Source organism: Oncorhynchus clarkii, chromosome 7 (assembly GCF_045791955.1).
Source record: "Oncorhynchus clarkii lewisi isolate Uvic-CL-2024 chromosome 7, UVic_Ocla_1.0, whole genome shotgun sequence".
Classification (NCBI taxonomy): domain Eukaryota; kingdom Metazoa; phylum Chordata; class Actinopteri; order Salmoniformes; family Salmonidae; genus Oncorhynchus; species Oncorhynchus clarkii.
In genome coordinates, this window is record NC_092153.1 from 6,787,911 (window position 1) to 6,856,238 (window position 68,328).

At 45.6% G+C, this 68,328-nt stretch overlaps 6 protein-coding genes across 12 annotated transcripts in view; 4 read left to right on the top strand and 2 right to left on the bottom strand.

The window, feature by feature from the left end:
• The first annotated feature begins 840 nt into the window (after positions 1-840).
• On the top strand, positions 841-7,686 carry LOC139412789 (polycomb protein eed). The gene is made up of 11 exons (XM_071159505.1): positions 841-994; positions 1,560-1,712; positions 1,871-1,963; positions 2,085-2,276; positions 2,392-2,473; positions 2,656-2,747; positions 2,909-3,042; positions 3,469-3,574; positions 3,685-3,843; positions 4,060-4,133; positions 7,132-7,686. Exons 1-11 carry the CDS (start codon positions 878-880, stop codon positions 7,256-7,258), a joined length of 1,329 nt encoding a protein of 442 aa, XP_071015606.1. The 5' UTR covers positions 841-877; the 3' UTR covers positions 7,259-7,686.
• A 256-nt stretch (positions 7,687-7,942) lies between these two features.
• On the bottom strand, positions 7,943-14,196 carry LOC139412795 (protein Hikeshi-like). Of its 2 annotated transcripts, none has more exons than XM_071159517.1 (5): positions 14,007-14,196; positions 13,049-13,286; positions 12,656-12,807; positions 8,430-8,488; positions 7,943-8,177 (listed from the first exon to the last, which is right to left on the bottom strand). In XM_071159517.1, the coding sequence occupies exons 1-5, from the start codon at positions 14,034-14,036 to the stop codon at positions 8,123-8,125; spliced, it is 534 nt and encodes a 177-aa protein (XP_071015618.1). In that variant the 5' UTR covers positions 14,037-14,196; the 3' UTR covers positions 7,943-8,122. The 2 variants fall into 2 exon arrangements, with proteins under 2 accessions (XP_071015618.1, XP_071015617.1); XM_071159516.1 differs by having other exon boundaries at positions 8,430-8,548.
• Positions 14,197-15,958: 1,762 nt separating this feature from the next.
• On the top strand, positions 15,959-35,256 carry LOC139412776 (copper-transporting ATPase 2-like). Of its 2 annotated transcripts, XR_011634724.1 has the most exons (22): positions 15,959-16,593; positions 17,808-18,654; positions 20,731-21,015; positions 21,153-21,316; positions 21,600-21,761; positions 21,941-22,017; positions 22,142-22,325; positions 23,866-24,099; positions 25,046-25,137; positions 25,358-25,485; positions 26,410-26,564; positions 26,700-26,834; positions 26,963-27,157; positions 28,391-28,573; positions 28,791-28,989; positions 31,110-31,256; positions 32,398-32,540; positions 32,721-32,924; positions 33,061-33,178; positions 33,333-33,435; positions 34,541-35,011; positions 35,053-35,256. XR_011634724.1 is itself a non-coding variant. In XM_071159480.1 (21 exons), exons 1-21 carry the CDS (start codon positions 16,420-16,422, stop codon positions 34,815-34,817), a joined length of 4,206 nt encoding a protein of 1,401 aa, XP_071015581.1. In that variant the 5' UTR covers positions 15,959-16,419; the 3' UTR covers positions 34,818-35,256. The 2 variants fall into 2 exon arrangements, 1 of the variants encoding a protein (XP_071015581.1); XM_071159480.1 differs by having other exon boundaries at positions 34,541-35,256.
• A 3,753-nt stretch (positions 35,257-39,009) lies between these two features.
• LOC139412796 (transmembrane protein 272-like) lies at positions 39,010-45,694 on the top strand. Its single transcript, XM_071159518.1, has 4 exons — positions 39,010-39,078; positions 40,104-40,163; positions 43,690-43,772; positions 43,957-45,694. The coding sequence occupies exons 1-4, from the start codon at positions 39,024-39,026 to the stop codon at positions 44,332-44,334; spliced, it is 576 nt and encodes a 191-aa protein (XP_071015619.1). The 5' UTR covers positions 39,010-39,023; the 3' UTR covers positions 44,335-45,694.
• A 357-nt stretch (positions 45,695-46,051) lies between these two features.
• LOC139412783 (glycerol kinase-like) lies at positions 46,052-57,563 on the top strand. 5 transcript variants are annotated; one of them, XM_071159495.1, is made up of 21 exons: positions 46,059-46,263; positions 47,310-47,383; positions 47,491-47,597; positions 47,681-47,758; positions 47,870-47,949; positions 48,132-48,269; positions 48,709-48,818; positions 48,930-48,996; positions 49,240-49,257; positions 51,784-51,819; positions 51,934-52,001; positions 52,128-52,170; positions 52,312-52,392; positions 52,525-52,603; positions 52,757-52,853; positions 52,955-53,160; positions 53,281-53,424; positions 54,544-54,558; positions 54,702-54,788; positions 55,220-55,306; positions 55,780-56,046. In XM_071159495.1, the coding sequence occupies exons 1-21, from the start codon at positions 46,171-46,173 to the stop codon at positions 55,788-55,790; spliced, it is 1,719 nt and encodes a 572-aa protein (XP_071015596.1). In that variant the 5' UTR covers positions 46,059-46,170; the 3' UTR covers positions 55,791-56,046. The 5 variants fall into 5 exon arrangements, with proteins under 5 accessions (XP_071015598.1, XP_071015596.1, XP_071015595.1 ...); XM_071159497.1 differs by lacking the exon at positions 54,544-54,558 and having other exon boundaries at positions 46,052-46,263; positions 55,780-57,563; XM_071159494.1 differs by lacking the exon at positions 55,780-56,046 and having other exon boundaries at positions 55,220-55,323.
• LOC139412777 (periodic tryptophan protein 2 homolog) overlaps positions 57,229-68,328 on the bottom strand; it is an 11,395-nt gene continuing 295 nt past the window's right edge. The window contains exons 2-18 of the mRNA XM_071159481.1: positions 68,263-68,328; positions 67,912-68,106; positions 67,668-67,811; positions 67,347-67,482; positions 66,756-66,979; positions 66,406-66,549; positions 66,150-66,220; positions 65,920-66,056; positions 65,468-65,616; positions 62,935-63,233; positions 62,507-62,687; positions 62,221-62,368; positions 61,554-61,728; positions 59,785-60,003; positions 59,433-59,583; positions 59,190-59,264; positions 57,229-58,113 (exon numbers count right to left, since the gene is read on the bottom strand). The exon at positions 68,263-68,328 is cut by the window's right edge and continues 47 nt beyond it. Of these exons, the coding sequence (XP_071015582.1) occupies positions 57,954-58,113; positions 59,190-59,264; positions 59,433-59,583; positions 59,785-60,003; positions 61,554-61,728; positions 62,221-62,368; positions 62,507-62,687; positions 62,935-63,233; positions 65,468-65,616; positions 65,920-66,056; positions 66,150-66,220; positions 66,406-66,549; positions 66,756-66,979; positions 67,347-67,482; positions 67,668-67,811; positions 67,912-68,106; positions 68,263-68,328 (2,674 nt within the window). The 3' untranslated portion in view covers positions 57,229-57,953. The remainder of the gene's footprint in view (positions 58,114-59,189; positions 59,265-59,432; positions 59,584-59,784; positions 60,004-61,553; positions 61,729-62,220; positions 62,369-62,506; positions 62,688-62,934; positions 63,234-65,467; positions 65,617-65,919; positions 66,057-66,149; positions 66,221-66,405; positions 66,550-66,755; positions 66,980-67,346; positions 67,483-67,667; positions 67,812-67,911; positions 68,107-68,262) is intronic.

Sequence of the window (68,328 nt, forward strand, 5' to 3'; positions counted from 1 at the left end):
CTGTTCACACCGCTATCATCCAGAAGGCGAGGTCAGTACAGGTGCATCAAAGCTGAGAACGAGAGACTGAAAAACTGCTTCTATCTCAAGGCAATCAGACTGTTAAACAGAAATCACTAGCACATTAGAGGCTGCTGCCCTATATACATAGACTTGAAATCACTGGCCACTTTAATAATGGAACACTTGTTACATTAATAATGTTTACATATCTTGCATTACTCATCTCATATGTATATACTGTATTCTATCCTATTCTACTGTATCTTAGTCTATGCCGCTCTGACATTGCTTGTCCAAATATTTATATATTCTTAATTCCATTCCTTTACTTTAGATTCTGTTATTGTTAGATATTACTTGTTAGATATTACTGCACTGTTAGAGCTAGAAACACACGCGTTTCGCTACACCCGCAATAACATCTGCTAAACACGTGTATGTGACAAATACATTTTGATTTGATTTAATACAAACGGGGTCAGACAGAGGTTGAAAATGTCAGTGAAGTATGTGTCCTGGTAATCCGTCTAGCCCTGCAGCCTTGTGAATGTTAACTTGTTTAACCTTTTACTGCAGTGGGCTAAATCAAGGCTACCTGTCGCCCCAACACAGTGACCATGTATGTATGGTCACTTGGTTCCGGTCTACTTAATTAACGGGTGTCTCCCATAGACACCAATGCAATAGCAGGTGGGTCTGGTCTACTTAGTTCATTGGCTTTTATTGAACTAGGAAAAAACGGAGAGCGGGGTATCTTGCCTCCTCTTCCGTCTCTGGCTTGACTGAGACTTTTATTGTGAAGACCAAAAGACATAAAAGACCCGGAAGTTATTCTCCGCGGTCGCGCTATGATTGAATCTGAGAAGCACAGAAGATGAGGAGGGAGAACATGTCCGAGACCCCTACCGAAGCGGGAAAGGAGATGCCGACAAAAAAGCAGAAGCTGAGCAGTGATGAAAACAGTAATCCCGATCTCTCTGCAGATGAGAATGTAAATTCGATTTTGTTCTGTTTGTATCGGCGCGGACATGAAAAATGGTTAGCTAATGTTAGCCTAACTTTTCATAGCTAGCAAGCTAACTAGCAAGCGACTGGTAGTTGATTTTGGAGTTCGTGATGATAGCTGGGCCTTTCCCTTTGTTTCAACTAGGTCTAGATTTTTATTTATTTAGCTATAGATACCTAGTTAACGTTAGTTGTGGTTATTTCCCTTTCAAACATTCCAGAACAGGAAATAAGAAAACTATCATTCAACGAGCAAGGGATTCGAGGCAACACTGCAAAGGGCCTCCACCTAAAATAGCTAGCTGGCTAGTTATGCTCTCTAGGTAGTGTTAGCTATCAAGCTATGGACCCTTCTGGGATTGTCCAAGTAGATAATCATTAGCCAGTTGTCAGTTTAGTTTTTCTAGTCTATCTCAAGCCCCTCATGGTAGGCCATCCCACTTCTGACACCAGTGTAGTCAAAAACAGGGGGTGCAGAACATCCATTGCAGGTTGCAAACGCATCAACCACAACCAACCCCATCTCATGTTGCTATAATTTGTGTTTGTAGGATGATGCTGTCAGCGTTGAGAGTGGGACCAATGTGGAGCGTCCAGACACACCCACCAACACAGCCAACGCTCCAGGCAGGAAGAGCTGGGGCAAGGGCAAGTGGAAATCAAAGAAGTGCAAATACTCCTTCAAGTGCGTCAACAGCCTCAGGGTGAGCCCATCTTATCAATAATATTTCCAATCATTTCCAACTGCAGACATGTCACATCTTATCAATAGGCCTAATTTTAACACTGATTTTGAAGTCACAGGGCTACCTCATCACCTTGACCATGAGCTCAACTCATAATTAACTTGTTATTTACACAGGAGGACCATGGCCAGCCATTATTTGGGGTCCAGTTCAACTGGCACAGTAAAGAAGGGGATCCACTGGTGTTTGCTACTGTTGGGAGCAACAGAGTAAGTATCTTTGGCATCACATAAACCATGTGGAAAGTGTAATAGCCAACACATGTGGTGTAAAATACAGACTCATGTGCCACCTGTCACTGCTGACTATGTGATGTCCTTAATTTACCAGGTAACCCTGTACGAGTGCCATTCCCAAGGAGAGATCCGACTCCTGCAGTCATACGTGGATGCCGATGCAGATGAGAACTTCTACACCTGCGCCTGGACCTTTGACACCAGTACAAGCCATCCCCTCCTGGCCGTGGCGGGGTCACGTGGCATCATTCGGGTGATCAACCACATCACCATGCAGTGTATCAAGGTGGGTCAATTTCCAAGTAGTTGTATCCGATACACCAGGGATGGAATTTACATTCGTGCATAAGGGAGGGATTAGTTGTGCCATCTCTGAATAGTTTTGTTGTTTTTTAATGCAGCACTATGTGGGTCACGGGAACGCCATCAACGAGCTCAAGTTCCACCCCAGAGACCCCAACCTCCTGCTATCCGTCAGCAAAGGTAGAACAACTAGACACCATAGCTAGGACTTCATATTTTCTCGACTGACCTGACTTTTTGAGAACTAAACGATTTACATTTAGAAATGATTTCTAATCTGTATGTATTTACATCATTAACAGAATGACTTGACATAAAATGGACTGTGTGAATATCTCATCAGCTTTGTGTTTTGCCTTTAGACCACGCCCTTCGTCTGTGGAACATCCAAACAGACACACTGGTGGCCATCTTTGGAGGTGTAGAGGGACATAGAGATGAGGTCCTCAGTGCAGTGAGTACACGACACGACCATCTCTTATTGGCTTTCTTGATCAATAGAAGTCAGGGATTTCTATGTGTATGTGACCATTGAAAATGGCGATACAATATGGAACACACAAAAAAAGAAATGAGAGATGAATGATATAATAATGAAAAATGTCTCTGCGCCAGGACTTTGACCTGCTAGGTGAGAAGATCATGTCGTGTGGAATGGACCACTCTCTGAAGCTCTGGACGATCAACTCAGAGAGGATGCAGAAAGCCATTCACGGGTCCTATGAATACAACCCTTCCAAGACAAACAGGTGAACATATTGGTTGTGGGCAACAAACGTATGTGTATTCCCATGTATATTTCAGTCATTCAGCAGGCTTTTATACACAACAAAGCGCGTTCAAATAACAGGGCTGAACAATTGCATATTAGGAAAATAGTACAGTGTTGCCAGGATACAGTCAGAATCTCACATCTTTTATTTAACCTTTATTTAACTAGGCAAGTCAGTTAAGAACAAATTCTTGATTACAATGACGGTGTAGGAACAGTGGGTTAACTGCCTTGTTCAGGGGCAGAGCGACAGATTTTTACCTTGTCAACTCGGGGATTCGATCTAGCACCCTTTCGGTTACTGGCCCAACGCTCTAGCCACTAGGCTACCTGATGCCCCGAACTGTTGATTTTCAACTTGAAAATGTTTGCTCCTTTAACCGATGATTCTGTCTTCTTACAGGCCATGGGTCTCTCAGAAGATCCACTTCCCTGACTTCTCTACCAGAGACATCCACAGGAACTATGTGGACTGCGTACGCTGGCTGGGAGATCTGATTTTATCCAAGGTAAGACTGTGAGAATCTTTTTGTTCAAACATTCTGTTATTAGGTTGTGGATCCCATTGTGACCCTCATAGCCCGACTCCTTTGGTCTGTTCCTCCCCTGACCTGACCAGTCGTGTGAGAACGCTATCGTGTGTTGGAAACCAGGGAAGATGGAGGACGATATCGACCGCATCAAACCAAACGAGTCCAACGTGACAATCCTGGGTCGCTTCGACTACAGCCAGTGTGACATCTGGTACATGCGTTTCTCCATGGACTTCTGGCAGAAGGTAGAGATGATATTTCCCCTTCCGTTGTCTGTGGCTTTGTGGAATCCCTTATCTGCTACTGTTCATCCCAGTATTGTAAGCAAACAGTGGTTTGGTGTCGGAACTTTCTAACTAAATAGATGCAAGTTTGTTGTTTAACATTAAACATAAAGTATAGTATTGTCTCCACGTAGGAAGTTGTTTGACTATTGAAGTAACACATGTCTTGTCCTACAGATGTTGGCTCTGGGAAACCAAGTGGGGAAACTGTACGTGTGGGACCTTGAGGTAGAGGACCCCCACAAAGCAAAGTAAGAGTCCGTAGGGAAACTGTACGTGTGGGACCTTGAGGTAGAGGACCCCCACAAAGCAAAGTAAGAGTCCGTAGGGAAACTGTACGTGTGGGACCTTGAAGTAGAGGACCCCCACAAAGCAAAGTAAGAGTCCGTAGGGAAACTGTACGTGTGGGACCTTGAGGTAGAGGACCCCCACAAAGCAAAGTAAGAGTCTGTAGGGAAACTGTACGTGTGGGACCTTGAGGTAGAGGACCCCCACAAAGCAAAGTAAGAGTCTGTAGGGAAACTGTACGTGTGGGACCTTGAGGTAGAGGACCCCCACAAAGCAAAGTAAGAGTCTGTAGGGAAACTGTACGTGTGGAGGTGTTGGGGAAGCTACTCAGAAGATTTAGTTGACCAAGCTACCAATTACTTCACACTGGAAGAAGTTAAGCTACACTAAATAAAGTTTATTTTGAAACTAGTTACTTTCACAAACTACTTTGTGAAAGATCATCAATACAGTATGTTAACAATCTGTAATTTAGCCTAATTATATAGGGTAACATTTGTATTTTTGCCTAAATAGACATATCCAAACCTAATCATTTTTCATGGTCATAAACAGTAACTGGTAATGTTGTATAGTTTAGAAAGGTCTGGAACTAGCCTTTCTGGTAAATGTTGTTATAACTTTCCACGGTGTACTCTCTTTTTAGAACAAGTACATGGTACAAATATGAACAAACAAATTCTAAACGACTTAGTATAAGATTTCCCATTTCTTAACCGTGAAATAAATATGATCTAAAGGTTCACTGAGCAGCACAGAGACACCATTCACATGGGTTCAGACTCGTTACAACTTCTGTCTGTGACCAAGAGAACGCGGTCTTTCAATTCTATGAAATTATTTAGTGTTTTATTTATTTTGAAAGCTCTAAATCCGTCTGAGAATTTCACAGCGAGATGAAACCACAACGGCTGGACTCAGACTGTCATATGCCATTTCCCAGCCTCACTTGCTCAGAGGAAATCGATTCTTTGTCTGGATTGGCCAGAGAATGTGACACATCACTCCCTATGAACATGAAGTGTCACGTTTCAGACCCCACAAGTCCGCGCCACTGAGAGAGTGGAAACAGAGAGCAGACAAAATGGGTCTTTGTGCCACTTTAAGGTACAGGACACTATGGCGTTCAGAGCGCTTTGTACACCAAAATGTCAGTCAGAACCAGTCCAGAACCGCTCAGTCCCCCCATACAGGGGACTTAACATCTAAGAGGTTTTAAACCAAATGTTTCAAATGAGAATTAGACAGGTCTGATGCTGAGAAAGGACATTTTTGCCTACTTTACCCATATTTAATTTTTTACAAAAGAAATTGCTAAAAAGTTCACTTCTGAAAACACCAAGAATTGAAAGGACCCGGAAAGTTAAGAGTTAACCTCCCACCAATACACCTCACCTAAGCAGTGGTCCATGCCTAGATGGTAGACTGCCTGAGAGAAGTGAAGGCCAGTAGAGCACCACTCTCCTTGTTATGTATCATGTTCCAGGGCTGTGACAGAGACCTCACAGAATAATGAGACAGATATTTCAGGGGATGTATAAATGTGAAGCATCCGCTTGGCGTTTCCATTCACTACCAAATATGGTAGTGAGAGAAAGCCAAGTGGCCGGCAGTGGGAGAAGCTGGAGCAAGATGGATTTTGTCCGACATTCTGCAAATGTGTCGTTTTCAACAGTTTGTCCTCAATACAGTTCTGTTCCAAATCAAATCAAATTTTATTTGTCACATACACATGGTTAGCAGATGTTAATGCGAGTGTAGCGAAATGCTTGTGCTTCTAGTTCCGACAATGCAGTAATAACAAGTAATCTAACTAACAATTCCAAAACTACTGTCTTGTACACAGTGTAAGGGGATAAAGAATATGTACATAAGGATATATGAATGAGTGATGGTACAGAGCAGCATAGGCAAGATACAGTAGATGGTATCGGGTACAGTATGTACAAATGAGATGAGTATGTAAACAAAGTGGCATAGTATAGTATAAAGTGGCTAGTGATACATGTATTACATAAGGATACCGTCGATGATATAGAGTACAGTATATACGTATGCGTATGAGATGAATAATGTAGGGTAAGTAACATTTATATAAGGTAGCATTGTTTAAAGTGGCTAGTGATATATTTACATCATTTCCCATCAATTCCCATTATTAAAGTGGCTGGAGTTGAGTCAGTGTCAGTGTGTTGGCAGCAGCCACTCAGTGTTAGTGGTGGCTGTTTAACAGTCTGATGGCCTTGAGATAGAAGCTGTTTTTCAGTCTCTCGGTCCCAGCTTTGATGCACCTGTACTGACCTCGCCTTCTGGATGATAGCGGGGTGAACAGGCAGTGGCTCGGGTGGTTGATGTCCTTGATGATCTTTATGGCCTTCCTGTGACATCGGGTGGTGTAGGTGTCCTGGAGGGCAGGTAGTTTGCCCCCGGTGATGCGTTGTGCAATTGAAGTAACGCTGCAATTGAAGTAACGCTGCAGTCTGTTACGAACAGAGTGGACTATGTTTTAAAGACTTTTCCCTTTGCTAAAGTAAAAAAAAAATGGCATTGTTTAAAAGGAGTGCAAAGGCAAATTGAGATATTGCACATGTGCACTTCAAAGTAGGCGTTCACTAACAGCGATATGCAAATATATACTACAACGCGCCAATAGGATCTCGCAAGCTCATGCTTGGCCCTGCCCAGCCCCTTGCTTGGCCCTGCCCAGCCCCTTGCTGCTTGGCCCTGCCCAGCCCCTTGCTTGGCCCTGCCCAGCCCCTTGCTTGGCCCTGCCCAGCCCCTTGCTTGGCCCTGCCCAGCCCCTTGCTTGGCTCTGCCCAGCCACTTGCTTGTTCTGCCCACTGACTCATTTGTTCTCATTTGAAATGACGGGCGGTGGTCTCTTAGTTTAGTTATAACAATCTTCGGAGACACTGTCTTTCTGTTTCACCAAATACATTCTAACCTGGCTCTCTGTTTCAGGTGCACCATCCTCACCCTCCCAAGATGCACCTCTGCCATCAGACAGACCAGCTTCAGCCGTGACAGCAGTATCCTGATTGCAGTCTGTGACGACGCCTCTATCTGGCGCTGGGACCGCCTGCGATGAAGACAACATTGGCAACGAGCAACCTATTCTATTATGACAGACCAGTCACTTTGCTGTCAAGAACCAGAAACATTTTCCAGGTACACGTTTTCTGTGTATAGTCTGCATCAGATCTGTCCAATGGAGGTGTTGTTTAACATCTCAGGAACCACTCCCAACATGACAACGGTGCTACAGGTCTGCACAGAAAAGTGTATCTGGAACCCACCAATTATTTTCCTTTTTCCCTTCTCCGGGTTATACTTATACCAGCCCATCCTTATTAAATCCATGAGGGGGGTGAAAAGGTGCGCAAATTGGGGAGAAGGGTGGAGAATCAGACTACAACCCTGGAGCCCTTCAAGCTTTCTCTCCCCTTCTTGCTATTTAGTTCCCCTTTGCTTACTATTCACTTTTTAATGGGCTTTAATAAATGCTATTTTTCTAAAGGCTTCTTGTCTCATTCCGAGGTACTGAAGCTTGAAAACTCTAAGTAAATATATGGTCCGCTAAGCCCAGGCCATCTGAATGCATGGAGAAAATGAGTAGCGGGACAGTTTGGGTGTTAACTAAGAGGCTAACTGCCCCTAAAGTGCATCTCATGCACTAGAAATTAATGTTTTCAACATGAAAATAAATGAAGCATCTAGGATCCGCTTGTATAGGCAAGCTAAATATGTATGGAATAAAGTAGTGGTGAAAAGAGAATTTTAAGAAACGTTTAATATTTGACAAAACATGTAGTAATTGTTGCTATAAAACGATCTTTTCGTCTTCTGTGGAGGACCATTCCTGGACATTCTGGAACAGAAAATTAAGTCTTTGGTCTTCTCTGTCCATGCCCCTTTATCATGGTTTTTAACACTGTGGTATCGTCGAGACAACTCAAGTCTTCCAGAAATTAGGGTTTTGAGCCATGCGCCTCTGGAAGTTCTCATACCTGGGGAGAAAGATCAGAGGAGCACATGACTTTATGGTTTTGATTTAGGAAGCACATTCAGATCGTTTGCAGTGTCCATGCTTAACTGACTGATTGAGAAATTCCTCAAATGTTAGTTTCCTTGTAAGCCAGCCCAATAACCACAGGTTCCACAAACGTGGGTCAGGCAAATTGAAAATAATTGATTGGGTTAATTCAAGCAGGTGTTTAAATGGTGTGACTTTGAATAGGACCAACAGGGAATCATTTTACCATTTGAGGATGGAACTGGCAGGGATGAACATTTCTGAGGGGTTTGGAGTCATCTGCGACTGGGAAACGGCAAAAGACGAGGAGAAATTATACAAACTGTCCAGCATCTTCTGAGTGAACTGAGGAGAGAGAGTTGAGTTGGTCAGTTGAGTGTGTAGGTGTTCTTTAGCAACATCAAAATAAAGGTCCTGCACATGTGCCATATGTGGACAAAAAAGGAATAACTTGTGGGGATGTATTTTGACACGAGGTAAGCAGAGAGGAAGTGGGTCTACAATAGACCCATGTTTGAGAAGTCTCAAATACCCCCTGTCATAATGACCAACTGTTCTGCACACTGACTGTTTGTGCAACCTAATACAATTGAACACAATGCTAGTGTGCCTGTAGAAAGTCTACCCCCCCCCCCCCTTGGATTTCTTCCCATTTTGTGTTAAAGTGTTAAAGATTAATGAAAAACAAGTGCCAATATACCTTAATTAGTTAAACACCTTCGCAGCGATTACAGCTGTGGGTCTTCTTGGGTAAGTCTGAGCTTTGTACACCTGTATTGTGCAATATTTTCTCCTTTTCAAAATTCAAGGTGTTGGGGATCATGGCTAGACAGTAAGTCTTGCCATAGATTGTCTAGCAGATTTAAGTCAACTGTAACTTGGCCACTCAGGAACATTCACAGTCTTCTTGGTAAGAAACTCCAGTGTAGATTTGGCCTTGTGTTGCAGGTTGTCCTGCTGAAAGGTGAATTCCTCTCCCAGTGTCTGGTATAAAGCAGACTGAAGCAGGTTTTCCTCTAGGATTTTGCCTGTGCGTAGCTCCATCCTGTTTCTTTTCATCCTGAAATACTCCCCAGTCTTTGCTGATGTCAATCATTCCATGATGCAGCCACCACCATGCTGGAAGATGAGGCAGCTACTCAGTGATGTATCAGATTTGCCAAAAAGTGTTTCCTTTCCAGTATTAAGTGCTTTGTCGCATATGTTTTGGAATCTTCTGTGTATTTGTATTCTTTTCACTCTAATTTAGGTCATGGGATCACTACAATGTTGTTGATCCATCCTCAGTTCTCTCCCATCACAGCCATTGAACTCTGTAGCGGTTTTAAAATCAGCAATGGCCTCATGGTGACATCACTGAGCAGTTTCCTTCCTGTCCTGCAGCTCAGTTCAGAAGGACGACTGCATCTTTGATGTATTTGGGTGGTTTAATACAGTGGTTCCCAAATGTTTAATAGTCCCGTACCCCTTCAAACATTCAACCTCCAGCTGCGTACCCCCTCTAGCACCAGGGTCAGCGTGCTCTCAAATGTTGTTTTTTGCCATCATTGTAAGCCTGCCACACACACACTATACGATACATTTATTAAACATAAGAATGAGTGTGAGTTGTCACAACCCAGCTCGTGGGAAGTGACAAAGAGCTCTTATAGGACCAGGGCACAAATAATATAATTTCTCTTTATTTAACCATCTTACATATCAAATTGTGAATAACTCACCACAGGTTAATGAGAAGGGTGTGCTTGAAAGGATGGACATAACTCTGCAATGTTGGGTTGTATTGGAGAGAGTTTGTCTTAAATAATTTCCCACGGATAGTCTGCCAGTATTTAGTTTTCATGCTAGTGAGGGCCGAGAATCCACTCTCACATAGGTACGTGGTTGCAAAGGGCAGAGTCTTAACAGTGCGATTTGCTAGGGCAGGATACTCTGGCTTCTGATAAAATTTTCACTGAACCACATGAATGCAATTTCGATGAGACTCTTGTTCAGATATCGGTAAGTGGACTGGAGGCAGGGCATGAAAGGGATAACGAATCCAGTTGTTTGTGTCATGTGTTTCGGGGAAAGTACCTGTGTATTTGCGTACCCAACTCACTCAGGTGATTCGCTATATCACATTTGACATTGTCCGGAAGCTTGAGTTCATTTGCACACAAATCATACAATGATGGAAAGACCTGTGTGTTGTCCATGTTAATTCAGACAGAGAAGAGCTCCAACTTCTTAATCACAGTCTCAATTTTGTCCTGCACATTGAATATAGTTGCGGAGAGTCCCTGTAATCCTAGATTCAGATCATTCAGGCGAGGATTTAAATCACCCAGATAGGTCAGTCGTGTGACAAACTCGTCATCATGCTAGCAGTCAGACAAGTGAAAATTATGGTCAGAAAATAACTAAGCTTGTCTCTCAATTCAAAAAACATGTCAATACTTTGCCCCTTGAAAACCAGCGCACTTCTGTATGTTGTAAAAGCGTTCCATGGTCGCTGCCCATATCATTGCATAATGCAGAAAATACGAGTTCAGAGGCCTTGCTTTAACAAAGTGAACCATTGTCACTGTGGTGTCCAAAACGTATTTCAAGCTGTCAGGCATTCCCTTGGCAGCAAGAGCCTCTCGGTAGATGCTGCAGTGTACCCAAGTGGCATCGGGAGCAACTGCTTGCACACGCGTTACCACTCCACTATGTCTCGCTGTCATGGCTTTTTCTCCATCAGTACAGATACCAACACATCTTGACCACCAAAGTCCATTTGATGTCACAAAGCTGTCCAGCACTTTAAAAATATCCTCTACTGGTTTCCAGAAGAGGATGTCTTCCTTAATTGACCCCCCATAAATATAACGGCCATGTGCCAGGCCCGCCACGTCTGTTGTCTCATCCAGCTGTAACACATATTCACTGGCTTGTATGCAAAGCAGTAATGGTTTCAGAACATCTCCTGCCATGTCACTGATGCGTCGTGAAACAGTGTTGTTTGATGAAGACATTGTCTGTATAGTTTTTTGGGCCTTTTCCCCCAGAATTGTTCCAGCCATTTCTGCAGCAGCAGGAAGAATTAAGTCCTCCACAATAGTATGGTGCTTGCCTGTCCTAGCCACTCGGTAGCTCACCATATAAGACGCTTCTGGCCCCTTATTAATGGTATTTATTGTCTGTCTGTTGTCTAATGTCTGCGCAAGAGTGAAGGTTTACTTTTGCACATATAACACACTGTGGCTGAGGAAAGGCACTACTCCCAATAAGTGAACCCCAAATCAATGTAGTTCTCATCATATTTGCGGCTCTTCGATGGTCCAACGTCCCTGTCTGTTCGGTGCTTTCCCGGAGAAGGGGGCAGTAGCTCTTCGGCTGCATCAGATTCACATCCATGCTAGCTGGTCTAACAACAAATGTAGAATTACTGATGTGCTCGTGGAAGCAGACCAACTTGTTGTTGACAGGTGCAGGTTTAGTACTGCTGGTTGTAACAGTAGAGCTGGTATGTGTCTATGGACACGGGCCTTTTTAAATTTGACCATTTATCCATTTTCCAGCAAACGGAATGAGCAGCAGCTATGTTTGGCTACATACGGACCATTAGTGGAATTTCCACGAGAGACTAATGTAAATTATTTGACTAGGCTACCTGTATTTGACAGTGTTGTTATTTCACTAAACGCTAGATGGTTTATTTTATTTTTTGGCAGTGAAGAGAGGCTACTCAGGTAAGAGAAAAAAAACTCACCCAAATGTACAGCCCTGTTGGAAAATATAAATGGACTTTTTAAAAATGTGAATTCACATTTTTATTTGGTGTACCCCCGATGGCATTGCACGGTTTAATACATCATCCACAGCATAATTAACTTGATCATGTTTAAAGAGATATTCAATGTCTGATTTGTTATTGTTACCCATTTCCCAATCACTGCCCTTCTTTATGAGGCTTTCGAAAAAACTACTTGGTCTTTGTAGTTTAATCTGTGCTTGAAATTCAATAAATGACTGAGGGACCTTACAGATATATGTATGAGGGACAGAGGAAGGTGTAGTCCTTAAAAACAATGTAAACCGTGTGAGTCCATATAACTTATGTGATATGTTAAACCAAATTTGACTTCTGGACTAATTTAGGCTTGCCTAAACAAAGGGGTGAATACATATGCAACAACTATAGTTTAGTTATTTGTTTTGTTTTTTTACACGTGTAGAATTTTATTTTCACTGACAGTATTTTGTGTAGCTCAATTACCAAAAAATACAATGAAATCTATCACTTTAAAAGCAAGGTGAAAAAAGTTGAAGGGGGTGTAGACTTTCCATAGGCACTGTAAATACACCCGTGTTGCTGGTACACAGCAATCAAACCAAGCAGCTTGAGTATTGACTCGTATACATATTATCAAAGGAAGGTTACTTTCACTGGTTATGTTCACTGCAAAGCACCCATAATGCTCTAACCTGCATAAAGGAGTCAACAGCGCACACAGTGGCACCTGATACAGGCGTCTGCTGGACCAGCTGCTCCAAAGGCTCAATAGACACACCAACTTGGGCCACGGAGGCAAGCCGAGGTACTGTCATAACTCCAAATGGATGCTCTCCACCCTCACCTATAGGAAGACAGCAGAAACACCAATGATGTGTAACTTTTGCTCAACAGTTTACCCACCTTTTGCAAAAAAATGCATTGAAAGAAGAGGAAGGGTTCTTTTTCCCACCACAACTGGCGATCACAGTTTACCCAACTATTGTTTTACCACTACAGCACTAAAACACACATACTGAAAAAACACCTTGTGACAACTACTAATGAAAGACGGACTTTATTAAATAAATTTGAATGATACTCACCTGGTTTTAATTGAGATATTTTAAAGATGGCACTTGGTTTGTCGTTGGTGATGAAACCCAGGAGCTGCCAGACCTGCCCACCGACAGGGTCCGGGAAGGAGAAGTAGACGGCTCCACCCATCCCCGCAGGGAAAGGCACTGTGCCCAACATGAACACCACTACATGGTTCACATTCTCATAGTCTGGTAGGTTGAAGACAAACTTGTCACCAGCAACCTGCTGGGCGTCAGTCTGGACCTAAAAGACAATTGTGACCTCTACTTGAGCTGGAGTTATTTCAAGAGGTACTTTTCATTTAATTAAAGGCACAATCTGTTTCTGTATTTCAGCAGTTTGACCCTGCCATTTTTTTGGTCAACTGATAATTGGGGTAGGTAGGGACCAGTGGAGGCTGGTGGGAGGAGCTGTAGGAGGATGGACTCAATGGATGGAATGGAATAAATGGAACGGAGTCAAACTTGGTTTCCATATGTTTGATACCGTTCCACGAATTCCATTCCAGCCATTACACGTTACAATGAGCTTGTCCACATAGCTCCTCCCACCCGCCTCTGGTAGGGACATCATGATGTATCTCTTTTGGGACTCTTACATTCATAGACAGCCATGCTTGCAAGTCCATGTACCCTGTCAGCTATACATTTTCTGTTTAGAATGACACCCCAAAACAACAAACATGAGTACAATTTGGGTTATGATACTAGCTAACTACGGTAAGAAAAGTTGTACAAGCTAAACAATGTACACAAAACCTCTGTCTCTGTTTAGCTCATATCATAGAGCATTTATAACTAGCTATATTGTTCAAGAATCAATGGGTATATGTAGCCTACGAGTAGAAATGACCAGTCAACAGCCGGGAATACAATAACACATTGTTCATTCATACCAAATTTGTAGTTAGCTGTCATTTCAGTCCCAAGTTAGCTTGCTGCCGTTAGCAAGTTCCATACTTACCAATCTACCAGCAACCAAACATCCAAACATTGTAATGTCCTTGGTTTACTTTATATTTCGGTCAAGATGACTGTCTTACACTTTGTCGATAGCACCAGCTGAGTCCATTTCACAAAACTCCCGAGAAAGTTAGCTAGCTAACTCCAATGTTTAGTTACGTGTGTATGTTCTGCTTTAGACCACGTGTATACGAGAACTTCCGGTTTGATTGACGTTTCAAAATAAAAGCAACCAGAAAGAAAGTGATCAAATGCTCACTAGAATGTGATAGAACGCTTGCGTGGTTCTAATAGGAAGGCTGTTTGTTTAAGAAGAAAAGGAAGCACCAAAAAAAACAAATGTCTATAATCTAAGATAAATTGTATTGTGATGGGACTGCAGAAAAAATACATCATGTGGGTCCATGGAAGTATGAAAACAGAAATACTTAGTTCCGTGTAACCAACATAAGTGATACAATCCCAAAAGATCCATCCTATATCTCTCCCACAACTCTCCAGCCTTTACTTGCAGGTTTATATTTGGAATTGAAGGAGCATTCAGTAGGAGTCAGTCAAAGGCTTCATTGTGTGGCCTATAAACCCGAGGATCTGTTCAAATCACTGATGCATGGCTCGGAGGAGAATGTTAGGGTGAATGTGAGCTGTTCGTCATGGTCTGTGACCTCTGAGTCTACTATATTCTTGGTTGGCTTGGAATTAATCCACATTTTAAACAACTGCCATGGAAGTCATGAGAATTAACCTATTATTGGCTTATTGGTCATCTAAAATTGGGATATATTGGGAAATGTAACCTAGATTTGTTTCATTGAAGAGTATTGCATTTTATTGAAGCTGGTTGCACTGGGTTGAGCAATGTTTGTTGATATGTCAATATAGATTGAATAGCACCAATGCCTGCCACAATGAATCCATTATTGTCAGCCAGGCCATAGTCACCAATATCTAATAACTGTCACCAAAAGCTGCCAAGGTAAACCTACACCCCCCTGACTGTGACTATGTGGACTTTTATAATCACACTCTATCAAACTCTATTGGTTTATACTATAGCTTTCTCTTTCCATGAAGTCAAGCACTCCAGCATTCCAGTGATGTGATAGTTTAGAGTTGACATCATCCATTACAGACAAAATTGGATAACTGTGACTTGTGTCATGCGGCTCATCCTGTTCGGACTGGAGTTGTCCATTGTTGTCTTGCCTTCAGATCCGTTCTCTGAAGAAGACTGCTGAAGGCCCCTGATCAAACTGGAAGTTTACCATGTATGGATCCACATGGCCGACTAAGTGGATGAGGAATTACCTGAACTATGTGAGTAATCTGGATACAGTGTTACCTCTATGTGTTTACATGTTCATGTTATTATCAGGCTTCAGACTACTTCTGAATTCAGAAAATCTCTATACTCTGATCAATGGCTTTGGTCAATAGACAATAGACAGTTGTGCTATATTTGAGACAACTTCAAGCATATGGGTTGTCGGGACATTCATTAATATCCTTCATAGAGCCTTTATTCAATATATATTATGTGTGACATTGTTGTTGAATAGTATGTCATACTCATATCGCAGACATATTTATATTATCTGCTTCTGCAATTAACTTATTAAAAAAAATGTAAAACATTATAGTATGACAATTAAACAACTGTATGTATTAGTGTAATTGAAAAATAACGACAAGTTATTTTTATGCATTTACCATTATGAAAAGGTTATTTTGAATTCACAGAGTAGGTTTAGGCTAGGCTATGCTGAAGGTGTGAGTGTAGGATTATATATGCATGTTTGTAGCTAATACATGACACAGCACCGAGTTTGCTACGTTGTTGCACTCGTTTCCAGTATAAAGTGCAACGGGAGGGGCTTTGCGCGCGTCCTCTTCTAGCCAGGTAAATGATCTACAATACACGCCGTATCTGCACTACAATACAGTAACACAATCACCAAACTAAGTGCCCAGTGAAACACTGTCATGGGTTTCCGTGTTATTGTGGGGGTTCCACAGCTGTGCTGTGAATTGTTGTGATCATTCACGTGCCCACTGCTTTTTTTACTTGTATTATTACGTGTTATTAATTGACCGTTATTTATATATTTTTATTTCTCTCTGCATTGTTGGGAAGGGCCCGTAAGTAATAATATCACAGTTAGTCTACACCTGTTGTTAATGAAGCATGTGACGAATGAAATTCGATTTGTCCAAGAGCTGGGCGCAAAAGAAAGGCATTGCCAGAGACAGAGGTAACCGCAAGCAGTGCGACTGGACTTCAATCATGTGCACAGCTCTGCACTATGCGCTCTCTGACATTATAGTGGCGTGTTGCCTAATAGAAACGTGAACCACGAACTTTTGCCCTCTCTGGGTGTTGTGAGAAACAAATAAAGAACCACAGAGAAGTGACCATGTTTTCGCAAAATCCGATAAGTAGCCTTACTAAATATGTTTCGAAGCCGTCAGTCGTGGGACAGGTTGAGGTTTGTATGGTTGAATGTCAGTCGCCTTGCGCTGTTAGGACAGCTGTACCAGACGGACAAACCGCAGACCATGGGAGGGAAGCAAATCAGGCTGAACTAAAGGTAAGAAACACTAACTGACCGGTTTCTTAACTGTTTAAATTTAAATGTATATTCCCATTTTAGATATACATGTATGGCGTTATACTGCTCACAAAAATTCGGAATTTATTTATAAATTCTGAGTTGATGTATTTGAAATCTGTGAAAATATTGTTTTGAGCCACGAAAGTCAGACCATGTTGTGTGTTCATATCACATCTATCCCTTGACCAGTTGGTTTGAGGTAACTACTGTACATAGAAAGCTCTCTCTCGGTTGACATTCCCATCAACAAACATGGAGTATCTTAGTATTTGTTTAACAGACAGTGTGAGCTGTGGCTTTCCTCATAGGACATACAGTAATGTAGGCTAATATACAGTACTGTAGGCTAATATACAGTAATGTAAGCTAATATACAGTAATGTAGGCTAATATACAGTAATGTAGGCTAATATACAGTAATGTAGGCTAATATACAGTAATGTAGGCTAATATACAGTAATGTAAGCTAATATACAGTAATGTAGGCTAATATACAGTAATGAAACAAATATTGTAAAAATGTATTGCCCACATGTGACACAAGGTCAGGAGTTCATATTGATCAGGTGAGGTGGTGTTATTTCTTATTGTATGGTAGACTGCAGTTTTACCATATTACAAAATGGCATTGGTAGTGTTCACAATGACTGCCAATGCACCGAATGCTCCCTGGCCTCTCCTCTCCTCCTCTCAGCCTGGGTGTCAGATCCAGATGAGCGTTGACTCTAAGCAGAGTCACATTGTTACCGTGTGAGCAGGGTTACTTATGGTCACGTGGTCCTGGAGCTTCTAGTAATCCATGGGTCTTTCAACACCTTTGTTTTACACCAGCAGTCTCTGGTCTGTGTGCTCCATCCTCATACAGTGGATGACCAGAAGTACTGTACGTTCCCAGAGTGGGCCACTAACGATGTTGACACTGGAGAATTCATTGTGAAGCAGTGGTGACCTAACTTGTCCTCTGCTTCAAGCCTTTTTAAGGGCCGGTCACAAATCTAACTCAAGATTTCAAGGAGCTGATTGCAATCAGCTTTTCATGGCAGCCAGTATTTAAAGGGCTATAAAAAACGTTGCTGCTTCGACTTCTGAAAACACTGAGCCTACATATAACTGACATGATCAAGTATGTGCATCTCAATCTGTTCTCTCTCTCTTGCTCTCGTCCTCTACCTCTCTGACCCTCTCTTAAGGAGAAGATGTGTCCCTGTGAGGCCTGGTGTTCCCAGAAGCGGACCTATGAGAACCTGGCCTACGAGCCTGGGAGTCAGAGTGAGCTCTACCCCCAACCTAAGGCCCTCTCCCGGGCTGTTTTCCAGCTCTCTGGCCTCACCCCCAAGTCCTCCATCCAGGCCATCGAGAGCCACATCACTAGCCTGAAGGGAGTGGTGTCTGTCAACTTCTCTGTGGCCAGTGGCCTGGCTCAGGTGGATTATAATGCATCATCTATCTCTACCAGGGAGTTATCTCTGGAGATCCAGGCCATGGGCTACGGCGTCGTGGACGTGGCTGGGGAAGAGGTGACTAAGATCGGGGAGACGGAGGCCACAGAGTCCCTGACGAGGATCAGGGTGAAGGGTATGACATGCCAGTCCTGTGTGCGCTCCATCGAGGGACGGATAGGGACTCTGCCTGGGGTTCTGCACATCAAGGTGTCTCTGAGCGATCAAGAGGCAGTAGTACAATTTCAGCCCCACATAGTGACATCTGAGGAGGTAAAGGAACAGATTGAAAACATGGGATTTGGTGCGACTCTTACGAACAAAGACACAAGTATAGATTGTGGTCAAGGGGAGACACCTGTGTCATCCTCCATCTTGGATTCACTGACTCAGACGTCTGTCATTGGGATTGTAGGGATGACCTGTAATTCATGTGTCCAGTCCATAGAGGGCAAGATCTCTGAGATGACTGGGGTGTGTTCTATAGCGGTGTCATTAAAGGAGGAACAGGGGACCGTCACCTTTGACCCCAGTCTGACTCAGCCAGAGGAACTAAGGGCAGCCATTGAAGACATGGGATTTGATGCTTCACTCATAGGTATGCTTAATATGTTTATTTCACCTTGAACAAAAATCACAACTACACTTTTCTAATCAGACATTTCATTCATGTAATATGGGGAGGGGGGCTCAACTGAGTAGGTACATCGTTGTACAGAATGCAGAGAAATGGATTACTTCAACATTCCAAACTCACCAAATTGGCAGTCTCACAGCGGTGGGCATACAGTAATACTGCTTTCAATGGACAATGCTGTTCAAAGCATTCTATTTCCATCCAGCCTTGCTATTGGTGGAGAGTAGGCAGCACTTGCGCACAGGTCTCCTTGGAAACGAGACAAGTGTGCTTTCTAGTGTGGCATCAAGTGTTCTTGAATTACCCAGACTTGGGGCCAGTAAAACAAGCTTATAAACAGATTATGAACCGGTTTGGTTCTTTTATGTCACCCCCCTTACACGAAAGCACTTTCTCTCCATCCATGCATAACCCATCCAACCAACGGTCTTGTTAATACACTGCTCAAAAAAATAAAGGGAACACTTAAACAACACAATGTAACTCCAAGTCAATCACATTTCTGTGAAATCAAACTGTCCACTTAGGAAGCAACACTGATTGACAATAAATGTCACATGCTGTTGTGCAAATGGAATAGACAACAGGTGGAAATTATAGGCAATTAGCAAGACACCCCCAATAAAGGAGTGGTTCTGCAGGTGGTGACCACAGACCACTTCTCAGTTCCTATGCTTCCTGGCTGATGTTTTGGTCACTTTTGAATGCTGGCGGTGCTTTCACTCTAGTGGTAGCATGAGAGGGAGTCTACAACCCACACAAGTGGCTCAGGTAGTGCAGCTCATCCAGAATGGCACATCAATGCGAGATGTGGCAAGAAGGTTTGCTGTGTCTGTCAGCGTAGTGTCCAGAGCATGGAGGCGCTACCAGGAGACAGGCCAGTACATCAGGAGACGTGGAGGAGGCCGTAGGAGGGCAACAACCCAGCAGCAGGACCGCTACCTCCACCTTTGTGCAAGGAGGAGCAGGAGGAGCAGTGCCAGAGCCCTGCAAAATGACCCCCATCAGGCCACAAATGTGCATGTGTCTGCTCAAACGGTCAGAAACAGACTCCATGAGGGTGGTATGAGGGCCTGACGTCCTCAGGTGAGGGTTGTGCTTACAGCCCAACACCATGCAGGACGTTTGGCAGAGAACACCAAGATTGGCAAATTCGCCACTGGCGCCCTGTGCTCTTCACAGATGAAAGCAGGTTCACACTGAGCACATGTGACAGACGTGACAGAGTCTGGAGACGCCGTGGAGAACGTTCTGCTGCCTGCAACATCCTCCAGCATGACCGGTTTGGCGGTGGGTCAGTCATGGTGTGGGGTGGCATTTCTTTGGGGGGCCGCACAGCCCTCCATGTGCTCGCCAGAGGTAGCCTGACTGCCATTAGGTACCGAGATGAGATCCTCAGACCCCTTGTGAGATCATATGCTGGTGCGGTTGGCCCTGGGTTCCTCCTAATGCAAAACAATGCTAGACCTCATGTGGCTGGAGTGTGTCAGCAGTTCCTACAAGAGGAAGGCATTGATGCTATGGACTGGCCCGCCCGTTCCCCAGACCTGAATCCAATTGAGCACATCTGGGACATCATGTCTCGCTCCATCCACCAACGCCATGTTGCACCACAGACTGTCCAGGAGTTGGCGGATGCTTTAGTCCAGGTCTGGGAGGAGATCCCTCAGGAGACCATCCGCCACCTCATCAGGTGCATGCCCAGGCGTTGTAGGGAGGTCATGCAGGCACGCGGAGGCCACACACACTACTGAGCCTCATTTTGACTTGTTTTAAGGACATTACATCAAAGTTGGATCAACCTGTAGTGTGGTTTTCCACTTTAATTTTGAGTGTGACTCCAAATCCAGACCTCCATGGGTTGATAAATTTGATTTCCATTGATAATTTTTGTGTGATTTTGTTGTCAGCACATTCAACTATGTAAAGACAAAAGTATTTAATAAGAATATTTCATTCATTCAGATCTAGGATGTGTTATTTTAGTGTTCCCTTTATTTTTTTGAGCAGTGTATGTTGTGTTCTTTTCTCCTGAAGAATCTGGTTCTGCAGAAACTCTACCAACCCCTCCCCTTCAAAGACGAAAGACTCCCCTTTCCCCCCACTCCCCCAGAATGGCTCACAGTAGCTTTGGCTCTACCAAGACTTCCATTAACGGTAGCTCTGGCTCTACCAAGACTTCCATTAACGGTAGCTCTGGCTCTACCAAGATGGCCACTGCTGATGAGGAGGGGAAGGTTCAGAAGTGCTTCATCCGTGTGACAGGCATGACCTGTGCCTCCTGTGTGGCCAACATTGAGAGGAACTTAGTCAAACACAGAGGTGGGTGATGTTATCCTTTAGGTCACTATCATTTCCCATAGAGTTTCTATCATGAGGATCATGAGGATAAACAAGTATTTTGTGGTGATGCCACTTTCCCTGGTTAGGGGTTAACTGCACAACATTGTGTGTTCCAGGTGTCATCTCAGTGCTGGTTGCCCTCATGGCTGGTAAGGCGGAGGTGAAGTATGACCCTGGTATTGTTGATGCCAAGCGGATAACACAGCTCATAGAGGGTCTAGGCTTCGGTGCCACACTGATAGAGGACAATGCTGTTATGGATGGGAAACTGGACCTCTCTGTGAGTCCTCTCATTGGCTGAGACAACATGGAGAAAGAAGAAATAGCTAAATACATTTCTATGCTTGGCTAAATACATTTCTATGCTTGGCTAAATACATTTCTATGCTTGGCTAAATACATTTCTATGCTTGGCTAAATACATTTCTATGCTTGGCTAAATACATTTCTATGCTTGGCTAAATACATTTTCTTTGATGTTTAGTCCAGTACTACATTGGGCCAACGGATTGTCTGGTACAGCTGCATTAAGTTTAAATTTGTTTTGCTCATCTCATGTGTAGGTAACTGGGATGACATGTGCGTCATGTGTCCATAACATTGAGTCCAAACTCACCAGGACCAAAGGGATTCTAGAAGCTTCAGTTGCACTGGCAACCAATAAAGCCCAGATCAAGTTTGACCCAGAAGTGCTTGGAGCTCGTGACATCATCAGAATGATTGAGGTAGCTAGCTAGAAGTTGACTTTGCTGCCATGTCTCTTTAAATTTGGTTGCTACATTTGTTTTTCCATCACCAACATCTTGTAATTGTTTTGATCACCTATATATTCACATTGTGCCATTACAGTGTTGGTACATATTCTTACCCATATTTACAACTGTAGTAACTCTGTCTGTTCTAGGGGCTGGGCTTTGGGGCGTCTCTAATGAAAGCTGAAGGCTTTGGGAACAACCTGGATCATGGGGAAGAGATTCAACAGTAAGTATCTGTTTTGGTCCTCTGTCGATTTTGACTTGATATACGTGTTTTTGAATCAACCTTGAATTGTTTTAACACACTCTCCTCTCTGCATGCGTCCTGCGTGTGTGTGTGTGTGTTCCAGGTGGAAGAACTCGTTCCTGTTCAGTCTGGTGTTTGGGGTGCCAGTGATGGGCTTGATGATCTACATGATGGTAATGGACAGTCAGCACGGGGAACACGGTGGCTCAATGCCCGAGGAGCAGAACCTTCTCCCAGGCCTCTCCCTCCTCAACCTAGCCTTCTTCCTGCTCTGTACACCTGTCCAGGTATACTAAGACCCTACCTATCCCTGCTACTGGCTCAGTCTCAGTACTGTAGATGTGTCTGTGACCCCAGATACTATAGGACCCTACCAAGCCCTGCTACTGGCTCAGTCTCAGTACTGTAGATGTGTCTGTGACCCCAGATACTATAGGACCCTACCAAGCCCTGCTACTGGCTCAGTCTCAGTACTGTAGATGTGTCTGTGACCCCCAGATACAATAGGACCCTACCAAGCCCTGCTACTGGCTCAGTCTCAGTACTGTAGATGTGTCTTTGACCCCCAGATACAATAGGACCCTACCAAGCCCTGCTACTGGCTCAGTCTCAGTACTGTAGATGTGTCTGTGACCCCAGATACTATAGGACCCTACCAAGCCCTGCTACTGGCTCAGTCTCAGTACTGTAGATGTGTCTGTGACCCCAGATACTATAGGACCCTACCAAGCCCTGCTACTGGCTCAGTCTCAGTACTGTAGATGTGTCTGTGACCCCCAGATACAATAGGACCCTACCAAGCCCTGCTACTGGCTCAGTCTCAGTACTGTAGATGTGTCTGTGACCCCCAGATACAATAGGACCCTACCAAGCCCTGCTACTGGCTCAGTCTCAGTACTGTAGATGTGTCTTTGACCCCCAGATACAATAGGACCCTACCAAGCCCTGCTACTGGCTCAGTCTCAGTACTGTAGATGTGTCTTTGACCCCCAGATACAATAGGACCCTACCAAGCCCTGCTACTGGCTCAGTCTCAGTACTGTAGATGTGTCTGTGACCCCCAGATACAATAGGATCCTACCAAGCCCTGATACTGTCTCAGTCTCAGTACTGTAGATGTGTCTTTGACCCCCAGATACAATAGGACCCTACCAAGCCCTGCTACTGGCTCAGTCTCAGTACTGTAGATGTGTCTTTGACCCCCAGATACAATAGGACCCTACCAAGCCCTGCTACTGGCTCAGTCTCAGTACTGTAGATGTGTCTGTGACCCCAGATACTATAGGACCCTACCAAGCCCTGCTACTGGCTCAGTCTCAGTACTGTAGATGTGTCTTTGACCCCCAGATACAATAGGACCCTACCAAGCCCTGCTACTGGCTCAGTCTCAGTACTGTAGATGTGTCTTTGACCCCCAGATACAATAGGACCCTACCAAGCCCTGCTACTGGCTCAGTCTCAGTACTGTAGATGTGTCTGTGACCCCAGATACTATAGGACCCTACCAAGCCCTGCTACTGGCTCAGTCTCAGTACTGTAGATGTGTCTTTGACCCCCAGATACAATAGGACCCTACCAAGCCCTCATACTGCTGATCTACTGTATGTCGTAGTCCATTATATAATAACTGTAAGTCACATTTCTCTCTCTCTTCATACCTCTCTTTCTCAATCTCTGTCTCTCTTGCTCTCTCTCTTCATACCTCTCTTTCTCAATCTCTCTCGGTCTCTCGCTCTCTCTCTTCATACCTCTCTTTCTCAATCTCTCTCTGTCTCTTGCTCTCTCTCTCCTCCTCTTTCCCTCCCCCACATCCTACTCCTCCATCAGATCTTCGGGGGTCGTTATTTCTACATCCAGGCGTACCGCTCGTTGAGACACCGCACGGCTAACATGGACGTCCTCATCGTCCTGGCAACCTCCATCGCCTACATCTACTCAGTTGTGGTCCTCATTGTGGCGATGGCAGAGAGAGCCAATCAGAGCCCTGTCACCTTCTTTGACACCCCGCCCATGCTCTTCGTCTTCATCGCCCTGGGCCGGTGGCTGGAGCACATAGCAAAGGTAAGGCTATTCTACCCTACTCTACTCTACTCTATTCTATTATGCTATATTCTACTCTATTCCATTCTATTATGTTCTACTCAATTGTATTCTACTCTACTCTGCTCTATTCCATTCTACTCTATTATTTTCTACTCTATTGTACTCTATTCCATTCTTCACTACTGTACTCTATTCCATTCTACTGACCTCTATTTCATTCTACTCTATTATTTTTACTCTACTGTACTCTATTCCATTCTACTCTACTGTACTTTATTCCATTCTAATCTACTGTACTCTATTCCATTATACTCTATTCCATTCTATTATATTCTACTCTATTCCATTCTACTCTTTTCTACTCTACTCTGTTCTACTGTACTATATTCTACTGTAATCTATTCCATTATACTCTACTCTATTCCATTCTATTATATTCTACTCTATTCCGTTCTACTCTATTCTACACTACTCTATTCCATTCTATTCTACTCTGTTCTACTCTACTCAATTGTATTCTACTCTGCTCTATTCCATTCTACTCTATTATTTTCTACTCTATTCCATTCTACTCTATTCTACTCTACTCTGTCTACTCTGTTCTACTCTACTCCATTCCACTCTATTCTACTCTACTCAATTCTAGTGTTTCTCCTACGATTAGTTATGCGGGTTTCATTCCACTTTCCTTTACCTGGACCACAGCTAAAGTCCTTTTGGTTGGAAGTACTTCTGTTGCTCTCAGCTTTATGGATGGTGGATCACCAGGGGGTTATTCTAGGTCATATCTGATCAGTTTTTGTGGCATTTATGGTCATATGATTGTGTTATTATGGTGTCAGTGTGGGAAAGCAATCACCAGACTACAGGCTGAAGACTTATGCTGAGGTCGGCTGGTAATTCCCAGGTTTAATCAACACCCACTCATGTCATTGTCTCTGTGTTTCCTGTTCCTGTTCTGCAGAGTAAGACATCTGAAGCACTGGCCAAGCTGATGTCACTGCAAGCTACTGATGCCACTGTGGTCACGTTAGGTCCTGACCACTCCATCCTCAGGTGAACCTAAACCCAGGTTCATTTTCCCACAGTGAACACTGTGTGATGTTTATTTTTATATTGGCCTCATATAATCAAACCTGCCTTAGCCATGATTTCTTTACAATCTGTTTATAGCTGTGTCCATCAACTATTCTGAGAATATTTCACCACAATAAATCAGTACTGTGTCTGTGCTGTGTGCGTACGTGCGTGTGTGTGTCTGTGCTGTGTGTGTCAGTGAGGAGCAGGTGTCGGTGGAGCTGGTCCAGAGAGGAGACATAGTGAAGGTGGCGCCTGGGGGAAAGTTCCCCGTGGACGGGAAGGTGATCGAGGGAAGCTCCATGGCAGATGAGTCCCTCATCACAGGTAAGAACCGTTTTGTTGGGGAGCCAATGGGCCGTAGGGGTTTACTGTCATTATGGTCCTTTTGTGGTCTATTGGTGATTGACTGTGTTGCAGTGAAGGGTAAAGGCATGTAAATGCATGTTTTTTTATTTAACAGTAGCAAAATACCACTACATGACCCACCTAGTGTGGAGAAATGCATTGAAAATCTAGGTAGCATGACTCTATTCACTAACGACGATCGTTGTCATTGTGGTCATTTAGTAGTCTGTATCGGTGGTTGCTGGTAGTCATTGTGGTCATTTAGTAGTCTGTATCGGTGGTTGCTGGTAGTCATTGTGGTCATTTAGTAGTCTGTATCGGTGGTTGCTGGTAGTCATTGTGGTCATTTAGTAGTCTGTATCGGTGGTTGCTGGTAGTCATTGTGGTCATTTAGTAGTCTGTATCGGTGGTTGCTGGTAGTCATTGTGGTCATTTAGTAGTCTGTATCGGTGGTTGCTGGTAGTCATTGTGGTCATTTAGTAGTCTATCGGTGGTTGCTGGTAGTCATTGTGGTCATTTAGTAGTCTGTATCGGTGGTTGCTGGTAGTCATTGTGGTCATTTAGTAGTCTGTATCGGTGGTTGCTGGTAGTCATTGTGGTCATTTAGTAGTCTGTATCGGTGGTTGCTGGTAGTCATTGTGGTCATTTAGTAGTCTGTATCGGTGGTTGCTGGTAGTCATTTAGTAGTCTATATCGGTGGTTGCTGGTAGTCATTGTGGTCATTTAGTAGTCTGTATCGGTGGTTGCTGGTAGTCATTGTGGTCATTTAGTAGTCTGTATCGGTGGTTGCTGGTAGTCATTGTGGTCATTTAGTAGTCTGTATCGGTGGTTGCTGGTAGTCATTGTGGTTCTTTGGTGGTCTACCATGGTTGATGGGGTGGTCAATGTTCTCTCTGTGGTCAGGTGAGCCCATGCCTGTGAGTAAGAAGCCCGGCAGTTCAGTGATAGCTGGCTCCATCAACGCCCACGGATCTCTACTGGTGCAGGCCACCCACGTAGGAGCAGACACCACCCTCTGTCAGATAGTCAAACTAGTGGAGGAGGCACAGACATCCAAGGTAAACAAACCACTTTATGGCCAAGGTCAAGACGGGACATCTTTGATTGTAGGCTACAATTACCTGTGTAAGTTACAATATAATCAGTTACTTATTATATTTTCTAAGTATCTGAAACATCTCTTGTTGGACTAGGCCCCCATCCAGCAGTTTGCAGACAGACTGAGTGGCTACTTTGTACCCTTCATAGTCATTGCCTCAGTGCTAACACTGCTGGTCTGGCTGGTGATCGGCTTTGTCAACTTCCATGTTGTGAAGGAGTACTTTCCTGTGAGTAACCACAAGAGCTTATCAAACTCCTAACAAAGCCTTATGGCATTGATGTACTTTCTGAATGAAAAGACCAGTTCTGAATCATAGTGTTTGTGTGTTTCTGTTTGTGTGTTTCAACCTCACAGGGTTACGATGAGAACATCCCCAAGACAGATGTTATTGTCCGCTTCGCCTTCCAGGCCTCCATCACAGTCCTGTCCATCGCCTGCCCCTGCTCTCTGGGCCTGGCGACCCCGACAGCTGTCATGGTGGGCACGGGGGTCGGAGCCCAGAACGGCATCCTCATCAAGGGAGGGGAACCGCTGGAGATGGCCCACAAGGCAATGCACCTCTATTTACTACCTCCCAACCGAAACATACTTCCCCTAAACGTCCAGTGTTTTCCAAACTGTATTGTGGGCCGGGTACAGGGTAGAGTCGGTTATGGTGACTTAGTGTGAAGCTGTTTTCCAAACTGTATTGTGGGCCGGGTACAGGGTAGAGTCGGTTATGGTGACTTAGTGTGAAGCTGTTTTCCAAACTGTATTGTGGGCCGGGTACAGGGTAGAGTCGGTTATGGTGACTTAGTGTGAAGCTGTTTTCCAAACTGTATTGTGGGCCGGGTACAGGGTAGAGTCGGTTATGGTGACTTAGTGTGAAGCTGTTTTCCAAACTGTATTGTGGGCCGGGTACAGGGTAGAGTCGGTTATGGTGACTTAGTGTGAAGCTGTTTTCCAAACTGTATTGTGGGCCGGGTACAGGGTAGAGTCGTTTATGGTGACTTAGTGTGAAGCTGTTTTCCAAACTGTATTGTGGGCCGGGTACAGGGTAGAGTCGGTTATGGTGACTTAGTGTGAAGCTGTTTTCCAAACTGTATTGTGGGCCGGGTACAGGGTAGAGTCGGTTATGGTGACTTAGTGTGAAGCTGTTTTCCAAACTGTATTGTGGGCCGGGTACAGGGTAGAGTCGGTTATGGTGACTTAGTGTGAAGCTGTTTTCCAAACTGTATTGTGGGCCGGGTACAGGGTAGAGTCGGTTATGGTGACTTAGTGTGAAGCTGTTTTCCAAACTGTATTGTGGGCCGGGTACAGGGTAGAGTCGTTTATGGTGACTTAGTGTGAAGCTGTTTTCCAAACTGTATTGTGGGCCGGGTACAGGGTAGAGTCGGTTATGGTGACTTAGTGTGAAGCTGTTTTCCAAACTGTATTGTGGGCCGGGTACAGGGTAGAGTCGGTTAGGGTGACTTAGTGTGAAGCTGTTTTCCAAACTGTATTGTGGGCCGGGTACAGGGTAGAGTCGGTTACGGTGACTTAGTGTGAAGCTGTTTTCCAAACTGTATTGTGGGCCGGGTACAGGGTAGAGTCGGTTACGGTGACTTAGTGTGAAGTTGTTTTCCAAACTGTATTGTGGGCCGGGTACAGGGTAGAGTCGGTTATGGTGACTTAGTGTGAAGTTGAACATGTATGACAGGCATTTTCCACTGCTCTAACCCTAAAAGCCACAGCTAAAGCTACCAGCAGTAACACAGACAGAAAATGACAGTGTTGTCCGCTCCCTCCTTTCCTCCCATTCAGATCGGTGCGGTGATGTTTGATAAGACGGGCACCATCACTAACGGTGTCCCGCGGGTGACCAGGGTGTTGGTGCTGTGGGAGAGGGCACGGCTGCCCCTGCGTAAGGTCCTGGCACTGGTGGGCACAGCGGAGGCCAGCAGTGAACACCCACTGGGGATGGCTGTGGCCAAGCACTGCAAAGAGGTGAGGGTATTTCATTGATATCTACCAGGTATCTGTGCTTTAGCCGCTGTATAAACACAGACCAGGTCATTCTATCCACTTTACCCTGGAATTATTCTCCAGGTCGTTGATATAAATGAGAATGAATGTTCACAGTCAACTTACCTAGTGAAGTAAGGGCTCAATATAATGAAATAAATAACTAGTGTGAGCGAGCGCCTGTCCGTATGTATATCAGGAGCTGGAGACAGATGTTCTGGGTTCCTGTAAGGACTTCCAGTCGGTGCCAGGCTGTGGGATCAGCTGTAAGGTGTCTAACATTGAGGAGGTACTGCTGGAGGGTGACCAGGACTCCTGTCATACCCAGGTCACACTGCAGGGGGCCACGACTGATGAGAGCAGCCTGGTCGGCGATACTGTGTCAGTGTCAGTGTCAGGTCAGTGTTGCTTTACAACATCACGGTTTTTACCCCTTTACTTGGTGGTCGTACTCATGATGTACAGTACCCATCAAAAGTTTGGACACACCTACTTATTCAAGGGTTTTTCTTTATTTTTACTATTTTCTGCATTGTAGAATAATAGTGAAGACATCAAAACTATGAAATAACACATATGGAATCATGTAGTAACCAAAAAAAGTGTTAAACAAATCAAAATATATTTTATATTCTTCAAAGTAGCCACCCTTTGCCTGGATGGCAGCTTTTCACACTCTCGGCATTCTCTCAACCAGCTTCATGAGGAATGCTTTTCCAACAGTCTTGAAGGAGTTCCCACGCATGCTGAGCACGTGTTGGCTGCTTTTCCTTCACTCTGCGGTTCAACTCATCCCAAACCATCTCAATTGGGTTGAGGTCGGGTGATTGTGGAGGCCAGGTCATCTGATGCATACTCCATCACTCTCCTTCTTGGTCAAAAAAGCCCTTACAGCCTGGAGGTGTGTTGGGTCATTGTCCTGTTGAAAAACAAATGACAGTCCCACTAAGCGCAAACCAGATGGGATGGCGTATCGCTGCAGAATTCTGTGGTAGCCATGCTGCTTAAGTGTGCCTTGAATTCTAAATAAATCACTGGCAGTGTCACCAGCGAAGCACCATCACACCACCTCCTCCATGCTTCACGGTGGGAACCACACATATGGAGATCATCCGTTCACCGACTCTGCGTCTCACAAAGACACGCTGGTTGGAACCAAAAAGCTCAGATTTGGACTCATCAGACCAAACAACAGATTTCCACCGGTCTAATGTCCATTGCTCATGTTTCTTGGCCCAAGCAAGTCTCTTCTTATTGGTGTCCTTTAGTAGTGGTGTCTTTGCAGCAATTCAACCATGAAGTCCTGATTTACACAGTTTCCTCTGAACAGTTGATGTTGAGATGTGTCTGTTACTTGAACTCTGTGACACATTTATTTGGGCTGCAATCTGAGGCTGATAACTCTGATGAACTTGTCCTCTGCAGCAGAGGTAACTCTGGGTCTTCCTTTCCTGTGGCGGTCCTCATGAGAGCCAGTTTCATCACAGCGCTTGTTGGCTTTTGCGACTGCACTTGAAGAAACTTTCAACGTTCTTGAAATTTTCCGGATTGACTGACCTTCATGTCTTAAAGTAATAGTGGTATCATGTTTTAGGGAAGACCCAGATGCAGACAGTTTTGAAGAAACAAAGTTTAATACTAAACAGGGGCAGGCAAACAACAGGTCAAGGCAGACAGGGGTGAATAATCCAGAGAGGATGTGAAGGGTCCAGAACGGCAGGCAGTCTCAGGGTCAGGGCAGGCAGGGGTCAATAATCTAGAGAGGATGTGAAGGGTCCAGAACGGCAGGCAGTCTCAGGATCAGGGCAGGCAGGGGTCAATAATCTAGAATGGTGGGGTAAGGTACAAAATGGCAGGCAGTCTCAGGGTCAGGGCAGGCAGAACGGTCAAACCAGGAAGGACTAAAAAACAGGAGCAAGAAACAGGCAGGAGTAGGTAAACAAACGCTGGTAGGTTTTACGAACAAAACGAACTGGCAACAAACAAACAGAGAACAGAGGTATAAATACACAGGAGATAATGGGGAAGATGGGCGACACCTGGAGGGGGGTGGAGACGAGCACAAAGACAGGTGAAACAGATCAGGGTGTGACAGGTGGACTGTCGTTTCTCTTATTTGAGCTGTCTTTTACCAAATAGGGCTATCTTCTGTATACCACATCTTCCTTGTCACAACACAACTGATTGGCTCAAACGCATTAAGAAGGAAAGAAATTCCACAAATTAACTTTTAAGAAGGCACACCTGTTAATTGAAATGCATTCCAGGTGACTACCTCATGAAGCTGGTTGAGAGTATGCCAAGAGTGTGCAAAGCTGTCATCAAGGCAAAGGGTGGCTACTTTGAAGAATCTCAAATATAAAATATATTTTGATTTGTTTTAAACTTTTTTGGTTACTACATGATTCTATATGTGTTATTTCATAGTTTTGATGTCTTCACTATTATTCTACAATGTAGAAAGTTGTCTAGCCTTGAAGTCCACTCCATTGCTAATGGTGTTTTGTGTGTTGTCCAGGTCCCTCTGCTAGCCCCTCCTATTCGGTCCTGATCGGGAACAGAGAGTGGATAAGGCGGAACGGGCTTCATGTAGGAGCTGACGTGGATGACGCCATGTCCAGCCACGAGACCAAGGGGCAGACAGCCATCCTGGTAGCTATAGATGGTACAGTCTCAGTCCAATGACAGACATTTACATTTGAGTAATTTAGCAGACACTGTTATCCAGAGAGACTTACAGTTAGTGCATTCATGATAGCTAGGTGGGACAACCACATACATATCAGTCATAGTAAGTACATTTTTCCTCATTAAAGTAGCTATCAGCAGAGTCAGTGCTGGTAAGTGGAAAAAGTCAAGTGCGAGTGTTAGTTCACAGAAGGTAGTTTTTTTGGGGGGGTCCAACAGAAGAAAAGCCTTCACATCCCACTGGGTCAGGTTATGGACACATATTGTAATAGTCCTGAACTGTCTCTCAACAGTGGTTTATCTATGACCCTCAGGACTGTGTCCTACTCCATCAGTGGTTTATCTATGACCCTCAGGACTGTGTCCTACTCCATCAGTGGTTTATCTATGACCCTCAGGACTGTGTCCTACTCCAACAGTGGTTTATCTATGACCCTCAGGACTGTGTCCTACTCCATCAGTGGTTTATCTATGACCCTCAGGACTGTGTCCTACTCCAACAGTGGATTATCTATGACCCTCAGGACTGTGTCCTACTCCAACAGTGGTTTATCTATGACCCTCAGGACTGTGTCCTACTCCATCAGTGGTTTATCTATGACCCTCAGGACTGTGTCCTACTCCAACAGTGGTTTATCTATGACCCTCAGGACTGTGTCCTACTCCATCAGTGGTTTATCTATGATCCTCAGGACTGTGTCCTACTCCAACAGTGGTTTATCTATGATCCTCAGGACTGTGTCCTACTCCAACAGTGGTTTATCTATGATCCTCAGGACTGTGTCCTACTCCAACAGTGGTTTATCTATGATCCTCAGGACTGTGTCCTACTCCAACAGTGGTTTATCTATGATCCTCAGGATTGTGTCCTACTCCAACAGTGGTTTATCTATGACCCTCAGGACTGTGTCCTACTCCAACAGTGGTTTATCTATGACCCTCAGGACTGTGTCCTACTCCAACAGTGGATTATCTATGACCCTCAGGACTGTGTCCTACTCCAACAGTGGTTTATCTATGAGGTACATACACTGAACATGGGATATGTGTCAATCCCCTGCGTCAACCTCACCGTTCCGTGTCGGGGACATGTTCCATCTCCTCTTCCTATGCCCTAGGTGTACTGTGTGCCATGCTGGCCATAGCAGACACAGTGAAGACCGAGTCTGCCCTGGCTGTCCATACTTTACTCAGCATGGGGATAGAGGTGGTCATGATCACTGGGGACAACAGACGTACTGCTAAGGCTATAGCCACACAGGTAAGAGAAAGATAGAGACCGCACGTATGCATGTGCAGCACATGGGGATGTGCAAGACAGAGGTTCTGGGTTCGAGTCTTGGTGTGAGCTGAATCAGGAGGAAGTGGTACTTGCTAAGCAAGCAGCGTGGCGTTCATTACACACACACACGTCTGAATTGTGTCTCTGTCCCTCCTCCAGGTGGGCATCAGGAAGGTATTTGCGGAGGTGCTGCCGTCCCACAAGGTGGCCAAGGTGCAGGAGCTGCAGGAGAGGGGTCTGAGGGTGGCCATGGTGGGTGACGGGGTCAACGACTCGCCCGCCCTCGCCCGCGCCGACGTGGGCATCGCCATAGGGACGGGCACAGACGTGGCCATAGAGGCAGCTGACGTGGTGCTGATCAGGGTGAGGAGCAGAGTGGGGTGTGGTTGGGATGTTAACTACATCCTAGTTACATGTGTTGTGAGATGAGGTCTCCTGGGTGTATTTTCTGTCCCAAAGGAACTTCAGTGATTTGAGTTGTTTTCTCCGTTCTACGTAGAATGATCTGTTAGACGTGGTGGCCTGTATTGAGCTGTCCAAGAAGACTGTTCAGAGGATACGCATCAACTTTGTCTTCGCTCTCATCTACAACCTGGTAGGGATTCCCATCGCCGCAGGTCAGTAACAAATCATATTTTATTGGTCGCATACACATATTTAGCAGATGTTATTGCGAGTGTAGCAAAATGCCTGTGATCCTAGCACCAACAGTGCAGTTCTGTGTGTGTGTGTGTGTATGTAGTAAAGCTGGGTTGCACTGTACCCATCCAGGTGTGTTTCTGCCCGCTGGTCTGGTCCTACAGCCATGGATGGGTTCAGCAGCTATGGCAGCTTCCTCTGTGTCTGTGGTCATCTCTTCCCTGCTGTTAAAACTGTGAGTGTATGCTTCTGCCTCTCTGTCTGTCCGTCCTTCCATCTATCTCCCTGTCTGTTGGGGATTTTGCTGTGTATTTATTTCAACCAATCAAACTTGCCCTCCTAGATGTTTTGCATACCTTTCAACATCCCAGATGGGAACTTTTACTGGATGTCATGCAAGCATTTTTATACCACTTTTCATGCACCAAAATCTCAATCTCTTCCCTGTAAACTCGGTCCATTGAGAAGCGTTTCCATAGTAACCCGAGTAAAGTAGCGTGTGCCTGTAGAACAGCCCAGGGCACCGTGTCCAGAGTGTCTCTGTTGCAGCAGCCCACTCACTGAACACTACACAGACTGAACACAGTGCACTTTGACCTCTCAGCTGTATCTAGTTCACTATTTGGAACCACTCCAACTCCCTCTTTATTTATGGAAAACAGTGTAAATGTCTCAATCTTTCTCTCCTTTTCTGTTCCTTACATGCCACATGTTTTCATGTCATGTTTGTCTTACTCACTCACACGTTATTCTGCCTGTATTAACACGCCACTTGTCCGTTTCAGGTCAAGTCTCTGTCGCAACACTTTTCTCCCCATCCTCCTCATACTCTCGTTTACTCGTTCAAATATTGTTTATTGAACACGCACCAGAATGGTGTATAGGTATAAAAGACAAGTCTGCAATTCTTATCTAAACATAAAAGAGCAGACAGGAACAACAAGACCCAGAGTTCTGGGTACAAAACAAATATTACAAAACAAGACATACAGAACAAGGACGTGTAGAAAGAAAGAGGGTAGATGTCACCCCCCTTATCTCCCCCATCTATTCCCCTCCTAACTGCTCGGGTGGCGGGGCCAGCACATGCTGCCTATAGGTAGATTAAAATATTAGAATTGAGAGTGCGTTAAAATGTACAAATCCACAGCGCCGACTGGTCCAAGTAAGAGAGGAAAGGCTGACAGATTTGATCAAATGTTAGAATATATCTCATTCTTTCTAAGTGTACAGTGTTTGCCAATTCGCTAAGCCATAATTTGGTAGAGGGAGCTTCCCTCCTTTTGCTCTCTCTCTTACTAAAACTGACCTCAGTCCTCTCCTGCTTCTTCCTGCTCCAGGTATAAGAAGACGTCAATCGAGACGTATGAGTTCCGAGCCCAGGGGAACATGAAGAGCCTGAGCCCCAGCCAGGTGAGCACCCACGTGGGTCTGGACGACCGGCGACGCACCCCTCCCTCCCTCCGCGGTGCCTGGGAGCGCCTGAGCCAGGGCAGCCGCCTCTCCCTGCCCATCTCCCTCTCCAGCCAGCCGGACAGCCGAGGTCCATCCACCCCCTCTCTCCAGGACCGCTGCTCCCTGCTGGACCACGAGAAGGAAGTGGGCCTCGTAGTGTAGCAAGGTGCCAGGTAGAGGACATTATGTCGAAAGGGAAACTACCTGTCCTATGGAAACCATCTGATGGAAAGGTCCAAGGGAAACTGTCCACATTCCTTAGTCTCATCCTCTTCATGTCAATTAGATGTATTTTAATATTTGACTGAACCATAACTGAGAAATAAATCAATACCTAGAAATGAATCATTCACAAAGTTACTTTCTTTAAATCTTTCAAGACACTTTTTATCACAAGCGGTTAAACAATATGGCTCTTCAGTTTACATTATGAGGAAATGTTATTCATTGTGAACTTTTTTTAGGGGGATTGTCATGTGTGGTTTGCCCACCTATTGTCTGTTTTGAGTGAGTTCTAATGGTTCATTTGTCTCTCCTTTGTCCCTGTAGTCCAAATATATTTCAGTAAAATCCACCAAGGTTTCTGCTTTGTACTTCCCTTGACTTGCTTGTGTAGCCCATCTCATTAAGCCTTTTACACAACATCTCCATCAAAATGTACATGTAGGCCTGTAAGTAGGCCATATGTGTATAATCACCTTCTAAATGAAAAGCATTGTGTCTGTAGAACCTCATCAGAAAGACTTTTACTACATCTTCAGAGCTAAAGATACACATCATTCTGTGTCCGTGAGAGAATGGATCATTCATGTTGCATGGCCTGTCATGTCTTCACACTAGTGGTAGTAGATGGTGAGGACAGGGAATAGGTTACACCCCTGAAGTAGTCCCCTGGGGTGCATCTCAATAGTCTGCAGTGACTTCCTCAACTGTCTGTCATTTGACTTGCATGAGAGAACGGCAATGAATTTGGATTCCTTGTAAGATGTTATTTTTCCCCTCATCTTTACAAAGTTCAGTGTAAGGGAGTGGGGTTACCAATCACTGTCTACGTTGCTTGATAATGAGGTCCACAAAATGCGCTCATCTTTCATTCAGTAAACTGAGAAGACTTCTTCTGCTATTAAACTTGTATGTCTATTTCTAAATGATGTTACATAACTGTTTTAACTGGTGGGGGGGGGCAGCTGTGGTGGGTGGGCAGCTGTGGGTGGTGGGTGGGCAGCTGTGGGTGGGAAGCTGTGGGTGGTGGGTGTGCAGCTGTGGGTGGTGGGTGGGCAGCTATGGGTGGTGGGTGGGCGGGCAGCTATGGGTGGTGGGTGGGCGGGCAGCTATGGGTGGTGGGTGTGCAGCTATGGGTGGTGGGCGGGCGGGCAGCTATGGGTGGTGGGTGGGCAGCTGTGGGTGGTGGGTGGGCAGCTATGGGTGGTGGGTGGGCGGGCAGCTATGGGTGGTGGGTGGGCGGGCAGCTATGGGTGGTGGGTGGGCTATGGGTGGTGGGTGGGCAGCTATGGGTGGTGGGTGGGCAGCTGTGGGTGGTGGGTGGGCAGCTGTGGGTGGTGGGTGGGCAGTGGGTGGTGGGGGGGGGTGGGGGCAGCTATGGGTGGTGGGGGGGCAGCTGTGGGTGGTGGGTGGGCAGCTGTGGGAGGTGGGTGGGCTGCTGTAAGTAGCCTGCGAGATGAAAAAACAGGATTTTAGGCGCAAGATTCAGAGAAACGTATTTGGACAATATTCCTCCTATTCATGAAAACATTGCACTCGCCCATGCAGTTGTTTTAATAAACTACTCTGCGGGGACGTGGGAGGGCGAGACTCTCCCTGATAAAGGAGAGGGGCTCAAGAATACAGTTTCACAGAAGATGCTCAACTGAAACCGTCTCCTAGTTCCACTTGTTTTGTTGTGCACTGATTAAAAACAGATCTTTACACACCTTGTCCAGACTATTTCAGGAAGGCCAGAAGGTAAGTAATTGTGAATTGGTGGAGTTTTTATATTATTAACAAGTATGTGTGGAGAACATTATTTTTAATTCTATCTAAACAGTAGGCTAACCTTTTTGTCTCTGCGTTGACATAATTGACCATGCAAGTCATTCGATATAGCCTTTGAGCTATTTGAATTGGATGTGCATGGTTACCAGTTTTCCAGTACGCTCTCCCTCTGTTGTCTGGTCAGTGTGGATGAAAAATAATGTTCAGGTGGATGTTAGGTTCTAGGGGACTGTAAGGGAATTCTGCCCTATGCACACTAGAGACCACAGGAACACTTCTTTGATCAGAGGTTTTGTTAAATAAGGATTGCAACCCGGAGCAGAACACACTTACAGCAATTTGCAAGCAAGACACTCAGTTCTAAAGATGGTGTTTTCTCTTTTTATCCCGTACTATAGTTCACCCCGCCCAGGGTGATGTCCCTTAACTTTAATACCATATAAGCTCATAATTTTCTCTCCGCTGGGCGGAGTTCAGTTTATTGTGTTATTGGCAGTTAGTTTCCCAATTCTTCTTCCTCTTATTGCTATCATGTGCTAGCAGAAGTAAGACTGGAAAATTGCATCAACAGAAACTGGCTAAGTTCCCTTTATCTCTCTGTTACCAAATCTAATTTTATTTGTCACATACACATGGTTAGCAGATGTTAATGCGAGTGTAGCGAAATGCTTGTGCTTCTAGTTCCGACAATGCAGTAATAACCAACGAGTAATCTAACCTAACAATTCCACAACTGCTTCCTTATACACACAAGTGTAAAGGGATAAAGAATATGTACATAAAGATATATGAATGAGTGATGGTACAGAACGGCATAGGCAAGATGCAGTAGATGGTATCGAGTACAGTATATACATATGAGATGAGTAATGTAGGGTATGTAAACAAAGTGGCATAGTTTAAAGTGGCTAGTGATCCATGTATTACATAAAGATGCAGTAGATGATATAGAGTACAGTATATACATATACACATGAGATGGGTAATGTGGGGTATGTAAACAGTATATTAAGTGGCATTGTTTAAAGTGGCTAGTGATACATTTTTTACATCCATTTCCATTATTAAAGTGGCTGGAGTTGAGTCAGCATGTTGGCAGCAGCCACTCAATGTTAGTGGTGGCTGTTTAACAGTCTGATTGCCTTGAGATAGAAGCTGTTTTTCAGTCTCTCGGTCCCTGCTTTGATGCACCTGTACTGACCTCGCCTTCTGGATGATAGCGGGGTGAACAGGCAGTGGCTCGGGTTGTTGTTGTCCTTGATGATCTTTATGGCCTTCCTGTGACATCGGGTGGTGTAGGTGCCCTGGAGGGCAGGTAGTTTGCCCCCGGTGATGCGTTGTGCAGACCTCACTACCCTCTGGAGAGCCTTACGGTTGTGGGCGGTGCAGTTGCCGTACCAGGCGGTGATACAGCCCGACAGGATGCTCTCGATTGTGCATCTGTAAAAGTTTGTGAGTGCTTTTGGTGACAAGCCAAATTTCTTCAGCCTCCTGAGGTTGAAGAGGCGCTGCTGCGCCTTCTTCACAATGACGTCTGTGTGGGTGGGCCAATTCAGTTTGTCCGTGATGTGTACGCCGAGGAACTTAAAACTTTCTACCCTCTCCACTACTGTCCCGTCGATGTGGATAGGGGGGTGCTCCCTCTGCTGTTTCCTGAAGTCCACAATAATCTCCTTTGTTTTGTTGACGTTGAGTGTGAGGTTATTTTCCTGACACACACCGAGGGCCCTCACCTCCTCCCTGTAGGCCGTCTCGTCGTTGTTGGTAATCAAGCCTTGATGACGAGTTTGGGGGGTACTATGGTGTTAAATGCTGAGCTGTAGTCGATGAACAGCATTCTCACATAGGTATTCCTCTTGTCCAGATGGGTTAGGGAAGTGTGCAGTGTGGTTGCGATTGCATCGTTTGTGGACCTATTGGGGCGGTAAGCAAATTGGAGTGGGTCTAGGGTGTCAGGTAGGGTGGAGGTGATATGGTCCTTGACTCGTCTCTCAAAGCACTTCATGATGACGGAAGTGAGTGCTACGGGGCGGTAGTCGTTTAGCTTAGTTACCTTAGCTTTCTTGGGAACAGGAACAATGTTGGCCCTCTTGGAGCATGTGGGAACAGCAGACTGGGATAAGGATTGATTGAATATGTCCGTAAACACCCCATCAGTATAGTTCAACACACAGGCTTGTACAATTGACCTCTTAATAGTTGTAATGTGTCGACACTGATCCTTAATCTCAAGCTAAAGCAAAACATCAAGCGTTGTACTTTCGTAATTACAGGTGTTCTTAAGTAACAGTTAGTATGTCTTTTCCACACCCAAGCATCTTCCTATAATGTACAGCTATTATAAAATTCCTTCCAGTGACCTGCGCAGAATTCATCATGACTGGTGTGGCGAAGACATGTCATCACTGTCTGTCTAAGATGGCCAGTAATGGTGAGTGAGTAACACACACAAACACACTAAATGTATTCAAAAACATTCATTAACATGAAGGAACTGAATTGCACTGTGGAATATCATGGATAAAATGTGGATCCTCTGTAGCTGCACTCGCAACGCCATGATAGTGATTCCAGCGACCAACCATACGTAAAGAATGTATGCGCGCATGACTGTCAGTCGCTTTGGATAAAAGCATCTGCTAAATGGCATATATTATATATTAAAATAGAGTTGGTGATCAATTTATTAGCACTTCAGATATGGGTACTTTCCCTCTAATCAATAGACTCTGTTAAGTCCTGCTAAGTACCAGAGGCTAAATCTGTTAAATCCTGCTAAGTACCAGAGGCTAAATCTGTTAAGAGCTGCTAAGTACCAGAGGCTGTCTCTCTAGGATGGACTAGAGGAGGGGCAAAGGGGGATAGTGTCAGTGTTGTGTTCGAGATCACCTAAAGCCAGTCCGAGTCAAGACCAAGACCGGAGCAAATCGAGACTGAGTCAAGACCGAGACTGGGACGGGGGCGAGGGGACGAATCCAAGTCAAGACCAAGACCGAAGCAAATCGAGACTGGTTTTAATATGCTATAAAACATGTGTCATGAAGGAGTGTGGATATCTGGCCCAGCGAAGTGGTTTTATGCGTTGACTGAAGGGGGAGATAATTATGAGTTTTGATGTTTGTTTTTTACACCTACGGTTTCTGAGTCCAAGTCAAGACAGAGTAAAAATGTATCCAAGACCGAGACACTCAATATGTGGTCTCGAGAACAGACTCATCTGGAGTAGGCCTGCAACAACACTGGATAGTGGTAATGGTAGTTTAATAAGAGGTTAGATTCAGAAAATGTTTGTCATCAAGAGGAATTCATTTTACAGAAGTCAAAGTGCATACAGAGGAGGCCACTTATTAACATGGAAAAACACAACAACAGAAACAAAAGCTACATACTTGTTTGATGGTTAATGCTTTGTATGTATTTTTCTGGACAGATTTATAACGGTTTCTTTTTCTCTAGCCTACTTTGTGGTGGGACTTCTGTTCTTTCTTGCCGTTCCTCTCACCATGGCGTTTGTAGGTAAGACCATGTAATTATAAATGACAATACTAGAATGGACATGAACCTTGTTATGATTGATGGGAGTAAAGTCAGCCATTTTGGTCAGGGAGTTGGTCAGCCAGCGTGGTAAGATAATGTGTTAAAAGAAATGAAGAATTTATCAACACTGTATGTTTGTTAGCTAGATAGCCAGACAGTTTTAGAGGAATGATTCAAATTAAATGCCAATATGCCAACATTCCATTCAAACAACGCAGTCAATCCACAGCCATACATACACTGGCTGAAATCAGTTGATGATACTGTAGGACTTAGACAAGTGGTAAATCATTTAAATGATTAATTTGATTTAATGCAATTCCCCCCTCCTACAAATCAAAAATGTGTTTATATGTTTATCTTTTTGGTCTCTGGATATACCAATATTCTCAACTCCAGAGCATTTAAAAAATTCCCATAGGCCTATTTCCATGGGATCATGTCACCTTATTTCTCTTTAAAATGTATTGTTGTCCTACCATAAACACACGTACAGTACGTACGTACAGTATACAGTGCCTTCGTATTCAGACCCCTTGACTTCTCCCACATTTTGTTACGTTACAGCCTTACTCTAAACATTCTTTATAAAATAAAAAACTCATCAATCTACACATGACAAAGCTAAAAGAGGTTTTTTGACATTTTTACAAGTTTATTCAACATAAAAACAAAAATGTACATAAGTATTCAGACCCTTTGCTATGAGACTTGAAATTAAGCTCAGATGGATCCTGTTTCCATTGATCATCCTTGAGATGTTTATACAACTTGATTGCAGTCCACCTGTGGCAAATTCAATTGATTGGACATGATTTGGAAAAGGCACACACCTGTCTATATAAGGTCCCACTGTTGAAAATGCATGTCAGAGCAAAAAACAAGCCATGAGGTCGAAGGAATTTGCTGTAGAGCTCCAAGACAGGATTTTGTCGAGACACAGATCTGGGGAAGGGTACCAAAAAATGTCTGCAGCATTGAAGGTCCCCAAGAACACAGTGGCCTCATCATTCTTAAATGGAAGAAGTTTGGAACCACCAAGACTCTTCCTAGAGCTGGCCGCCCAGCCAAACTGAGCAATCGGGGGAGGAGGGCCAATCGGTCAGGGAGGTGACCAAGAACCCAATGGTCAATCTGACAGGGCTCCAGAGTTCCTCTGTGGAGATGGGAGAACCTTCCAGAAGGACAACGATTTCTGCAGCATTCCACCAATCAGGCATTTATGGTAGAGTGGACAGACGGAAGCCACTCCTCAGTAAAATGCACATGACAGCCTGCTTGGAGTTTGCCAAAAGAATCTCGACATTTTGAAATGTTGCGTAGCCTAATTCTAGATGTTTTTCTCTTTCTACCCTCTCCAGCTAGGCTACTCCGCTACCTTGCTATATTTGACAACATTGTTTGAAAGGTGTTGAAGGTTAGTTTATGAGTTGGGTATAACAGGGCAGCGGGTGATAAGATAGAGTATGTTGAATATTTGACGCATGGGTCCGCCCTAGACTATAAACCAGCAGCGCAGTTAATACTTAGACCTATGTGGATTGCTGCATGTTGTAAAATGAAATGAGTATTGTGATGCATAATTGCCATAGTACTTTGGAATGTCCAGTCAATGAGCATTATGATTAAGGCCAACTAGTCATTCTACAGATCGATGCTTGATGACAGCATCATCTCTCGTAGTAACGGTGCCAGTTCAAAACCCGGGGAAATAAGCCGAAAGGACAATAACCAGGTATGTGAGGAATCTAAGGTCTCCCCCTTGCCAACTTTCTTAACGTCTCCCCCTTCTCAACTCTCCTCTTGCGACTAACGGTTTAAGAATATCGGTATATCCAGAAACCAAAAAGCTGAACAGATATACACTTTTTATTTGGAGGAAGGGGGAATTGCATTGAATCAAGTTCTTACGGAAGGTAAGGGATCCAATGTGTCAACGTTTTAAATAAATAAATAAATTGTTAGGTCTACATTTAATTGTCAGGGACAGATACAATGTCTCAATATTTTGTTATCCTAATCTACTTATTTAACTCTATACTGACTAAAAAACTCTAAACCATCTAATAATAAAAAGACAAAGTCGTAACAGTTTTAGTTAAACGCCCATCTTTTATTTAAGCAGACTTTTAACATCTCTGCACTACCAGTGGTCGAGTCTGGAGGGAGAACCGGTAGGGGGCGGTTAGTTCAGGTAGGTTACCCGGCCTGTCTAACGCCTCCTGCGGCCTCCTCTCCTGCGACGCCGGGACACCCTGGGGCGACGGCGCCTGCGGACACGGCGGCTGGCTCTGCGTCTTCTGGGCATAGTGATTGATAGATAAGACTATGAATGACTTTGAGATGTGCCGGGGGTTCCTTTTATAGGGCCGGAGGGGGGCGGGAGTTACGTCATCATGGGATAAACGATGACGCAATAATTATTAATGACAATTAGAATTTTGAAAAGGTTTGTCATAAGTGAGGTCATAGTAGCATTGTCAGGATGATGCAATAGTCACTGTGCCATTCCAAACACAAAACACAGATGTGGTAATATGACAAGCTTTGCTTGAGCCTAAAATGAAAAAAAAAAATTGGCCCAAAGTTGTAGGAGACCTTCCTGCAGCTTAGAATCCTTAGCACAGGCCTATTATAATATACATATGACAATATTTGAGGATGACAATAATTAATTATATTACACAATTTCTGAAATATCACATGCCTTCACTTTTATTTTCCTGCATAAGTAAAATCAGGATTATGCCTATACTGCCATTCATTCCAATTAGACTGGGTTGGATTTCTCCCTGACCAAATATGGCTGCCATTTTCATCCCATTATGGAACTTTGTGGGCTAGGAAAAACTCCCTAGAAAGGCTGGGAACCTAGGAAGAAAGCTAGAGAGGAACCAGGCTCTGAGGGCTGGCCAGTCAGTCCACTTCTGGCTGTACTAGTAGGAGATTATAAGAGAACATGGCCATTAAGGCCAGATCGTTCTTCAAGATGTTCAAATGTTCATAGATGACCAGCCAGGTCAAATAATAATCACAGTGGTTATAGAGGGTGCAAAAAGTCAGCACCTCAGGAGTAAATGTAATTTGGCTTTTCATAGCTGAGAGAGAGAGAGAGAGAGAGAGAGAGAGAGAGAGGCGCGAAGCAGCAGGTCTGGAACAAGCAGAAACTCAGCAGCATGACCAGGTGGACTGGGGCCTGACAGCCAGTAGTTGTCAGGCCAGGTATTCCTGAGGCATGACCATAGGGCTCAGAACCTCCAGGAGGGGAGAGAGAGATGGGAGAATTAGAGGGAGCACACTTAAGATCACAGGTGTCCAGAGAAGACAGGAAATTACACCAGATAGGACAGACTGACACTAGCCCCCCGGCACATAGACTATTACAGCATAGATACAGGGGGGGGGGGGGTCTGGGGAGATGCACATATTGGTTTTGGTACTGTATTTGTTCTATTGAGTTATGTTGGTAAACTGATGAACTATTGATGATGTTTAACCCCTGCAGGTGTGAAGTCTATAGACGACTGCCCTGTTCAGCCAATGATTCCTCTCTACCTGCTGGTGGGCGGGGTTATTGGCAGTGTAAAGGTAATGGATGTGTTCCAGATCATAGGTTGTAATGTGGCAACAGGAAAGTAGAACAGGTTCCAAACACTTCCAGGCTGTAAAAATGATAGACAGTGCAAAACAATATGTAAGGAAGGCAGGCAGGCACTGTCGCTCTAGTGTTCACCCCAATCTGACCCACGACCTCTGACCCTGAACCTTCCAGGTCACGCTGCTCCTGTACGACACCACCCGCATGAGGTCGCTCATCTCCAAGTCGGTCGTCATCGGCGACGACGATGCCGACGAGTATCCATGGAGACAGAACGCAAACAAGTATTACGTGCACGTCATCCTCAGCCTGTTCCTGTTCGTCTGGTTCCTCCTGGGGAACTACTGGGTGTTCTCTGTGTTCCAGCCTAACTTCATCACACCCTTCCACCAGCCACAGGACTACTGCAGGAAGTCTCTGTACCTATTTGCTGTGTTTGTGTTGACGCTCAGCCACACCGTGCTGCTCCTGCTACTCTGCTGTGGGGTCTGTGTACACGTCTGCTCTCAGACCAGCACCAGGGACGACTACGAGGATAGTGATGAAGACTGAGTGACTGACTGGCTGGCTGGATGACTGACTCAGAGAAGCATACAGATGTAGGATTTTAATTTGATCATCCTGTTTTTGCAGGAATGTTCCTGCGCAGCAGGAAATACAAGCTTGTAGTGTGTCTGAGTTTTAAAAGGGCTTCTGAAGTTTGTAATTTCCACTTTGAAATTTCAGACTTGATTTTCCCTTACAAAAATTATACTGTAATGTCCAGTAATTATAATCCACATAATAATTTACATTTCCTGTATATTTTCCTGCTGTAGCAAACTGTTTCAAATAAAGATCCTACATCTGTACAGAAAGATTGTAGAGCACTGGGGCATTGCAGTTAGATGGTTCTGTAGTTAGTAGAACAGTGGAGCATTGCAGTTAGATGGTTCTGTAGTTAGTAGAACAGTGGGGCATTGCAGTTAGATGGTTCTGTAGTTAGAACAGTGGAGCATTGCAGTTGAATGGTTCTGTAGTTAGTAGAACAGTGGGACATTTCAGTTAGATGGTTCTGTAGTTAGTTGAACAGTGGGGCATTGCAGTTAGATGGTTCTGTAGTTAGTAGAACAGTGGAGCATTGCAGTTGGATGGTTCTGTAGTTAGAAGAGCAGAGCGACAGGCGAGGTTGGGTGTGTAACGTTGGGGAGATATGAGCGCAGGGAAAGACTCACCTTAGCATAACTATCAGAAGTTCTAGGCCTCTATATGTGACCTAGACAGTTGCACTAGGAAAGAAGAGTCATTCTGGTGGCAGCTCCCAAACAACTCTGTGAAATCTACATGTATCATATGTAACCACACAGGTGGGCCTAGGAGCCTGTTGTTAACTTGACTGCATCATGTGGGGGTGTTTTTGTGCAATGTAATTGTCTTTTTAGATATTCAACTACACAAATGAAACATGTGCTACAATTCTACAACTGTTTCATGTACTTTGTAGGGTCTGAAATGAATGTACAAGGCATGTTTTATATACAGTTCCAGATCAACATTTGATCAACACAGATGTCAGCATGTGTTTAACTCAATGTAGGATTTTAGCACTAATATTTATTAATTCATGTTTGCACTTTCTATAATATTTTAAATCATTTTGTTTGTCAGGAGGCAATGTGCACTGTTGCATTAGGCTCTTGACTTGTGGAAGATAATTTTTGAACGCCGCCAATCTAACAGTACAGCAATACTACTCCACCATCTAGTGGTCAAATCAAGTACTATGAAAACGTAATCACACGACAGTTCATTTTTTAAATGTAATTATAATCTTTAGTGGGTGTGATGAATAATCTCTTAATTTAATTGGTGTTCATTTTTTATCATAAGGACATTTGAATGCAAATAAATAATACATTTTTCAAAAGTCTTACACAATCATTCATGAAATCAATTTATTTTGGAGGCAGTAGCTAAATAGGCCATACATTCCACTCTGATATGTCTACCCAAATTAGTTTGGACGTGCCTCCAAATCTGATTGGTCTATTCGAAGACGCTTCTGACGAGTTGTTAAAGGAAACACCAATCCCTCACGCCATTGGCTATTCGCGCCCTATCCCTGCGCATTGGTTTGGTCTGCGCTATCTGGAATCCTTGGGACGTCCATTGACGTTGATATTTAAAATGGTTACTGTAGGTAAGCGTTATGGTTAGGTAAAAGGGTAGGGACGTCCCAAGGATCCCAGATAGCAATGTTTGGTGCTGCTGCGTCATCAGAAGCAGTCTCACGCATGCGTCTCTGTGAGCTTAAGCGGTCGAAGTGTCAGCAGCTAGGTACAGGCAGCGGCAAAAGAAAACCAGCTACAGTCCAGTGCTAGCCCCGACCACCGCAAGGACATAGGGCACATGAACAGTAGAATGGCTGCGTCTTCGAGCAGGGTAATGCTGGGGCCACTCGTTGCTGCCATTGACCAGGGTACGAGCTCGACGCGGTTCCTGGTGAGTTACAACCCCCGCAGTCGCATTGAATGGTTCTTCTTGCCTAACGGTGAATGTCCTTTAAATAACCTAGTTAGACACCCGGTTGATTTCGTTATAACTCTCCGATTAGCTTTTTTAATGTAACCTATATAGCCGTACACATTCTATTCTAGTCCTATCGACGGAATGTTTGTGCTTTCTGCAGATGTGTTGTTTAGTAATCGTTCATTCATGCATGGACACGCAGGACTGTAGTGGGACTAACTAAGGGACAGTTCACTCAATTTTCCTAGCTAATTGACTAAATTACTGTCTTCCTCTTGGATGTCATTTCGGCGAAATCCTGAACACACACACACGCCAGCCCTTTGTTGATAGGACTATCCTGTTCTAATGTGTAGCCGCTATAGAAATGCTGAGTCTGTAATTCATTCATTGTGCAGACCAGCACATCCTCCAGTGCCTGAAGTTTGTGTAACAGTAGGCTTGGAGGGACTCTCTCCCTCACTCTGTCCCAGTCCTCCCCCTGCTGCTATTCCCCTATGGCATCTTCTTACCCCACATTGAAACCAGCTGTTGTGTCCTACGGAAGCCAGTTTGGACCAGAATGGACAGGTTGACGGGTCACCCCTAAAATCTCAATGTTTCACTAGCCCTCTGAAGGGCAGGCAGGAAAGGAGGGGTGGGTGTGTGTGAAAGCTAATGACTAACAAGGACACTTTTTGATTTGTTAAAGAGCTATCCGTGTTATTGTTGTCACATTTCCTGGAGAGGTGTCTGCTGTTGAGGATACTACTGTGATGGGGCATGGAGCTGTCTGTCCCGTCTCCCTTAACACTGTCCCCTCTTCTCTCCTCTCCCACAACTGATACATCATAACTCTGTGTGCTGTCTCTCCTGTTGTTGTCCGTCTCTCCTGTTGTCGTCCGTCTCTCCTGTTGTCGTCCGTCTCTCCTGTTTTCATCTGTGTTGTCATGAGTTGTTTTTCAGTTCCACTCTGCGGTTTAGGTAGCAGAGATGCTTTGGTCCAGATGTTCACTCCTGTTCTCTCTTCTCATCCCCAGGTGTTCAATGCTAAAACAGCCGAGCTCCTCAGTCACCACCAGGTTGAGATCAACCAGAGTTTCCCCAAGGAAGGGTCGGTACATGCAGCCGTGTTGCCTCTACAAATCCCCATTCCATTCAAACTGGATGACCTGTAACCTCTGAGGTCTATTAACCTCTGACCTTTAACCCTCTGTTTAGGTGGGTGGAGGAGGATCCCAAAGAGATCCTGCAGTCTGTGTACGAGTGTATGGAGAGAACCTGTGAGAAACTCACCCAGCTCAATATTGACATCTCCAACATCAAAGGTAAAACACACACACACACCCACACAAACGCTTCCTCATATTACAGACTGTCACTTTCACTCACCAAACGTGAACTTTTCTAGCCATTGGAGTGACCAATCAGAGAGAGACCACGTTGGTTTGGGACAAAGAGACAGGCGAGCCCCTCTACAATGCTATTGGTGAGATATGAATATGTGCCTGTGTTCACATCTCTTTCCTCATGACCTATAAAGCCATCATCTAAGGCCTGTAAGGATTTTAAAGACCCAGGTTGTGTTGGTTGTGTGCAGTGTGGCTGGACCTGCGGACCCAGTCGACCGTGGAGCGTCTGATCAACAAGACACCTGGGAGAAACAAGAACCATTTGAAGGTGAGACGTCGGGGAACACCGACTGCAGACAGTCATGTTTTATCAGGCCTAGTTTACCTGGACGTCAAAGGCAAATGTCCTAGAAACAATCCAACAATTCCAACTATCTGAAGTACAACAAAAGAATAAGCTCAGTTCTACCTCTGAGGTATGTGTTATAATTGTCCCCCCTCTCTGCTCAGCACAAGACTGGTCTCCCAATCAGTACGTACTTCAGTGCTGTGAAGCTTCGCTGGCTGATGGATAATGTGGACGAGGTCGCTGAGGCAGTCCTGACACACAGAGCCATGTTCGGCACCGTCGACTCCTGGCTCATCTGGGTAGGAGGGACACACCTCTTTAGATGGGGTTTATGATGTCTGTGTGTGAGTGGTAAGGATAGGAAAGGCCCACCATGGCCTTGTCTACTCCAAGACAAGTTGTCCTCTGTTTCTGATTAGATCTTACATGTGTCCAGTATTGTCTGTGTTTGCCCCCCCCCCCCCCCCCCCCCCCCCCCCTCCCCACAGTGTCTGACAGGTGTCTGTGTTTGCTCCCCCCCCCCACAGTGTCTGACAGGTGTCTGTGTTTGCCCCCCCACAGTGTCTGACAGGTGTCTGTGTTTGCCCCCCCACAGTGTCTGACAGGTGTCTGTGTTTGCCCCCCCACAGTGTCTGACAGGTGTCTGTTCCCCCCCCCCCCCACAGTGTCTGACAGGTGTCTGTGTTTGCTCCCCCCCCCCACAGTGTCTGACAGGTGTCTGTGTTTGCCCCCCCACAGTGTCTGACAGGGGGGAAGAGTGGGGGAGTCCACTGCACAGACGTGACCAACGCCAGCAGGACCATGCTGTTTAACATCCACACCCTGGACTGGGACCCAGAGCTTTGCAAGTAGGTGAACGTCCACTACATAGTGTACTCCCTCATACATGTCCATTCAGTGAGACAGACCATATCTCCTGTGTATTTACACTTGTTCCTGTTTTTGACACGTTCTTTCAGGTATTTTGATATTCCAATGGAGATTCTCCCAAAAGTGAGGAGTTCCTCAGAAATCTACGGCTTAATGGTAAGTCCCCATTGTCTTTGTGTGAATGTCTGTGGGTTGGGAGAAGGTGAATTATGAAGTGTTGCTCTGTCTATTCAACATGCTTATGATTATTATGTAACAACCTGTGCTTAGCTGTACTTCTATCCAATCATAAGCATTTATGAATCACATTCGTAGGGCATTTAGTCTGTTTTTCATAGTCTGTACTTGCTTGAGGTGTTGTCACAAGCATTCTTTTGTGTGTGTCCCTGTTGTCTATAGAAAATATGTTCTAGCCTGGTGAGTATTGGGGTCTTCATCGATGTCCTCATCACTGTTAATGCTCTGTCAGAACGTGATCCCCAGTCATCTTGCTTCTGTGTCAGTGACTGAACCATCCAAAGGTGCATTTCCAAGCCATTGAGAAGACGGTTAGATGTGTTGAGCAAGACTTTAAGGCTTTGAGACAAATATATGTATTTTTAGGGAGTTACGCCTCACCCTAAATGTACTTATAGGGATCCCCCCCCCCTTTATTGTATAGGATGTAAAGCATTTTAAAAGTTTGGGTGAAACAGATTTTCAAGGTACACACATAATATATATATTACACACATAAGAGTATGTGGACACCCCTTCAAATTGGTGGAATCGGCTATTTCAGCCACATCCGTTGCTGACAGGTGTATAAAATTGAGCACACAGCCATGCAATCTCCATAGACAAACATTGGCAGTAGAAGGGCCTTACTGAAGAGCTCAGTGACCTTCAACATGGCACTGTTATAGGATGCCACCTTTCCAACAAGTCAGTTTGTCAAATTTCTGCCCTGCTAGAGCTGCCCCTAGTCAACTGTAAGTGCTGTTATTGTGAAGAGGAACTGTCTCGGAGCAATAATGGCTCGGCCGCGAAATGGTAGACCACACAAGCTCACAGAATGGGACCTTCGAGTGCTGTAGCGCGTAAAAAATCGTCTGACCTCGGTTGCAACAATCACTACTGAGATCCAAACTGCCTCTGGAAGCAACGTCAGCACAATAACTATTTGTTGGGAACTTCATGAAATGGGTTTCCATGGCCGAGCAGCCACACACAAGCTTAAGATCACCATGTGCAATACCAAGCGTCTGCTGGAGTGGTGTAAAGCTCGCCACCATTGGACTCTGGAGCAGTGGAAACGCGTGAATCACGCTTCACCATCTGGCAATCCGACGGATGAATCTGGGTTTGGCAGATGCCAGGAGAATGATACCTGCCCCAATACATAGTGCAAACTGTAAAGTTTGGTGGAGGAGGAATAATGGTCTGGGGCTGTTTTTCATGGGTCGCGCTATGCCCCCTAGTTCCAGTAAAGGGAAATCTTAACGCTACAGCATACAATGATATTCTAGACTATTCTGTACTTCCAATTTCGTGGCAACAGTTTGATGAAGGCCCTTTCTTGTTTCAGCATGACAATGCCCCCCGTGCACAAAGCGAGGTCCATACAGAAATGGTTTGTCGAGATCGGTGTTGGAGAACATGACTGGCCTGCACAGAGCCCAGACTTAAACCCCATCATCAAACACCTTTGGGATGAATTGGAACGCCGACTGCGAGCCGGGCCTAATCGCCCAACATCAGTGTCCAACCTCAATAATGTTCTTGTGGCTGAATGGAAGCAAGTCCCCGAAGAGTGGAGGCTGTTATAGCAGCAAAGGGGGGGGGGGGGGACCAACTCCATATCAATACCCATGGTTTTGGAATGAGATGTTAGATGAGCAGGTGTCCACATGCTTTTGTAGTGTATTTGTAGAACACATCTTGAGTAGTCAGGTCCGACTGAAACAGACACAGACATCCACCAAACCGTTCTGGATCAGATTGGAAATGTACTGGATGGGTGTGTGCTTCCTGCTCCTGTTGTGGCATGCCGCTCCGCTACTGTGGATGATGCCGCCCTACACCTTACTGCAATGCCCCACACCTTGTCCAGGTGTTCAGTGGGCTGCTGTCTACTTCCTGTCTGGCTGCTCCTCATCCTGTTGACATGTTTCTACAAGCTGTTCTGTAAATCTCTTCACTCTTCCACTCAGTTCCATTGCGGTCGTCTCCGTTCCATTTCGATCCCTAGCCCCTTTTGGTGATTTGAGGGTTATAGTGAGTTCAATGGGAGTGAAGATATTTGACTTGTGTGCCTTAAACCATTTGTCTCCAAGACAACCGCATTTGTCTGTCTCCTTCATGCTCTTTGATTGGCTGCATCGAGAACTTCTGTTGGCTATAGCACCGTACTGTAGAGTAAAACACTTCTACAGTCTGTCTGTACACAAGCAACACTTCTACAGTCTGTCTGTACACAAGCAACACTTCTACAGTCTGTCTGTACACAAGCAACACTTCTACAGTCTGTCTGTACACAAGCAACACTTCTACAGTCTGTCTGTACACAAGCAACACTTCTACAGTCTGTCTGTACACAAGCAACACTTCTACAGTCTGTCTGTACACAAGCAACACTTCTACAGTCTGTCTGTACACAAGCAACACTTCTACAGTCTGTCTGTACACAAGCAACACTTCTACAGTCTGTCTGTACACAAGCAACACTTCTACAGTCTGTCTGTACACAAGCAACACTTCTACAGTCTGTCTGTACACAAGCAACACTTCTACAGTCTGTCTGTACACAAGCAACACTTCTACAGCAGCTTGAAACATCAAACTGACATGGCGTTTCATACAGGGAAGAGTCTTTCTTTGCTGGGTCTTGTGGTAACAGAGTAGGCCAGAATTTTAAGCTGTGAAGCTGGTTCATTTTTCTAACACGTTTTGTTTCTTTGACAGAAATCGGGCTCTCTTAGTGGCATACCCATCTCAGGGGTAGGTTTGGAAACATCCTGTCTTACTCTGTTCAAGGTCTCTTATTACATTTCCTGATGTTATGAGGAGTAATTGGCACCTGTTCCCACCAATATGAACGGTCTTTGTTTACAGTGTCTTGGGGACCAATCGGCTGCTCTTGTTGGACAGATGTGCTTTCAGGAAGGGCAGGCCAAAAACACGTAAGACTTCTCTCCATAAGGTTTTCATAGCTGGTGATATAACCATGTATTTGGGATGTACTGTAAGATAGTTTTGAGATATTTTTCTGTGACAAACGTTAGTGACCAGGTATGATTATCTTTCAGATATGGAACTGGCTGCTTTCTACTCAGAAACACTGGAGCCAAGGTGATTTTCTTCCAAATCATCTTTTAAAAAAATTTTAAGATGTGGAACATTCATCTGTGACATCACTCAGCCTAGACAGGCATTTGCCTGTCTCTTGAAAGGTCTGTTTTAACATATCTGTTTAACTGTTATCTCTTGCAGCCTGTCATGTCGGACCATGGCCTACTAACCACGGTGGCCTACAAACTAGGTCGAGACAAACCTGCCTGCTACGCGCTAGAGGTAGGCATGGATCATAGATTAAACTTGTACTGCACTATTATGCAGTCATATCTGACCTGATCGGTCTGTTGTCAGTTCTATTTTCTGATTGGTCCTTAATTCCCCTACTGGTCTATGATTGGTCGTTGCCAGGGCTCAGTGGCCATAGCGGGGGCTGTGGTTCGCTGGCTGAAGGACAACCTGGGGATCATTCAGACTTCCACAGAGCTGGGTAAGGGGAAGTCCTTCACAACACTAATAGAGGGGTGTGTTCCAGAACACATCATGACATAACTCTCTCTCGTCTCATACCTCCCGTCTCCATACCTCCCGTCTCCATACCTCCCGTCTCCATACCTCTCCTCCTTGTTTCCTTCATCCTCAGAGAAACTGGCGGCTTCAGTGGGCACGTCGTATGGTTGTTACTTTGTCCCGGCGTTCTCTGGTCTGTACGCTCCCTACTGGGAGCCCAGTGCACGAGGGTGAGTACTAGTCTTTAAATGAGCCCATTCTCTTTCCCTTACGTTTGGTAAAGAAGGAACGTTAAATCAAGAAGTGTAAAATATCTCGCTCTCATACACAGGATAATCTGTGGTCTGACTCAGTTCACTAACAAGAGTCACCTGGCCTTCGCTGCATTGGAAGCTGTCTGTTTCCAGACTCGAGAGATCCTGGATGCGATGAACCAGGACAGTGGGATCCCTCTGACCCAGCTCCAGGTGGACGGGGGCATGACCTCCAACAGACTACTGATGCAGCTGCAAGCTGATATACTCTGCATCCCCGTTGGTAAGAGACTCTCTCTCTGTTTCTTTGTCTCTATAAGTCTGTCTTTCGCTCGCTCTCTCTCTTTCACACAAACTATGTTTATGTTAATATCCACAATGATGAGGAAGAATGTGTTTGTAGTGAAGCCCTCCATGCCTGAGACCACTGCCCTGGGGGCGGCCATGGCTGCGGGGGCAGCAGAGGGGGTCAGTGTCTGGAGCCTGCGTCCTGAGGACCTCAGTGAGGTCACCTCTGAGAAGTTTGAGCCACAAATCAACCCTGAAGGTAAGGGACATGTAAAGCACTGTTACCTTATTTCAATACTAGCAGTTCCTATTTGTTTGAACACAGACCTACAGTAACAGTCAAACGTTTGGACACACCTACTCATTTAAGGGTCTTTATTTATTTTTACTATTTTCTACATTTTAAAATAATAGTGAAGACAAACTATGAAATAACACATGGAATCATGTAGTAACCAAAAAAGTGTTAAACAAATCTAAATATATTTGAGATTCTTCAAAGAAGCCACCCTTTGCCTTGATGACAGCTTTGCACACTTGGCTTTTTTATCAACCAGCTTCACCTGGAATGCTTTTCCAACTTGAAGGAGATCCCGCATATGCTGAGCACTTGTTGGCTGCTTTTCCTTCACTCTGCAGTCCAACTCATCACTCGTCCAAACCATCTCAATTAGGTTGAGGTCGGGTGATTGTGGAGGCCAAGTCATCTAATGCAGCACTCATTAGCACTCTATCATCCGGTTGTGATAGAGCCTGGAATCGAACCAGGGTCTGTAGTGACGCCTCAAGCACTGAGATGCAGTGCCTTAGACCACTGAGCCACTCGGGAGCCCTGTGATGGACTGTTTCTCATATTTGAGCTGTTCTTGCCATAATATGGACTTGATATTTTACCAAATAGGGCTATCTTCTGTATACCACATCTACCTTGTCACAACACAACTGATTTGCTCAAACGCATTAAGGAGGAAAACAATCCCCAAATGTACTTTTAACAAGGCACACCTGTTAATTGAAATGCATTCCAGGTGACTACCTCATGAAGCTGGTTGAGAGAATGCAAAGTGTGGCTTCTTTGAAGAATCTCAAATATAAAAATATATATATTTTTGTTTGTTTTGGTAACTACATGATTCTATGTGTTATTTCATAGTTTTGATGTCTTCACTCTTCTACACTTGAAAATGGTGTAAAGAAAAACCCTGGAATGAGTAGGTGTCCAAGGTTTTGACTGGTACTGTAGGTCAAAAGTATTTGTCTCCATTCTGGAGGTAAGGGACACCACTGTTACCGTATCTCATTGCTAGCCGTTCCTATTTGTTTGAACACAGACATAGGTAAATATATCTGTCTGTCTCTCTCTCTATGAACCCTGGAGGTCAGGGAGCCTATGGTAAGGACAATATACATGAACCCAGCAAACTGCAAAATGTTTGCTGTTGTGCCCATGTGAATAAATGGGATGATGTATTTATTTCTGTCTTGCTCTCTCGTGTTCTCCCCCTCTCTCGTGTTCTCCCCCTCTGTGCTCTGTAGAGAGTGAGTTTCGATATGCTCGCTGGAAGAAGGCCGTACAGAGAGCCATGAACTGGGAAACCACTGAACCCATCTCTAATGGAAATGGTAGGGACTGTTCTCCACTTCAATACTGACGGGTTTAATGTAGGCTGCTCCATAATAGCACCGTGTATAACAACCAGGGTCAGTAAGACTAAACAGTGGCGCCCCTAATGAATACAGTGACAGACTGGGTGGCTGTTCCAATTCCTAAAAACACAGTCAACTTCTAAACTGAAAAAGTCCAAGACATTGTAATCTAGAGTGGCGATGTTGTTGAGCTGTAGCCTGGTCCCAGGCCTGTTTGTGCTGTCTTGCCAACTCTTATGGTCATCATCACGCCAATAACCGTAGGAGTTGGCAAGACAGTAGAAATAAAGGGATCTTGGAACAGGCTGGTTAAGCTGTACCCAGAGGTGGTAATTCTGTGTCCCGCTGTTTCTCTCTCTCTCTCTCCTGTCTGGCTTGAATTGGACCTGGGTTTGGACATCGTCCAGGTGAAACTAGTATCTTCAGTAGTGTCCCACTGGGCTTTTACATTCTGGGTAGCATGTTAATGTTAATTGGAGCAAAATACATCGCAGGTCAGTGTCCGCTTTAGTGTGGATGTGCTAACAGTGCATGAGAGAGAGGTGTGTGTGTGTGTGTGTGAAACATGTACTTTGTATGAGCAAGGATGAATCTGACTGAACAGGTGTGTGTGTGTGGTGTGTACTCTATCATATAGACTAGCTTTTAGTTGATCTGAGGGATAAAGTGGTGTGTTTGTGGTTAATCTGTATCCTTTGCTCTAACTCTTGTCCTAACAAAGTTAGACTGACTAGTTAGCTCTCCCAACCTGCTTCTACTGCAACAATCACATGCTTTACCTGATCGTTTCTCCTGCAGTAACACCATAGCACCTGCTAGCTCTTCCTTCCAAGACTTAGCGATACTACCAGCTTGCATCAATTGCATGACATTACCCTGTAGTTTCAATCCCTGGCATTTATAGAAAAACATCCCCTCCTATGTGGCCTGGTTTTATTAAACTCTTTCTGTGTTTGTTTTTACCTAGGCCACAGGTAGACTGTGGCCCGTGATGCATTGCAGTGGATCAGAAGGGGCGGGTCCAGGAAAGGACACACCCTGCTCTTCTTCAGTTTTTCCGGACCACTCCCTCCCCGTACCTTTGGTTGAATGGCCAAAACACAAACGTTCCAATCCAACCGTTACCTGGGAACCCAACTGTTGGCCTGGAGCCCAGTGGCTGATGGGAACTGTAGTGTGGAATGGACCCAGTATGAATAAATCTGGTGTTTAGGAATGATGTTGCTCTACATCCTAATGGACATTGCTCTTCTTGTGTGACTGCGTGAATGGGGGGTGGTGAATATGGAATGGATGCAATATCTATCCATGTCATTTTTGGTTCCTTGTTTTTGGTCAACGATCAGTTTGTCGAAGGATATTCACTAATGTAGTGCTGTTCACGGAACACAACTCTTCCTCATCTAATCCAAAAACACAATCTGTCAATTGTAACATTGCCCTGCTGTCACTGTCACACATTCCTCCCTTCACTGTTGTGCTTGAACGAATTCTCCCAATGTTATCTTGGAAAGGTAGCCTGATGTTGGTAAGGGCCTTGCAATGAACTGCAATGTGGGTTTCTGGAGCACGTTAGATTTTGTCCTGGGTTTGTGTAGTATGTAAATGGTCTGAGAGATGAACCCTTTCTAACCCTGTTTGGTTGAACCCACTGCCTGGAGAGCAGAACTTGAATCTCGTGGCCCTAAGAAATGGTAATGCAGGGTTATTGTAAAGGACTAGTCTTTGGTTACTTTCAAGTTGCCATGTATATAGACAGACTGGTTAAGGATATAGTTGCCCATATGCACTGATTTGGGGGTGGTTAGTGTTCCCCTCTTAGGGAGGACTGGGGTAAGCTGATCCTAGATCTGTGCTCTGGGGCAACTTCACCCCATATGGTACACTGTTCTCTATGTAGAGTATAACCTTTGACTGGGACGCAGCCTGAGTAAGGGACCCATTGTATATGATTTAATGTACCAAAAAGAAATGTCTCTATGGCAACTGAATACTACTGTAAATTTGGCCAATGGATGCCTTGTCCAGAGTAAGTCAAATAGATATGAAAGGTTTCAGGTTGGAAGACACCAGACTTGGAAGATCTGCATTACAGCTGGTTGAGATTTAAAGGCGATGTTTGGAGACTGTTCCCGGTATACGATGACTCAATACGGATTGAATGCAGCACGGCAGCACAATTCTTGCTTCTGCCTAGTCTGACTGATTTGAGTCTTCATATTTAAAGTCAAATGGAGACCAGTAGTGTTCTTAAAGGAACTTTCAAGCCACTCGAAGGACAATTGATTTCTTTGGTTTCTATTGTCATCAGGTATGATTATGCCTCTAGCTGACCCCTGTACTGTGGACATGTATATTTCTCATGTGGTGTTTGAGATGAACCAGTTGTCCAAATGTCAGCCTGTACAGACCTGCATATCAGGGTGAGGAAAATGACTTTCAACTTTAATACAGCTGATGATTTTGAATAAAAAGGAAATAAAATGGTTTATTTTAGTATCACTAGCAACTCAGCTTGTCATTCTATAAGATGACAAATATAGAACTGATACTTGGTATCCAAAATAATATTGCGGTCCTTAAGAGGTTTTAACTGTATACATTTTCCCCATCACTATTTCAGGCGCTGGTGGTGATCCAGGTAACTTAACACAACTATTCATCAGTCATTTTTCAAACGGTTTACTACAACAAAAACATGTTTACATCTACTTTGTTGTAAATAAACAGATTTTCACTAGCACAGCTTGATCCTTTGTGGTCTGCCACAGTCATTCTCCTTTGGCCTATTGGTGGCCATCTTGATTTCCCAGAAGGCACTGGGAGAGGCCCTGTGTGATGAGGTCAGTGTCTCTTGGCTACATTCCGATGTTCATCCTAGCATACTACAGCACTTAAAATGCTTGCCCAATACATTGCTTCATTGGAATGTAGCAGTGGTATGCTAGTGTGGATATTGGAACAGAACCTTGTTGAAGCTGCATCATCGTACTCTTGAGTGGCTTCCTCTCCTTGTCTCCTTTCCTTTATCAGTGGTTAGATGTAGAAGAACTGCAGTGGGTCTGCTTCACACCACTCAATGGTTATTCAGGTCAGAGTGGATGATGGGAAGTCCACCACTCAAGAGGTTGTGGCTGCATCCTACACGAGCATGTCTGTCTCCTCCAGAGAGGCCTCGCTCATCACCTCAGAGTCCTCACTCTCGTCCTTGTCACAGAGAGCGTCCCCCGCTGTCCTCTTCACACCCTTCTGCTTGGACAGGGCGACTGCGTAGCGGATGGTGTACATGTTCCAGTCACAACTGCACAGGACACAGAGACAAATGAACACGACCACATTCCACACTGTTACAGGACACAAAGACAAATGAACACGACCACATTCCACACTGTTACAGGACACAAAGACAAATGAACACGACCACATTCCACACTGATACAAGACACAGAGACAAATGAACACGACCACATTCCACACTGTTACAGGACACAGAGACAAATGAACACGACCACATTCCACACTGATACAAGACACAGAGACAAATGAACACGACCACATTCCACACTGTTACAGGACACAGAGACAAATGAACACGACCACATTCCACACTGATACAAGACACAGAGACAAATGAACACGACCACATTCCACACTGATACAAGACACAGAGACAAATGAACACGACCACATTCCACACTGTTACAGGACACAGAGACAAATGAACACGACCACATTCCACACTGTTACAGGACACAGAGACAAATGAACACATTCCACACTGTTACAGGACACAGAGACAAATGAACACGACCACATTCCACACTGATACAAGACACAGAGACAAATGAACACGACCACATTCCACACTGTTACAGGACACAGAGACAAATGAACACGACCACATTCCACACTGATACAAGACACAGAGACAAATGAACACGACCACATTCCACACTGATACAAGACACAGAGACAAATGAACACGACCACATTCCACACTGTTACAGGACACAGAGACAAATGAACACGACCACATTCCACACTGTTACAGGACACAGAGACAAATGAACACATTCCACACTGTTACAGGACACAGAGACAAATGAACACGACCATATTCCACAGAGACAAATGAACACGACCACATTCCACACTGTTACAGGACACAGAGACAAACGAACACGACCACATTCCACACTGTTACAGGACACAGAGACAAATGAACACGACCACATTCCCCACTGATACAGGACACAAACGACCACATTCCACACTGTTGCAGGACACACACACACACAGATCTGTACCGAGACAAAACATAACTTTGTGAGAAAAGAAAGTTAAAATAAGAGAGAGGTGTAATATATTTGGACTTACAGTTTTGAGAGATCCTCAAAGTGTTTCTGAATACTCTTCTGCAGTGACTGAATGGTGGGGAGAACAGCTCCTGACCTGATCACCACAAACCAGTGTTTATCAGTCTGCCCTCTGCTGTGGCTTCACAATCCTTTAAATGACTCTACAAGATGGCCTGTCTCCTCTCAGTAAATGGTCAACTGTTTTTGATACGGAAGATAACAGGCTTATTTCTATGGTGTGTTTGTGGCCAGCAGTACCCACCTGGTTTTGAGTTTCTGTCCATGCTGCGTGAGGAGAGACTGGGACCAGCTCAGGTAGAACTGCAGGTGACCACATCGCTCCAGGGCTGATGCTATGAAACCTAACAGTTTCTCTACATAGACGTCAGGCAGGGAGCCGCACACCACGGTGACTAAAACACACACACACAGGACATGCTGATGGCGTGTGACTACTTCCATGATAATCTACTCGTCTGTGGTTACAAAAAACTAACTCTTACATCCTCCAATACCCAACCTCTCATTTTTACAAACAAGTACAGATCGCAGCACTTTTTACCAGAAATTAAAGTCACAAGACATTATTCAATTAAATGCCCATGAGCACTCACTCTGGTGGTGTGGCACGGCCTCCAGGACTTCTTGTGTGAGGGCGGTCTCGTTGAGGCGGAATGCCAGCACGATGGCTGCTGCCCACTTGGCCTGGCGCAGCTGTCGGCGGACGCTGGCGGGGGTCACGTCCAGGTCAAGGTCGTAGGGGTCAAATACCAGCGCCCCGTCCAGAGAGTAGGTTAGCAGACCCTCCGTGGAGGTAGCAGCCCAGCTACGACCTGAGAGAAGAGAGAGGTGGAGGGGAAAGAGAGAGGTGGAGGGAGAAGAGAGAGGTGGAGGGAGAAGAGAGAGGTGGAGGGAGAAGAGAGAGGTGGAGGGGAAGAGAGAGAAGAGAGAGGTGGAGGGGAAAGAGAAGAAGAGAGAGGTGGAGGGGAAAGAGAAGAAGAGAGAGGTGGAGGGGAAAGAGAGAAGAGAGAGGTGGAGGGGAAAGGGAAGAGAGAGGTGGAGGGGAAAGAGAAGAAGAGAGGTGGAGGGGAAAGAGAAGAAGAGAGATGGAGGGGAAAGAGAAGAGAGAGGTGGAGGGGAAAGAGAGGTGGAGGGAGAAGAGAGAAGAGAGAGGTGGAGGGGAAAGAGAGAGGTGGAGGGGAAGAAAGAGAGAGGTGGAGGGAGAAGAGAGGTGGAGGGGAGAAGAGAGGTGGAGGGAGAAGAGAGAAGAGAGGTGGAGGGGAAAGAGAAGAGAGGTGGAGGGAGAAGAGAGATGAGAGAGGTGGAGGGGAAAGAGAAGAGAGAGGTGGAGGGGAAAGAGAAGAGAGGTGGAGGGGAAAGAGAAGAGAGGTGGAGGGGAAAGAGAAGAGAGGTGGAGGGGAAAGGAAGAGAGGTGGAGGGGAAAAGAAGAGAGGTGGAGGGAAAGAGAAGAGAGGTGGAGGGGAAGAGAGGTGGAGAAAAGAAGAGAGGTGGAGGGGAAAGAGAAGAGAGGTGGAGGGGAAAGAGAAGAAGAGAGAGGTGGAGGGGAGAGGTGGAGGGGAGGGAGAAGAGAGAGGTGGAGGGGAAAGAGAGAGAAGAGAGAGAGAGAGGTGGAGAAAGAGGAGATGGAGGGGAAAGGAGGAAAGAGAAGAGAGGTGGAGGGGAAAGAGAGAGAGGTGGAGAGAGAGAGAGGTGGAGGGGAGAGAGGTGGAGAGAAGAGAGAGGTGGAGGGGAAAGAGGTGGAGGGGAAAAGAAGAGGTGGAGGGGAAAGAGAGAGGTGGAGGGGAAAGAGAAGAGAGGTGGAGGGGAAAGAGAAGAGAGGGGAGGGGAAAGAGAAGAAGAGAGAGGTGGAGGGGAGGGAGAAGAGAGAGGTGGAGGGAAGAGAGAAGAGAGGTGGAGGGAGAAGAGAGAAGAGAGGTGGAGGGGAGAGAGAGAGAAGAGAGGTGGAGGTGGGGGAAAGAGAAGAGAGAGGTGGAGGGGAAAGAGAAGAGAGAGGTGGAGGGGAAAGAGAAGAGAGATGGAGGGGAAAGAGAAGAGAGAGGTGGAGGGGAAAGAGAAGAGAGATGGAGGGGAAAGAGAAGAGAGATGGAGGGGAAAGAGAGAGGTGGAGAAAGAGGTGGAGGGGAAAGAGAAGAGAGGTGGAAAGAGAAGAAGAGAGGTGGAGGGGAAAGAGAAGAGAGAGGTGGAGGGGAAAGAGAAGAGAGAGGTGGAGGGGAAAGAGAAGAGAAAGGTGGAGGGGAAAGAGAAGAGAGGTGGAGGGAGAAGAGAAGCGTTGACATTGGATATCCGTGGTACAGAACGATGCACCAGGTGGACTCTTCAGCAGAACCAGCTCAGATGAGACACTTGTAATCCTGATACTAACCAGTAGGAGAGAAGCGGAGAGAGCTCACTCTGATTTCAGGCTTGAAATGGCGAGAGCTCATGTCTCCTTTCCTAACCCCTGGCAGACTGAGCTCTACCCCGTCCCCATCGCCCACCCCCTCATCCACCAGCGCCAGACTCCCAAACTCTGTCATTTTCCTCCGGTCCAAGAACTCCTGAAGGAGATAGAAAACAGACGAGATCAATCTCACGCAACATCTGACTAGAAGACAGCTAGCCGCCATTCTATTAGTGCTGTGTATATGCTCTGTAGGTGTACTGTATGCTCTGTAGGTGTACTGTATATATGCTCTGTAGGTGTACTGTATATATGCTCTGTAGGTGTACTGTATATATGCTCTGTAGGTGTACTGTATATATGCTCTGTAGGTGTACTGTATATATGCTCTGTAGGTGTACTGTATATATGCTGATGCTCTGTAGGTGTACTGTATATATGCTCTGTAGGTGTACTGTATATATGCTCTGTAGGTGTACTGTATATATGCTCTGTAGGTGTACTGTATATATGCTCTGTAGGTGTACTGTATATATGCTCTGTAGGTGTACTGTATATATGCTCTGTAGGTGTACTGTATATATGCTCTGTAGGTGTACTGTATATATGCTCTGTAGGTGTACAGGTCAACCTGTGGTCAATATTGTACCTCCATGGCGTCCAGGGACAGGTTGCAGGAGATCTCAAACTTCTTCATGAGGATCTGTTCTCTGATGTTGTAGATGCAGACAAACTTGGACTGGCCTCCAGCCAGGATGGACTCCCCGTCTGCAGAGTAGCACAGCGATGTGAAGGACCTGGAATACACAGTACGGGTGGCCACACTTAATGCCCGAAGGGAAACTATGAGGTAATTGCTAAGACGCTGCCAGGGAAATGAACTGTTGGTCCAATAACCAGGACCCTGGCAGAAACACACAGGTTATTCCACTCACTTGCCCTTGGCAGACTGTTTGGAGGTGATCTTCTCGGTCTCCTTGCGTCCCATCTTCAGGTCGTGGCGTCCGCTGACCGAGCCCGTCTGATTGGCTGACTGGGGGCTCCAGAAGGAGATCTCTCCGTCCAGCGTGGCCACGGCCAGCTCCTGACCATCTGGCCGGTACGACACCGCCAGGCCTGCACAACCAATCGGAGACAGAGACATTCATTCAGTGTTTCCCCTACTACCATTACTTCCGCTGAATCCCAAATCGTCTCTACACTCGGCCACACTACGACTAAGTGTCTGTCTGGAAACAACTAACAACTCTGGATTAGGAAAATTAGGAAGAAATGCTAATTTAGCAGGAAACTATCCCATTAACATGACTGTCAGTCAGAGAGCTGTGGAAGGGACTGAGGGGAGACTGAGGTCGGGACTTACCATCAGAGGTGAGACGGAGCGTCTCTTTGGTCTGCCAGCTGTCCATCATGTCCCAGAGGCGGACCGTCTTGTCCCATGATGCACTGGCCAGGATGGACTGCACCGGGCTGAAACACAGACAGCTCACCGGGCCCTCGTGGCCCCCCAGGACCTCTAGCAGGCGTCCAGTTTGCATGGACCAGATGAAGACCTCGAAGGAGTCCTGGGCCCCAGCGCTCACCAGGTCCCCGCTCGGGTCCACCGCCAGAGACGAGAACTGGGCCGGCCGCGGAGACGTGAACGTACGGAAGTTACGGTACCTGTGTAGATACAGGAGTTCCAGACAATCACCTATCAGTATGAACCACTCATTAACCATAGAGCCTGTGTCTCTATGAAACCTTCCTAGTGGATGTGATTGAAATCAACTATCAGTATGAACCACTCATTAACCATAGAGCCTGTGTCTCTATGAAACCTTCCAGGTGGATGTGATTGAAATCAACTATCAGTATGAACCACTCATTAACCATAGAGCCTGTGTCTCTATGAAACCTTCCTAGTGGATGTGATTGAAATCAACTATCAGTATGAACCACTCATTAACCATAGAGCCTGTGTCTCTATGAAACCTTCCTAGTGGATGTGATTGAAATCAACTATCAGTATGAACCACTCATTAACCATAGAGCCTGTGTCTCTATGAAACCTTCCTAGTGGATGTGATTGAAAGGGAAAACATGTTTCTGGGAAGGTTTATATAATGTTGCATTGCTAGTTTGTTGTCGTTTTAATTGAAAGGGTGAGTATTGTGCATGTCTGTCTTAAACAGGTTTGTGGTGTGGTGTGTAGGCGTGGTGTGTAGGAATGGTGTGTAGGTGTGGTGTGTAGGCGTGGTGTGTAGGCGTGGTGTGTAGGCGTGGTGTGTAGGAGTGGTGTGTAGGTGTGGTGTGTAGGTGTGGTGTGTAGGTGTGGTGTGTAGGCGTGGTGCGGTGTGTAGGTGTGGTGTGTAGGTGTGGTGTGTAGGCGTGGTGTGTAGGCGTGGTGTGGTGTGTAGGTGTGGTGTGTAGGCGTGGTGTGTAGGCATGGTGTGGTGTGTAGGTGTGGTGTGTAGGTGTGGTGTGTAGGCGTGGTGTGTAGGCGTGGTGTGTAGGCGTGGTGTGTAGGCGTGGTGTGTAGGCGTGGTGTGTAGGCGTGGTGTGTAGGCATGGTGTGTAGGTGTGGTATGGTGTGTAGGTGTGGTGTGTAGGCGTGGCGTGTTGTGTAGGTGTGGCGTGGCGTGTTGTGTAGGTGTGGCGTGGTGTGTAGGCGTGGTGTGTAGGTGTGGTGTGTAGGTGTGGCGTGGTGGTGTGGTGTGTAGGCGTGGTGTGTAGGTGTGGTGTGTAGGTGTGGTGTGTAGTGTGTGGTGTGTAGGTGTGGCGTGGTGTGTAGTGTGTGGTGTGTAGGTGTGGCGTGGTGTGTAGGTGTGGCGTGGTGTGTAGGTGTGGTGTGTAGGCGTGGTGTGTAGGCGTGGTGTGTAGGCGTGGTGTGTAGGTGTGGCGTGGTGTGTAGGTGTGGTGTGTAGGCGTGGTGTGTAGGTGTGGTGTGTAGGCGTGGTGTGGTGTGTAGGCGTGGTGTGTAGGCGTGGTGTGTAGGCCTGGTGTGTAGGCGTGGTGTGTAGGTGTGGTGTGGTGTGTAGGTGTGGTGTGTAGGCGTGGTGTGTAGGCGGGGTGTGTAGGTGTGGTGTGGTGTGTAGGCGTGGTGTGTAGGCGTGGTGTGTAGGCGTGGTGTGTAGGTGTGGTGTGTAGGTGTGGTGTGTAGGTGTGGTGTGTAGGTGTGGCGTAGGCGTGGTGTGTAGGCGTGGTGTGGTGTGTAGGCGTGGTGTGTAGGTGTGGTGTGTAGGCCTGGTGTGTAGGTGTGGCGTGTAGGTGTGGCGTGGTGTGTAGGTGTGGTGTGTAGGCGTGGTGTGTAGGCGTGGTGTGTAGGCGTGGTGTGTAGGTGTGGCGTGGTGTGTAGGTGTGGTGTGTAGGCGTGGTGTGTAGGTGTGGTGTGTAGGCGTGGTGTGTAGGCGTGGTGTGGTGTGTAGGCGTGGTGTGTAGGTGTGGTGTGTAGGCCTGGTGTGTAGGTGTGGCGTGTAGGTGTGGCGTGGTGTGTAGGCGTGGTGTGTAGGCGTGGTGTGTAGGCGGGGTGTGTAGGTGTGGTGTGGTGTGTAGGCGTGGTGTGTAGGCGTGGTGTGTAGGTGTGGTGTGTAGGTGTGGTGTGTAGGTGTGGTGTAGGCGTGGTGTGTAGGCGTGGTGTGGTGTGTAGGCGTGGTGTGTAGGTGTGGCGTGGTGTGTAGGTGTGGCGTGTAGGCGTGGTGTGTAGGCATGGTGTGTAGGTGTGGCGTGGTGTTTAGGTGTGGTGTGTAGGTGTGGTGTGTAGGCGTGGTGTGTAGGTGTGGTGTGGTGTGTAGGCGTGGTGTGTAGGTGTGGTGTGTAGGGGTGGTGTGTAGGTGTGGCGTGGTGTGTAGGCGTGGTGTGTAGGTGTGGTGTGTAGGCGTGGTGTGAAGCGACCTTCACCAGGTGTCTTCTCTTACCTGTGCAGGTCGAAGGCTCGGACCGTTCCATCCAGGGAGGCGCTGACGATGACAAAGCCTCTGGAGGTGAAGGTGACGTTAGTGACAGAGCTGGTGTGTTCTGTGAACGTGACGAAGCACAAGCCGCTGGTCATGTTCCACACTTTCACCTGAAACACAGAAAACCATCAGCATTCACATGCCTGTTTGAAAACACAGGAAAATCCTGCTGTTACCTAACCATAGAATCATTTGGGGGGTGCTTATACTTGTTGTGTAATTAAATTGTGTTTCTTGCATATTTCAACTCCCCCTAAAGCTCCCGCAGGGAGTGGGGTCACGGCCAGGGTCACCATTTTCATGACCTTGGTATTCCAAAAATGTCGTATCATTCAGCCAACGTGGTTTGGCACAACAGAACAACGGAGATACAGCAGCTAACAGGCCATGGAGAAAAATGTATAAGAACTCACTTTCCCATCATCCCCTCCTGTAGCGATGTACTGTCCGTCGGGGGAGTAAGCCAGGGCGGCCATGTTGTTGAAGTGTCCCTGCTGTTTGAACACGTAGGATTCACTCTGCCACTCCCACACCAGCAGCTGGCCCAGACCTGGACAACACAAGGTCACATGTCACACGGGTTATTGATGATATTTTGGATGTGCTAGTTGGGTATGTTAATTGAGACACCATGAGACCATACCTGAGCAGCCAAAGCCTATCCAGTCGCCAGAGCTGTTCATTGACACTGTGGCGATCCTCTGGTCTGAGATACTGAGAGAACACATGAAAACATACAGGAGTTATTGCTACTAGCCAATAATACAACAAAACCTAATTGTCTTAACAACTTATGATGAATGACACCCACGAGCAAGAACTGCAGACTTGGGGCCTGAATGAAACTGGTCATTGAGTGGTTCAACAGTCGAGGAGTTAGTGTGTGTATGACCCCTGACCTTAGGGAGTGGATGAGGTTGAACTCGGGCAGTTCGTGGAGATGGAAGATCCCCGAGGCGAACCCAGTCACCAGGATGTGTGTGGGCTTGTGGAACGCTGCAGCCGTCAGGTTGTTGAAGTCACCCTCCTTGTTAAAGAAGTGTCTGATGGAGACCAACACAACAGGCAGCGTCCAATCAGAAACCAACCTCACATCGGTAACACTCAGTCGGCCCAAAACAAATGTAAGTATCATCAATGTTTATTTGTAAATGGCTTAGTAAGAGTTGGTTAGACTCCTGGCCAGACAAGCCGTTGGCAGTCTGCTGCTGTACCACAGATACTTCAACATGTTTGTGAGATGACATACTTGCTCCTCTGTTTGTATCTGACGTTCTTGGTTCCCTCCTTCTCCTTGGGTCTTTCTCCTTTCCCTCTGATCACCTCTCCTCTGGGCTCTTCCTCCTCTCCTTCTCCTTTCTCCTTCTCCTCTCCTCTCTCCGCTGGTAGCCTGGTCTTTCTCAGAACCAGCCCGTCCAGCTCCGTATCACTCTCCCACACACACAGCGTCCCATCCTGGCTCACTGTGTACAACTGGAACACACACATATTCAGCAGGTCACTATGGAAACATGTACACACACACACACTTAAAGGGATACTTTGGGGTTTTGGCATGATAGCAGATACCCATACACTTCAAGTCATTGTGCTACCTCTAACGTCCTTCATACTGGACACAGAGACATAAACATGGTATCCACCAGTTTGTCAGACTGTTGAAGTAGACAAAGGGCCTCGTTGACAACATCCCGAAGCATCCCTTTAACTCACATACGGTAAATGATGCACAAGCACACGCAGGTTCCAATCTGCAAACACACACAGGGCACAGAGAGAAACCCAGAACATGTTGGACACAGAGAAGGGCTGAGGGGGAAACCCGAGAGAGAACACTCACATCTAAACTGTCCTTCTCGAAGAAGCAGCCCACCATGATGTCCTTGTGTCCCCCCAGAGAGTAGTAGATGAGGTTGGACCAGCGCTCGGCTCCAAACACCCAGGTAGACATGTCTTTGCTGCCCACCACAAAGCACCTGCGTGGGGGAAACAGAGTTAAGGCAGGGGGTTTCTCTTTACTACTACCATTATATAAGGAAGGGTCACAAGACAAAACTGTATACTGGGGGATGCTAAACTCCAGTGGTCGGGGTAAGCAGTGTTAGCTGGTTTTCCATTGCCAGGTGACATGAAACATGTTCTAGGTGGGCCAGTGACTTACTTGGAGTCGTCGGTCCAGTCGATGCAGGTGGTCTCATCGTAGGGTCCGTAGTAGCTCTTGTCCAAGACAAAGGCATTGAACTCCCGGTTCCTCCCGGGAGCGTGGTACATCAACGCTACATTCTCCTTGGTTACCACAAACTTCCTGAGGACCAGGAGAGAGTCACACCAACAGACATTAGGCTACATCAGCTGATGTAATGATGTAGCAATGCAGCGTGTGTCATGATGTGTGAGGGACTGACCTGCCATCAGGAGAGAAGCGGATACTGGCCACAGGTTTGTGGAAGTGGAAGTGATGGAGAACAGCCCTTGTGATCAGGCTGATCAGCAACGCTGCTCCATCTTCATCCACCAGTATAGCCAGGTTCCCATCGGGGGAGAGGCCGACACAGGTGATGTTCTTGGCAGTGGACACTGGCAGTGTCTCTGACTTGTTGCTGTTAGAAAGAGAACGTGATCAGTTAGTCTGTTCTCCAAATGCAATAAGTTAAAAACGTATTTTAATCAACACAGTCTTGTAAAGGAATCTAGCTAGCTATAACATGTAGCTAGTTAGCAGATAAAATGAATCCTATAATCAGATGCCATCTTACTTTTTTAGATCAAAGACGGAGATGCGGTTTCCCACCGGACTTATCACAGAGTTGCCATCCTTGGAG

Excerpts from the sequence above, each read along its gene's own strand:
- LOC139412776 (XM_071159480.1), top strand. The coding sequence starts at position 16,420 with ATGTTTTCGCAAAATCCGATAAGTAGCCTTACTAAATATGTTTCGAAG. Across the intron at positions 21,016-21,152 it reads GAACTTAGTCAAACACAGAG|GTGTCATCTCAGTGCTGGTT; the intron begins GTGGGTGATGTT and ends TGTGTGTTCCAG. Across the intron at positions 33,179-33,332 it reads AGGGATTCCCATCGCCGCAG|GTGTGTTTCTGCCCGCTGGT; the intron begins GTCAGTAACAAA and ends GTACCCATCCAG.
- LOC139412783 (XM_071159494.1), top strand. The coding sequence starts at position 46,171 with ATGAACAGTAGAATGGCTGCGTCTTCGAGCAGGGTAATGCTGGGGCCA. Across the intron at positions 47,598-47,680 it reads TGACATCTCCAACATCAAAG|CCATTGGAGTGACCAATCAG; the intron begins GTAAAACACACA and ends GAACTTTTCTAG. Across the intron at positions 51,820-51,933 it reads GTGGCATACCCATCTCAGGG|TGTCTTGGGGACCAATCGGC; the intron begins GTAGGTTTGGAA and ends CTTTGTTTACAG.
- LOC139412795 (XM_071159516.1), bottom strand. The coding sequence starts at position 14,036 with ATGTTTGGATGTTTGGTTGCTGGTAGATTG. Across the intron at positions 8,549-12,655 it reads CTGTTGACTCCTTTATGCAG|TTCACTCAGAAGATGCTGGA; the intron begins GTTAGAGCATTA and ends CTCTCTCCTCAG. Across the intron at positions 8,178-8,429 it reads GCCAGTTCCATCCTCAAATG|GTATGAGAACTTCCAGAGGC; the intron begins GTAAAATGATTC and ends CTTTCTCCCCAG.
- LOC139412796 (XM_071159518.1), top strand. The coding sequence starts at position 39,024 with ATGACTGGTGTGGCGAAGACATGTCATCACTGTCTGTCTAAGATGGCC. Across the intron at positions 39,079-40,103 it reads GTCTAAGATGGCCAGTAATG|CCTACTTTGTGGTGGGACTT; the intron begins GTGAGTGAGTAA and ends CTTTTTCTCTAG. Across the intron at positions 43,773-43,956 it reads GGGTTATTGGCAGTGTAAAG|GTCACGCTGCTCCTGTACGA; the intron begins GTAATGGATGTG and ends TGAACCTTCCAG.
- LOC139412789 (XM_071159505.1), top strand. The coding sequence starts at position 878 with ATGAGGAGGGAGAACATGTCCGAGACCCCTACCGAAGCGGGAAAGGAG. Across the intron at positions 1,713-1,870 it reads AGTGCGTCAACAGCCTCAGG|GAGGACCATGGCCAGCCATT; the intron begins GTGAGCCCATCT and ends TTATTTACACAG. Across the intron at positions 2,277-2,391 it reads TCACCATGCAGTGTATCAAG|CACTATGTGGGTCACGGGAA; the intron begins GTGGGTCAATTT and ends TTTTTAATGCAG.